General features: G+C 29.2%; 1 protein-coding gene across 1 annotated transcript; it reads right to left on the bottom strand.

The window, feature by feature from the left end:
- Positions 1 to 565: 565 nt before the first annotated feature.
- LOC123302094 (importin-9) lies at positions 566 to 43,258 on the bottom strand. Its single transcript, XM_044884880.1, has 12 exons — positions 43,100 to 43,258; positions 42,866 to 43,017; positions 35,501 to 35,706; positions 31,953 to 32,186; positions 29,025 to 29,376; positions 23,924 to 24,180; positions 16,027 to 16,424; positions 13,567 to 13,726; positions 9,055 to 9,411; positions 4,742 to 5,187; positions 3,331 to 3,577; positions 566 to 890 (listed from the first exon to the last, which is right to left on the bottom strand). The coding sequence occupies exons 2-12, from the start codon at positions 43,002 to 43,004 to the stop codon at positions 666 to 668; spliced, it is 3,021 nt and encodes a 1,006-aa protein (XP_044740815.1). The 5' UTR covers positions 43,005 to 43,017; positions 43,100 to 43,258; the 3' UTR covers positions 566 to 665.
- Between the last annotated feature and the right edge of the window lie 8,928 nt (positions 43,259 to 52,186).

Here is a 52,186-nt window from a genome sequence, read left to right as displayed (position 1 = left end):
AATTTAAATAAAACTTTTTAATAGAAAGTAAGCATATAAACAATGGTATAGAAAAGAAAAAAACCAAGTGTCTCCGTCTATACAAGAAATGTAAGAGCAGGGTAGATTAAGGGTTAAAATTATTCTTATCTCATTTTCAACTTTGATGATGAATTTTGTTATAACTTTAAGAATATAGACAAAAAATTAGAATAAAATTTTTCGATATGTGCCTTAATTTTCGAAATATCGAAAGCTGAATAATTAAACAAAATTTTCAATTTTCGATATCGAAAAATTTTGTTCTTACTTTTCGTCTTATATCGTCAAATTATAATATAATTTATCAAAATTGAAAATATAAATTTTTTTAAATTGTATCCCCACTACCGTGCTCATTCTTTTGTTTACAAAAGAATACTCACGTATCCCTGATATGTTTAACAAATAATTTGTGTAAAAAATATATTTAAAAAAGTTATCTATAGTTCGTAATAACAATAAATTTGTAAAGTGAAATTTTTTTTAATTCAAGAGATGCATGTCACCCTAATATTTCATAATCAATAAATAAAACGCAACACAATTGTAATTCATACTTTATATTATTCGAGTATAAAATTGCTCATTAACAGATATAAATATTATTGCTTGAAAATGGAGCGTATTTGATCAATAATGCATAACTAGCAATGTAACATGAATGTTCGAACATCAATGCCCATTGTGTGTAACATTTCGCATTCGTTTTGTGTAAAATATCTAGAAAGAGACTGAAATACTTCATTATTTTTAAACGTTAAAAAGAATGATCGTATATGTTCATTTATATTTAAATGTTTTAAAATCGGCAATAGATCCATTAATGACGAATCAATATCTGCATTCACTGCTACATCCGATTCGTCAAACTGAAAATAAAAATGTTTAATAAGTCAAAATGGCATTTGATTTTTTTGTCAATACACACTTATTTATCACAAAAAAAACTTAAAGTGTTGTTTATTAGAGTATCTTAAATAACTTCAGTCATTTAAAACAGATTATTGACCTATCTCTTAAATCACTCGAAGAAGGTGTTTGATGAGTATAATCCATTAAGAAACTTCCCAGAAAAACTTTGATTACAAATACTTTCAAAATTTCTCAAAGTATAAAAAAGTTGCATTTCTGATTTATAGAACGTTCTCTATACAAAAAATTTCTTATCAAAATTTTCGTATTTTTCACCTACACCGAGAATAAGATTTTTAATAATATAATAATTTAATATAAGATTTTTATCTGTTTTTGTACGTCACGTCTTAAAGTTTTTATTAAAATTTGCATTCACATCTTGAAAACAAAACCGGAATGAAATAGCACGGGAATGAAATATAACCCGAGTTAAAGAAGGCTTTATATACTATGTTTATATGAAATATATCAAGGTATACTAAGTTTAGTTTCAAGTTTGCAACGCTTAAAAATATTGATTTGACGAAAAAAAAATTGGGTGTAGGAAAGTTACAATTGAATTTAAATCACTATATGTACAGTTTTCCCTCAAGAGGGAAATTAATTTTATAAAAAAAACGTAATTATATTTGAACATGCCGCGATAACAGCTCGAATATAATCATTGAATACGTCAATTGTTGAACGATTATTGATGAAAAAAATATTTTTGACGTAGCTTTAAGAATCATCTCAAAAAAATTATCACTATCTCTGTAATAAATTTCACTATTTCTAATCTTTGTTGGTGCGTATATATTACTATTTTCATAACTTGGATTGTTTTTACTTCATTGTCAAAAAGTAACATTCGTATCTTTGACAGTACAAAAATAGTGCAAATTTATAAACTGAAACCTATTAATAACAAACCATATATATTTATGGAGATATTTACAAAGATTTTCTGGGCAAAAAACTTCCAAAATTTGTATGTAGTCTATTTGCACTTTCCTTTTAGATTTTACTCTAACACAGCATGTTTACACTTTGTATTTTTTCAGAATCGAATGTAATTGTAGTTAAGAAGCAATATAGAAAAATATAATAAGTATTTTTGGCGCGCGACCTTGGCGACCTCTCCTAGTTTAATTTTTAAATAGTCGTTCAGCGAAAACTAACAAACATATGACATAATAATGTAAACAGTCTATTTTAAATTTTATAATAAATAAATAAATTATTTAGCATATCAGTAAAGATATTAATCAGTGGCTTCATCGAAGTCCAAGAGACATTTTTCGTAAAAAGATTATTTCGAAAGTTACCAAGTTTTGTTTAAAGTTTTCACGTTTCATACGTTCATGAAGAGATCGATAAAAATGACTCTCAAAGGATTTTTCGAACAGTTTTACGAGAAACATCTGGGTCAAAACAGTTCCAAAAATAAAACAAATTCTTATTAAGTGATTTTTGAGATAAGTAAACAATCTTACAATATAATTAACCTAAAAATTGTATGTGGATAAGATTTGACAACAGGGCAAACATTTAATTACAAAACTTCACTGAAAAGAGTAATCTTTATTATTATAACTATTTTCTGTTTTTATACATATAAAAAAAATTAAATATTCAATAAATTTTAGCTGTACGTCAGATCGGTGTAAAAAATTGATAAAAAACTATCAAATCGCCTGTGTTGTGTTGTTAATTTTTACTTGGTGTGTTTTTAATAACAACACTTACGATTTTATCAAAAATTTTACACCGATTTGATCTATCACCTAAAAGTAATTGAATATTTAATTTGTTTTATATACAAAGTCATAAAATAGCTATAGTATAATAAAGATTACTCTTTCCAATGAAGTTTTTCAATTAAATGCTTACCCTGTTGTCAAATCTTATACACATAAAATTTGTAGGTTAATTATATTATAAGATTATTTATTTACCTCAAAAATCATTTAATAAAATTTGATTTATTTTTGGAACTGTTTTGACCAGGTGTTTTTCGTAAAACTGTTCGAAAAATCCTTTGAGAGTCATTTTTATCGATCTCTTCATGAATGATTGAAAACGTGAAAACTTTACACAACTTGGTAACTTTCGAAAAACACTTTTTACGAAAAATGTCTAATTGGACTTCTTGGAAACAACTCATTAATAATTTTACTGACATTCTAAAGAAATTATTTGCCTATTGTATGATTTAAAATAGCCTGTTTACAGTATTATGCCAAATGTTTGTAAGTTTTCGCTGAACCACTATTGTAAAAAATTATGAGACGGCGCAAAGGTCGCACGCCACAAATACTTTAGTAGCGTATACCAACAGTTATTTATCTGAAAAAATTATTTTTCATAATTTATTTCAGAAATTTAAGAAAATTGAATTTAAAATTAACTTACATGTTCTGATGTATCTTGAATTGAACTGTTTTGAGGTAATTGTTTATTTTGTGATTGACTATTTTTATCCTCATTAACATTGAAACTACTTAAGAGCACTTTTAAAATTTTTGCTAAAATTGGCACCCAACGACAACTAACATCATTGCAATCTTCATTATTTTCATTTTCATTTATTGCCATAGTACGTAAAACAAAATTTTCATTTGTAATTCCATATTCAAATAAACGTATTAGTCCCACAATTCTAAAAATAATATCGAAAAAATATAATTCTTTTGTAAACTGCTTACAAATTTAAGTAAGCCATTTTCTCCGCGAAAAATGATCGAAATTAATTTTTTTACTAAACTGACTGCGATATTTTTAAAATTTAGCTTTCAAATTATCATTATTTAAAAATTTAGGGTACGCGATAATACCGAAACACAACACTTTCCAGGTCTAATTACAAAGGGGAATGGACTTTAATTCTCTTTTCAGTAATATTGAGAATATTGAACTCTAGCTAAGAACAAGACAAGTTTTCATTGCATCCGAAAGTTCGGTGAATGTTGGTTTACGTCACAAAATAAATTTCTCCCAAAAAAAAATGTTTACACTTTTATTATGCCTATGACACTTAGGACCATACGGAAAATTTCAAAAATACTGCCATTGTTGTGCAGATAAACTTGATAACGTAGATTGATGAACTCCAAAACTTGTCTAATAGGACACTATATTATATTTCAACATATTATACATTTTAAACATGGTATCATTTTCAATAATTTCAGCGCTAATTATTTATGATAATCAAACACAGTCTCGGTAAAACGAACACTTGATAATCCGAGAAATTCAATTAATCAAACATTTATTCCCCGTATTTTTTCCCACCTCTCCCTACGCTTGTGACAATACAATCACTTAAAAATGTACATGCATTTTTCAGTAATCTGAACAAGTCCAAGATTCCGAAACCTCCTCGTTTTTATTAAGTCCAGATTATCGAGACTCTACTGCAGTCGAAAATTATTTTTTTCGTTAAAAAACGGCATTTAAATCAAAAAATTTCGCATTCTTTACATCTATTTCTTTATTTGCAATTTTTAACATATTTGTGTAAAAAAATTGAGTTATTTAAAAATTTTTGTAAATAACATTTTTTTACAATTTAAGAGATTTAAAAAAGGCAAAGGAAACAAGTCGTTTCTGAAGCCGAAGGTCGCTGCAAGGCCGGAAGCCTTATTAGACGGTATAGAAGCAAAGTAAATGGAAATCAAAATTGAACGGTGCAAGCAAGCGAGAAGTAAATCCAAAGTAAATTAACGGAGCCAAAGTAAAATTGGGCATACGCAAAGGGGAGATTAATGGAGCAATTGCATATTAATTAATTAAATATGGTTATGATTAATTGATTACTTACCCTATTTTGAACTCAAATTCTGTCGTTATACTAGAGTGTGTAAAAACCCATTCAAGTAAAACAAATTCTAAGGCTGCTTCGCCATTTGGTCCTGGTATTGTACTTAAAAAATTAATAATCGCATCTAATTGTGTATAAATTAAATATGCAAATATCGATATTAAACTTTGCATATTTTTATCCGACTCAGTGCATTGCATTTTACTCAAAATTGCCCGTAGTAAAGGCTCCAAACGTGCAAACAAATGTTCACCAGCTTTCACAATTAATATGATTATTAATAAACTAATAAACTTGGCACTGTATTCATGTCCATATGGATCTAACAATTTATTTATTATTTCTATTATGAAATCAATTCCTAATTGCCCTTCTGAATTTCTGTAAACACAAACTTGATGTGCAGCTCCGCTGAATAAAAAATTACTCATACATTCACCACCAGCCTAAAATATAAAAAAAAATATATAAGCCACACACATAAATACGCGTGAAAAAATCAATCAGGTAAAATCAGAAATCTACTAATTTTGTTCCAAAAAAATTCCTCAGATTTACGCTTTAAGAATCTGAATTCAAAATATATAAATAAATTAATTGTAGGAAATTATTTCAAATTTAAATGAGTAGCTGGCTTTGGATCACCTTATATAAGCGAACATGAAATTCAAAACGTTGACACACAAGGACTAATCGTCTAACTAGTCTACATTCTATGGCACAAAACTTGGTACCGATATAATTATCAAAAAATCAAGGTAGGTTCAGGTATCTATATCTCTGCGAACCGCTTTGACGGAAAATAATCCGATCTAGAGAACAGCTCATTTGAAAGCATGCGATTTAAACTTTTTAAAAATCTAACTCAAAAATTTATATCATCCCCTAATATTTTGCGCTGAGAATATAAATGGTAAGGCAATTTGTTAAGATATTGATATTGATGTTTAAAATAGAACGAATGCCCAACTGATCAAGAAGTTTAAAAATTTTAATGACATTCATAAGGACTACTAGAATTATTTTAAGAATTATGGTCCTTAAAATTACCCACAAAATGAAATATTTTGTTTTTTCTCTAGTACCAAAAATAACGGAAGTATACCTGAAACCCAAAGATACACCTTAAATTAACAAACAAAATATCATTTTATCAAAAGTCAATGAAACACATAAAAAACATTTACAATAGAAATAAAGAATAAAATTTTTACTCCGTTATTTTTATAAAAAGCACTAGAGAAAAAAACCAAAACAAAATTTTAGTAACTATAATTTTTTTAAATTTATAGTTTTCATTTAAATCGGTTGAGTAGTTTAGGCGAGATTGCATAAGACAGACAGAGTTATTTTCGCATTTTTAATATTATTAAGGATTTCTATTTAACAGTTTTCGAAATACAGTGCAACCTTAATATAACGTACCTCAATATTACGAATTCCTCGATTTAACAAATTTTTCGTAATCCCTTTGAATTGCCCCTAAGAGTCAATGTAAAATAAACCTTTACATTACGAACATTTTTTGAGAACAATCTCTTTATAACGAATTTTCAACTATCCAAAAAAAGTGCAATAATTTTAAACTATCAAAAATGTGCAAAAATATCTCTAATTAACGAATTTTGTCAACCCAAAACCTTTATATAACACGAAACATAATTAATTACCTCTTTATAACAAATTTTAGACCAACCTAACCTCAATATAACAAGCCTCAGTTTAACAAATTACTTGATATAACGAATACTTTCTTGTTCCCTACCAATTTGTTATATCGAGGTTGCACTGTAATATTTTCAATAAAATATTTTTAATGATTTACAGGGTCATGAAATTAAATATTTTTGAAAGACTAAGAAAATCCGTAATTGAAAAGCTCAAAAAAACATATATATCTTCGAAAATCTCCTCCATATATACATCTGAGAGTCTGAGGTCAAACAAACAAAACCGTAGAGCAATGATTTTTTATAAAATCACAAACTAGATAATGGCTAATAAAAAAAAAAATAAAAATAAGTGATAAACAATTAATTAACAACTTTAACACAACTTTAAGACGCGTTAAAGGTCAAATATGACCTTAGAGATTAAATATTAGCTACACCGCAATAAAAAATTCCGCAAACTAGCAGAAAAACTTAACTTAACTTTAACAATGTATAAATAAAATGATCGGTATATTTCCTAATTTTATCCAGTTAAAACAAACATACAAAGCAGAGCAGCTATTAAATTAATAGTAGCTGCCAAGCAAAAAGTGACTTAAGTCACTTAATGCTAAACGAAGTAAATTGGAATTGAAAAAATATAAGTTGCACTTAAAGATGACAGAATATTTTAAATAATTTCGAATTTGAAATTAAGAAATTGCAGAGTTTCATGATTTATATTGGTTTTTGGTCTGTTATGTTATAATTTTTAATTTTGTTTTTTAAAGGATTTTATTATTTTTAGTTGTCAATGAGTAACATACGCTACATACGCTATTTATAGCTAATGCATACTGATGATGACTACTTGGTAGTCGAAATAAAAATTGGTCTACGAAATTGGGACGAAAATCGAAATTTATTTAGAAAAACCTTTATTTTCCTGGGTTATAATCACAGGAAACTGAGCTATCGAGATCAATCTCAAACAAGTGAAAACAAATAACTGACTGAGTTAATTGTTGACATACTCCGTATAGAAAGTGTTGAATGTCAGCGCTTGCATTATTTTTTTTCAATAAGAAGAGCCTTTCAGCCACCACATATTTGATTTTCGAATATTTGGAAAGTAATTTCTAGAATTTCTTATTGTTTTTCGATAATGTTTCACAAGACCACAAGTTGAAGCTACTTGCAAATTTACAACAACCTATCTTTAATAGTTTTGCAGAAAATGGATACGGAATAGTACAGTTTTGTCCAAATTTGTGCCCTCACGGCTAAACAGTGGTGTTGAAAAAATATTTCAAACAAAAGTTGTTTATTTTTTTATGTGGAACATTTTTTGCAGTCAATCTTTTATTTTATCTCTAACGGTTTATAAGATGGTTCCTACGGGCCCAAGACCTTGACCTATGTTGCTCATATACGAGCTCAACCTCACTTTTTACGTCTTAAGCACGCTACAAAAGCTTGAACTCTCTTTTCGTTTTTGAGTTATCATATTCACAAACGGGCAGACAGACAGACAATCGGAATGGACTCTGGCTGATTTTATGAATACCTATTTTCTTTTCGTTTTTAGCTATCTTGATCACAGAAAGACGGATGGACAAACGTAAATGAATTAATTAGGTTTTTTTAAGGACACCAATACCAAAATTTTGTTAATAGTATCAATTAATTGTTGAAATACCATGTATAGGCAGTGTTGATAACTCTGTCACATTTCACATACATATCTGACATATTTAACTGATATTCTCATATAATGCGCAAGTGTTGATGCGCAATCGTTTGTTTTTTTGACGTCACGTAAATAACAAAAGATATTCACTTTGATATTCCTATATTAATACATACTATAAAATTTGCACCTAATTAACTCCCTCGTGGGTAAACAGTGATGTTTACAAAAAAATATTTCAAACAAAAGTTTTTTATTTTTTTATAAGGAACATTTTTATTTATTTACATTTACATTTAAACTTTTGTTCTATCTCTAACGGTTTACAAGATGGGTCCTACGGACCCAAGACCCAATTGACCTATGATGCTCATTTACGAACTTGACCTGACTTTTTACGTCCTGAGTACGCTGTAAAAATTTCAGATCGATATCTTTTTTCGTTTTTGAGTTATCGTGTCCACAGACGGACGGACGGACGGACAACCGGAAATGGATTAATTAGGTGATTCTATGAACACCTATACCAAAATTTTGTTCGTAGCATCAATATTTTTAAGCGTTACAAACTTGGGACGAAATTTAATATACTATGTATATTTCATATATACATGGTATAAAAATAGGGGATTGCAAATGACAAGTAACTACTTGCAGGGAAAGCGATGAGGAAGAAGAAATGTGAGAATCTGTTCTGTGGATGTCCGAGAATGGAAAGTCAACGTTCTATTTAGCACGTTTTTTTAAATAGCATGAGAGAGGTTTCTTATTAAATAGAAACACTTCCAAACGAAGGTGGAGAGGTTTTTTTTATACAGTATGACAAAAGGTTCAAAAGCCTCAGAGGCAACTATGCTAGCTAAGCTTTAATCTAGCTTAACCTAACGAGGGTAATTTACCAATTTTTTAATTTTAAAAGATTACTACGGGATCGATTTACATTCAAGTTGTTCAATTTATTGTGTACTTACTTGTAAAACGTGAAAGTCTGATGAATTTAAAATGACATGAACGGCAGCTGGAAACAATGTTCCTAAAAATCGATCATTTAAATTTCCTTGTTGATTACGAACAATAATTCCTAACGTTTCCAAGGCAACAATATGGACACCAGATGTAGCAACACTAACTGGTGAATTCAAAACACTTAACAACGTTGGAGCAAATATTTCTTGTAATTGAGGTAGAACGTTTGGTATTTTAATTAAGGAGCGAATTAAACCGATCATTAGAGCCGTTATAATTGGATCATCGTTATATTTAAAAAAAATACTAATTGCAAAAGGAACAATCAATTCCATTGAGGCAGCTGTGAATGAATCATTGACCTGGAATCCAAAAATTTAAACTAAATACAAATTGAATTTTTTTTTTTTTTTATGTACATTTTTTCAATGTCGATAATAATTATACAATTAAAAATGCATCCATAATTAATATTTTCAATTTTTATATTTATTTTAAAATATTTTTCAAAATATAAATAAAAAACAAGTGAAAACAAACAATTGACTGAGTTAATTGTTGAAATGCCATGTAAAGACAATGTTGATCACGCAATCGTTTGTTCTCTTATGTCATGTAGGTAAAGAAAGATAGACACTCTTAGAAAGCCACATATACATACATGTCACACATACATAGCTGATATTGCCATACAAAACATGTTATATAATTTGCGCCCTAACGGGTGTTTAAACAGTGATGTTTACGCAAAAATGTTTCAAACAAAAGTTTTGTTCTTTCTTTTAAATTTTTGTTCTATCTCTAACGGTTTACAAGATGGGTCATACGGACCCAAGACCCAATTGACCTATGCTGCGCATTTACGAAATCAACCTTACTTTTTACGAGTTGAGTACGCTATAAAAATTTCAACTTGGTATCTTTTTATGTTTTGAGTTATTGTGTTTACGGACGGGCGGAAATGGATTTTAAGTAGACGTATACCAAAATTTTGCTATTAGCATCAATATTTGAAAGAGTTACAAGCTTGGCACTAAACTTACAGTTGCTTCGATGCGAAGTCTAATTTTGATTAAAATTTTATCAACAAAATTTGAATATGGAGGATTTCCATGTATTCAAGTAAAGGAAGATTTCTTTATTATTTGTTTGTAATAAAAAAAAAAAATAAGTTTCTTCAAAATTTCAAATTTTTCCAATTTTATTTTCTATAAAACAAAAAAAAAATTTCCCATTTGAAGTTATGCCAAAAAATGGTGAGCAGTTATACATTTTTTTTTAAATCTACAACTTTCCTATTAAACTTCTTTCTCTAAAATCAATCCTTTAGCCACAAATTGCTAAAAACCGCTTTGATCCTTTTTCACCCCCTTCCGGCTAAATTCAGTTGTTTTAAATATTTTTCTCGAGTTACGCATATTTTTGTCTACATGAAAAACAGGTCCGGCCTTGCAACGAATTTTATCAAAAATAATTAATTTTATAAGAATTTATCCTGAACTATTTCAGGATCAATCTTTAAAATGGGAAATTACAAATGAAAACTTTTGCAGCGAATACAAAGCATCTACTTTGTCGACGCCTAGTACTGGAAAACTGGCGTTTTTTAAATTTAACACAAGGTTTTCTTAATGATCTGGAAGAGACAGGGGGAATAGACGTTAAGAAAATAGACATTCGCTAGAAATGATTTAAGGCGCAGATTTAGGAGTGTCGGAATTGTCGACAAAGCTGTTCATTTTATTCAAACCTAGCATTTTAAATACAAAGATTGATTTTGCTTCTTCAAGAACTCAGTCACTTTTTAGATATAGAAAAAGTTGTAAAAATTTATTTTCATTTCTTTATTATGAATGTAAAAAAAATGTTGGACGAAAGTGGCTTTTTTGAATGAATAATAAGGAAGAACTTGTAAAAGAAGTGCTTTCATTTAAAAAAAAAACTTGAGCAAGAAAACGACCACGTACTAAACATGAAAATATAGCATTTTCAAAACCCCCTCCCCCTCCCCAAAAAAGATTATATTGTTAGGCCCTGGACGGCGTTATCCTTAAAAACGTGACTCTAACACACAAATCAATCAAATTAGTATTATTAAGTAATAATATTTTAATAATGTTGCAACCTAAATTGTAATAGTAACATGGTTTGATTTATTTAGCTGGTCAGCAAAATTAATATTTCATATTTAAAATTTACGTCACAATATTTCATATTTTGACCTAAATGTTTTATATTTAAAGGCAAGCTAAATAAAGCTAAATAAATTTAGTGATAAATTAAATATAAGATCTCAAAATACATCGAATATAATATTAAATAAACAAATATCAAAAGAAGAATTCAGTGTTCAATTTTGGAAACTTCAGCGGTAACACAACATAATCATCTCAAAAGGATTCACAAAGTCTCTGCTTTTAAAATATTAAGACCTTTGGTGGCAGCCTAGTAACTGGTACACAACATAAATATCCCACCGCTGCTACCAATTTATGCTGTGTACCAGTTACTAGGCTGCCACCAAAAGTCTTAATATTTTAAAAGCAGAGACTTTGTAAATCCTTTTGAGATGATTATGTTGTGTTACCGCTGAAGTTTCCAAAATTGAACACTGAATTCTTTTTTTGATATTTGTTTATTTAATATTATATTCGATGTATTTTGGGATCTTATATTTAATTTATCACTTGTTTTGTTCGATTACTAATTAAGTTGAGGTTGTAACTCGAAAGTTGTAATAATCACTGTATGATTTTTGAATATTTAGCTTGCCTTTAAATATAAAACATTTAGGTCAAAATATGAAATGTTGTGACGTAAATTTTAAATATTAATTTTGCTGACCAGCTAAATAAATCAAACCATGTTGCTATTACAATTTAGGTTATAACATTATTAAAATATTATTACTTAATAATACTAATTTGATTGATTTGTGTGTTAGAGCCACGTTTTTAAGGATAACGTCGTCCAGAGCCTAACAATATACGTGTTTTTCTGTTGAAAAAAATTCTTTTTCGAAAAGTTAAGGTGGATGCCCTCCTTATAAAAAAGAGTATATACGTGTTGTTCTGTTTTTTTCCTATTCTGTTTCGACAAGGTGGATATTTTTTAAAAAATTACCCCATATATGGGATTTTATAGCTAAGATGCCATGAGTAAAAAAAAGTAAACCATACCTGTTAGGCTCAGCTGATTTTTGCATTGAATGAACAGATAAAAGATACTTCCTTTTACTTTTATTTTAATGTGCTGTGCTATATTTGCTCCACTATTGTTTTTATAATTGCGATAGTTTTCCAAGTTTTTTATATAAATTTTGCAGTTATTGTTTTTATATAAATTTTGTCAATATAATTTTACATACTTAAGTCGCAATTTACTTTTTTTCAAGAATTGCATATGGACACACTACAACCATACTTAAACGACGTATTGGCCCAAATAAAAATAAAAAAAACTACTAATAAATAATGTTTTATATAAATCATTAACAAAATTTTTGATGTCAAAAATTGTCAATTTATCTCATATTATATTTGTATGTATGTCTATTCGCACCGTGCGCGAGTTTCGTTTCCATGACAACGATACACTACTTTAATTATAGAATTGTATGGATGCATATATAATTGTATGGATTGCAGTTATGACTTACATTGAAAATTTAATATTATTGTCTCACAAATTTAAATAAATAATTATGATAATTTATATTTGAAAAATTATTTTTGTGCAATTTGATTTCATATTTTCACAATTTTTAATGCATTAAGTTTAATTAATTAGTATTTTTCAATAATTTTAATTTGACAATTTCTATAACATTAACATGTAAAGAACTGCAAATTAGTCATAACAGCGTCCTTTATCGCCAAAATTTTTCACTGGAAGCGCTGGCATCGATTTTATTGTCCCTACCATGACAACGTACACAACGAATATGTATGGTATGCAATATACAATATTGTAACCAACATTTCCGTTAGGGGCCGTTCATGAAATACGTTCGCACTCAAGCAGGAGAGGGGTTCTGCTGAGTGTAACAAGACGTGGCAAGGGGTGACAGGGGGTCTAAAACAATGTAACGTTCGCGGCTTATCAAAAAATTTTATTGGAGAATTTCTTTCAGCTATTTTTTTTTTCATTTTTTGTCATGATAAAAAGCATTCATTTCGAATAAGTAAATTTACAGATAGCTAAATTTAAAAATTTTTATTATAAAAATTTGTGTACTATCATCAATCAAAATTTGCTATTTTTAGGGGGAGGGGAGACTTAGTTTTTGTGACGTAATATTTATAGGGGGGTCACAGAAAGTGGGACAACCTGGGGGAGGGAGTCTCAAAATCCTAATTTTAGCGTGACGTATTTTATGAACGGCCCCTTAAATATTTTTTTATCTGTGCGAGCTAACACATATAGTTCTTTTTTCTATCGTTAGATAGAGTCTTTTTTAACTAAATTAAAAACTAAAAATTAATAACTAAAAATTAAAAAATAATAAAATAACTTACTTTGACAAATAAGTTCATAGCTTCTAAAGTAAGGCGTAATATACTGGTTCCAAATTGATTAACAATATTACAAAGGCAGTTTAAAATTCCAGTCAAATGATTTTCTAATATTGGTTGTGTTCGAATAATCATTGAAGGTTCACAATATTTTTTTAAGGCTCTGTAAAAAATAAATTTTAATTTTATCATATTTTACTTTTATTTCATTTAGTAATAACAAAAATATCTAATTTTAATTTTAAATTGACTTAAGAATGTATGAGCACCAAAGCAATTTTAAATTAAAAGCTTGATTTCTTTTTTATATGAAGTTGGGCTAAGTCTAAGGCATTTCTGTATATTTTAAGGGGGGGGGGGATTTTCCAACAAAAGTTGTTAATTTTTTTATAAGGAACATTTTTCACATTTAAATTTTATTCTAGCTCTAACGATTTAGAAGATGGGTCCAACGGACTCAAAACGCAATTGACCTTCGTTGTTCATTTACAATCTCACCCTCACTTTTTACGTCCTGAGCACGGTATCACTTTCAGCTTGATATCTCTTTTTATTGTTGAGTTATCGTGCTTTCAGACAGACAGATAACTATTTTAAATTTTTTTTTTTTTTTTATGAACACCTATATTAAAATTTCTTGGTCATTATTTTTAAGCGTTACAAACTTGGGACTAAACTTAGTATACCTTGATATATTTCATATATACATGGTATAAAAAAGAAAAGGGAATTCGTGATAAAATATCAGTAATTTTTAGTTGTCAAAAGAATGCCAGTAAAAATAAGTGAAAACTAACAATTAACTAACTTAACTGTCGAAATACCATTTATAGATAGTGTTGATTAAGCAGTCGTTTTACATCATGTAAGTAAAGAAAAATAGCCTCTCTCACATACAAAGTAATAATAGTATCTTTCTTTTCACTTCCTCGGTGAACATACATACTATATAATACCTAATTTGCGCTCTCACCGGTAAGTATGTTTACGAAAGTGCAGTGATGTTTACGAAAAAAATGTTTCAAACAAAAGTTGTTAATACATTTATATTTTTTTTACATTATACTTTTGCTATTCTCTAACGTTTTACAAGAAGATCCAATTGACCTATGTTGCTCATTTACGATCCCACTTTTTACGTCCTGAGCACGCTATAAAGTTTGATATATATTTTCGTTTTTGAGCTACCGTGTCCACAGTCGGACAACCGGAAATGGACTAATTAGGTGATTTCATGAACACCTATGCCAAAAATTTATTCGTACCATCAATATTTTTAAAAGTTAAGAACTTGGGACTAAACTGAGTATACCTTGATATATTTCATATATACATGGAATATAAATTGAACGTACATTCCAGGGAATAGTTTTAAGAATGTCAATAAGTTTTTAATAACGTTTCTTGAGAGCGCGGAGTACTGTACTCAGTGTTGAAAAAATTAGAAATAGCCGCCAAACCAAGTACAAAACGTATGACCAATTGATGAAAGTTTTGTACGATTTTTTTTTTTTTTTTTTTTTTGTAACTTTGCACCGCACAATATAATGGCACAGAGATATAAATATCCTAAGTTAGATCAAAAAACCAAACCAAACAGTAAGTGAATATGTTGTAACACTAAAAGATTACGTGCGCATATTTGCCTTTGGAAAAATTTCTTCACGAAAGTTGATCGTTTCTGTTTTGAGCTGTGTAACATACAATTAAGAACAACGCTATTGAGGAAGGAAAATTTAACATTCCAAAAAGAGGTCGAACTAGCTGAAAGCTGGAATGAAAACCCATATACCGAGTGAAATTATTAAAAAAAAAAAATTAATTAAATTATACAGTGGATAATGGAATATTGTAATAATCACGATTTAAGTTCCAAAAATAGTTACAACAGTATTAAATTATAAACCTTTCTTTGTAGAATTGTATATAGAGGGAATACCGGTAAAATTTGAACTTGATTCATGAGGCAGCTCAGTTACAAATTAAAATATTTCTTTAGGTTAATTCCTAAACCAATTATAAGAGTATTCTTATGCCTAATTGTCTGTTACAGTAAATAACTTTATAAATAATTTTTGTGAATAACTAAAAAATCAACGTACATTCGATCGTGTATTGAATTGAAAAAAGTATGCTATCACAAATACAAGTTCATAAAATAATAAAAAGAATCGATTATTTTTTGTTACTATAAAAATAATACAAACCGGACCATTGAATGTCACTTTTTTTTTTAGAGATAGCGAGTAAAACTTTATATTTTTGTAATTATTTGTTACGAATTTTAAAAAAGGTTCTTTGAATTTTCACTAAATAATATTTCAGTTTTCTTTTGTTAAACGTTGGAGAATTAGACTTCTGCTTTCGGCGAAAAAATGCTACATTCAACGAGCCGTTTGAGCAAATCCCTAAAATTTTTATCCATAGAGTTATTTGTTTTTCTATTGCTCATAATAATCTTACCTTAAAGCATAAACGCGTACAAAAACGGAAGACGTATACTGTAAATGCTTAATAGTTGATTCGACAACAATTTGTAAAGTATCATTCATCATTATCTTACAAAACATACCACACAGCCATATACATCTACCTAACAACATAGGTATATTATTCTCTTGTGTGTATTGTGCGGCTGTATTTAAATATCCCATCAAATTAAAATCATTCAAACCATGGCCATTATGTTCTGTTATTATATATAATTTAACACAACCTAATGCATACATTGATGCTTCTAATCCTTGCCACCAATCACGTACGTTATCCTTGCGAAGAGCTTCAGCATGACAGATGTGTCGACATAATGCTTGACAAAACGCCAAAACTGTTTGTTTCTTATCGAGAATATTCATTATTTCCTATGGAAAAAAAAACTAAATTAAAGTAGTTATTGAAATAAATACCACGATACTCGAAATAAAATTGTATATCAAGAAATTCTATTTAAAAAATACAATTAAAAAACAGACAGATGATTGCAACGCAATCATCGTCAGTAACTTAATTTATTCATATATCACATTACAAACATTTTACACAAAATTAAAAATAAATATGCAGAACATTACCGACAATTACAGTAACGATTTACAAAAATTAAAAAAATTATCAAAAATTTGAAGAAAAAATTTTCTCAAGACCACCAAACTTTTTGTAAACATTTCACACCAAATTATTTAGTGGGTTTGAAAAATTCCTTTATCGACTTCAATTTATTACTAAAATTTGGTTGTGAAATCGTTTCACAATTCGATCATTTGTGAAATTTGTGTATCCAAGTTCGCTATAACTCACGAGAATTGTTTTATCGGTTGACCTTTTAAGAATTGTACATTTTATTCAGAGTCAGGTATATTACCCTGACTTCTTCAAATTAGCGATAATATTTGTATTTTAATTTTTTTAAATCGTTACTGTAATTGTTGGTAATGTTTTGCATATTTATTTTTAAGTTTTTTAATTTTGTGTAAAATGTTTGAAATGTGATATATGAATAAATTTAGCTACTGACGATGATTGCGTTGCAATCGAAATATCGATATTTAACGACATGTAAGTCTGTTGTATGTTTTTATACCATGTGTATATAAAATATATCAAGGTTTACTAAGTTTAATCCCAAGTTTGTAAAGCTAAAAAATATTAATGCTACGAACAAAATTTTTTGTGTAGGTGTTCATTAATCACCTTACTAGTTCATTTTGGGCTCTCTGTCCGTCTGTCTGTCTGTTAACACGATAGCTCAAAAACGAAAAAAGATATCAAGCTGAAATTTTTATAGCGTGCTCAGGATATAAAAAGTGAGACTCATATATAAATTATTATTCTATATAAAGTCAACAAAAATTTACCCTTATATAGAATAAAGTAGTTCGGCCGTCACATGACTAGTCAAGTTAGCAACTGATTTATATCCATTGAATTTAATTCTAAGTTATGAATAAAATTAATGTTATGAATAAAAATAGTACATATTTGTATCACGTAAATGTTTTTTAATGCTTTAAAATTATCGTAAAAGATAAAATTTGTACGTCAATTTGACTAGTTTTTTATGTTTTCTTTTTGGAAAGCGGCGAAAGGTAATGTATTTTTGCATAAACAGAATCTGTGATAAATGATGAAAATTTTTTTGAAGCTCAATAACCTTTTATGAAGTATCAGAAGCAGTCATGAGCAACAAGGTCATTATTAGATGCTTGTTATTGAAATGTGATTTTTGTCTTTTTATGTTTATAAAAATATAAACACTTAAAATATTTGTCAATAATTTTTATTGCTACAAGTTCATATCTATGGGATGCTAATAAATTATTTATATGTCTATGATAGGCATGAAACACGTTTTCTATACATAATAAATATTTCTTATATGTCTCTGATAAGTACATGTCCAAGACAATAACAGGGGGGCTACTTACAGGATAACCTAATTACTAGCGTAGTCTATCCTTATATGTCTATGGGAAAAGCAAACCATTTATTATTTTAAATACAGACAAAATAAAATAGGCTATTTTATCATCACTCCTTCCAGTGGCGTTACTAATCCGATAAAATAATGTCACTGGTGTTTGAATGTATATTTTCAAAAAACAATTTTTCATTGTAAAATGACACTGAAAATCAATTGTTATATATTTTTTTCTTTAATCTGTCATATTAATTTTTATTAGAATTTCAAAACAAACTTAAAATAATATGCAACTTCTAAGAAAAATTCACCTCAATTTGGTGGAAAATTAAATATATTTCGGTGAAAACTTAATCCACATAAAACACCCGGAGTGAGAGCGTGGTACTTGATACTACCAAAAGCCACTTTTTTATTTCAATTGAACATGCAAATTTTTAACCGTATCTCATAATTGGGAAGAACTGCGCAAAACCTTATAGACCAGGAGCGAATCACAAAATCAATTGTCTCTTCGGTAACCAGTCCAAACTTTGTAATAAAGCAAGCAATCAAATCTGTTAAAACAAAGAGCTGTGGCAACCCTATGAGACCGGTTGCAAAAATGAAGCAGGAGGCAATTTGTACCGAGTAATTTTCATGCGAAATTATAGCTTTCAATCTATTTTCAAGAAATAATAGATTGCCAGATCAACTTGGTCGATAGAGTCTGGCAACCCTTACTTTTGTTGCAGCTTTTTAGGGTACCAACTTGACTCATTCTTTCAACCTAACTTTTTAAGGAAAAATAGGTTGCCCCCTAAAAGTTAGGCACCCCCTAACATTGTATGAATTAAACGAATTCCGTTATTAGCGTTATGATAATCTCTTACATTTTAAAAAAATTTTGAAAAGTAGTAGATATGAAAAATGATTATTTTAGTGCCTACTAAAATGTAAATAGACGATTATGAAAAAAAAAATCGAATTTTCGCTAAAAACTCGTTATGAACAAAAATAAATTATTTTGTGGTTCCGGTCAACAATTTCATTTGAAATGGCTTTTCATTTGATTTCATTTGATATTCTATTTTGGACGATTCTGAGCACTTTTTGACTTTCGGCAAATTTTACCAAACCAAACGGCTTTTTATATATAAGCGATTGAAAAAAAAAGCACGATATTTTGAAGATATTTCGTTATGGACGAAAAAATAGATTATTCAGTGGTTCCCCAAGTAACAATTTAAGTTTTATTATGATCTACACAACACTCTGTAGGCTTATATTCACATGTCTTTAATAAAACTATCCAATATGTAAAACTGTCATACGACTATATTAAAACCGTCAAGAAAGCTCAAAGGGCCTATCTAGATTTGATCTTCAAGACTATTTCATAAAACTCTTTTAAATCTTTGTTAGTTTTATTACCAATAGCATGAACTTCATTCTGAAGTCTTCAGTAAGTCTTTCTTAAAATCTAAAATAAAACAATTTAACCTCATTATTATCTCCATATGGTATATTTTTTAAAACATTTCTGAAACCAAAATTTATAAGAATCTTGGAAAAACCATTTTATCTTAATAAGGCAATCACATTTAAAAGTATTCAAACGTGCTGTACTTATAAAATAATGAATACTGATTCCAAAAGATTTTATGTAAATATTTACGTAAAATGGAGGTAATAAATAGTATTTAAGAAAAAATGTATAATGTCATATTACATGATTATTAGTTTATAATATTTGGTATATTCGAATTTTTTTGGGTAAACAAATTTTACTGTATATAATGTATATAAAACACTGAAAAATGACAATACCCTTTAAAAATGATTAAAATTTAAAAAAAAAGTTAAAATTTATTGAAAAAATAAAACTTCAATAAAGACCAATATTTTTATTTAAAACAACATTATACAAATCATTAATGTATATCAAAAACAGTAATGCTGATAAATGACAGCCCTGCCTTAGTCCTTGATAAGTGTTAAAATTAGAGCCCACACCCCCTCTGTCCGATCGAACTGGTCGTCAGCTGGTGGAATGATAAACAGACTGTATAACATTAATTAAATCTAATGGCAATCCTATTTTTGACAATTTCTTCCACAACAAAGATCTGTCAATCTTATCGAATGCCTTTTCAAAATCAATGAAGCACAGGTATGATTTTAATCTTTTCATTTTCAAAGTTTTATCAATGATAGTCTTTAAAACTAGAATATTGTCAATTGTTTCAAAACCTACTCGGAATCCAGCCTGTGCCTCATTCATAATGTCACTCTCAACAATCCACTGTCGCAGCCGATCAACCAAGAGTTTTGTATAGAGCTTACTTATACTGGGCATCAGAGTAAGTCCACGATAACTACTAGGATCGCAAGCATTACCTTTCCCCTTATATAAGTTTATTACAACCCCAGTTGTCCAAGATTGTGGATATTTTTTATTAAAAATCATATTATTAAAAAGTTCTTTCAAAATCGATCCAAACTCCAGACATCGAGCATACGTAACTTTAATTACCTCGTTTATAATTCCGTGTATACTCGCAGTCATACTATTTTTTGCCAGGTTAATAACATATTCGAAGTCCGCCTCGCCTATAGATAAGTCAACATAGTTATTAATACCATCCAGCACTAGCTCTTCACAAGTTGCTTCTTCTAGCTCGGGCAGACTTCCACACAGCTCGCAGTAATAGTCGTTCCATTCATCTACACTCAGACAACCCCCACTACAGCTCTTCTGTTTGTTACTAAGAATTTTCCAAAGTAACTTACCATCGTTACTGTCAGCTGCCTCATTTACCCTCTGTACATAGTTGATATTATATTGAGCCTTTTTATCTTCACACAACGAAATAAATCTGTCATTACACTCAAGATATTGATTCAACGATAACTGGTTTTTATTTCTTCTCATTTTTCTGAGTCTGGTTTTTAACTCTCTTCTGTTTTGCATACACTCAGTGTCATACCAATTATATTTTCCGCGGGTAGAATTAGGTGTATAATATTTTATTTCAAAGTCCATGCTTAGAAAAGCTAACCAATCCTGCAGAACCCTTACAGATATGCCAGCAGGATGTCTACCCTTACCAGCTGTCCTTAAACCGCTTTTACTTATACATTTAATTCCATTCAACTGTGGCACTTCATTAGGACCAGTCCATGTTTCCACAAATGCCAAAATATCAAAATTATAAATATATTCTAATACATGTTTGTTGCTAAGCTTCGTTTCCAACCATTCAATATTCCAAAATGAAATATTTAGTTTTTTTCTACGCCATTTAAGTTTCTTCTCGAGCCATTCTTATTTGCAAAATTTATTCTTTTGGTATCTTGGGATATTCTTTCTTCAGATTCCTCAATTTCATTAGAAGATTGCCCTGCTGGTCGTTTCTTGTTACAGTTCACGAGCTTCTCTCTTCGCAGTCTTCTTCTTTCACTTTACCTCATTCTTAGTATTTTAGGAAGGTCTTCATTAATGTATATTGTAGTACCAGCTAGTTTTTTTTTTTTTTTTTTTTTTTTGTTACTTATAATCATTGATTTTGATTTATGGTTGGAAAGAACGAGTTTAACTGGTCTTTTCTTATCTTCAGCCGACTTAACAATCCTATAAGCTTGTTGAATTTCATTTTTTGAAATACTAATTTCTAACTTTGTATTTATTAATTGGACAATTTCATCTTCAAGATTTGAGTCATTCACATTTTCGCTAACACCATGAATTATCAAATTGTTAGCATTGACTTTTTTCCCCAGTTGCAGTATTACTTTATTTTGATATTCTACTCTTTTTTCAACTGCTTCACATCTTATTCTCAATTGATCATTCACTTCTTTCAAGCTGTCAATTTCTAACTTAAAATTTTTTTCATTTTCATCAAAGCGTTTGAAGATGGCATCAAGCATTATTTTATTCTGATGGTCGAGTTCCATCATAATAAACAAAATTTGTAATTGATTTTATATAAATTATAAGGTCAGAATACACGAAAAACAAATTAAAATTATTCACTTTTATTTTAATAAAATTTCACCCACTGGAGTTAGACTTGAACTGGTGCACTTTACTATGGACAGTTTCTGAGCCAGCGCCTTAACTGACTACGCTACCGATATGGTTGATTTTTGTAAGAATTATTAGAGTTAATATTCTTATAAAAATAATAATGCCTTAATTACTTGGCTAACAGCAAAAAAAAAAAATATTACTCAATTTTAAGCTTTGTAGATTGTATATAGAATATTGTTTGATATTTTAAGAAAAATATTTTATGTTGAATTGATTAAATATTAATTATTAGCACAAAGAACGCACACATAAAAAAAGAAATAGCACCATCACACAATTAGAGGTTAGAAATAGTCAAATTAGATATTTTTCAAAAATTTAATCACATTAAAAAAAATTTAATCACATTAAAAGACACATTAAAAAAATTTTTAAATGCAGATTCATGAAAACCCAAAAAAACAGAATATACACACTACTAAATTTCTTTTAACCAAATTTAACTTAAATCTCACTTCCACTTAAGGTAGTACCTACACGAAAGTGATATTTCAAGAATTTCTCAAAACTCAGAATATAAAATATTTAATTCATAATACACATGCTGTTAAAATTAGAAGATGATTTACCATGTCATACATGAGATATTAGCAATTAAAAGTGACGCAATTTGTACGTGTACATGGGAGAAGCGTATAAAAATACACAAATTTACAAATATTATATTTATTTATCAATGAATGACGTTCACCATCTCTATGAAAAACTAATATAATGTAGAATACTATATTTAGAAAATATATAAAAATAAATAAAAATTATTTACCATATAGTTTCGATAAAAAACTTAAATAAATAACTCATTTTAGCGATAATTTATTATGGAGAGGATATAAAAACTAATGGTAAAGGTATATATCATAGTGTGTGTGTGTATACGTATAGGAACTATAATAGTGAGTAACTACAGTCTTGTGAAAATAATATATGGTATATGTATAATAGTCATAGCACAGTTAATGCACTGAATGATAGTATTAGTCCAAAACTTTTTGACTGGACTGTCGCGGAGGAACTACCTTAATACAATTTTTATAATGTTTTATTACGGTTGTTTAGTAGTTCTAGATAAGATTTTATACTACCACAATAAAACTAATTATCATTAATAACGATTTGAGACAAAATATTTTATCATGGTATTATAATGGCTTATTAATGACTCTGACAAAACTTTTTTAAGAGTATCAGGCTGTATTAGCAACATGGCTTTATTATTAGGTACGTAAGATGCTTTGGAGAATGTTTCAAAAAATTATTTACTCTCAAGGTTACTTTGCAAGTTAAAAATCCAGGATACAACCATTTTATATGCTCACAACCTTAATAAAACCTTAAAATAACTCAACTAAGCTAAATAACATAAATCATTCTAAACACTTTTTGACTCTAGACATTTTTTACCCGACCATACTGTTTTCGATATATAAGCGGTTAAAAAATAAAATAAAAAATTAGTTGCCGAAAATTCGTTATTGACGGAAACAAAAATTATATAAAAAAATATCAAGAGTCAAAAAGTGTTTAGAATGATCCAAAGTATGGTTTTCTAATCTTTATTTCCGTCAATAACGAATTTTCGGTAGAAACCTGTATTTTTTCAAACGCTAATATATCGAAAACGGTGATGTAGGGTAATCAATGTCTAGAATCAAATAGACATGAAAATTTATGGTTAAATTTACTCTTCCATCCTTACTATCAAATTGTCAAGAAAATCCCAAAAATTGAATTGAATGGCAGAGGGCTGATTTTCTTTATGGAAAATGTATAATGGTGGAAAATTTTCCGCACTAGTATGCTGAAATGCGAGCCTATACAGTCTGTAGGAATTCAATAAAATGATGAATTACTTACATAGTACTTACATATAATAGAGTGCGTGCAGTATGCCGTACTTTGTATTCAATATTATTATCATTTTCATCTGCTATAAAGTTCTCATAATTTTTATTCCAATCAAGCATTATAACTGGTGTGATTTGCATGCATACAATTGTATGAAATATGAGGTCCGTGAGCACTTCATAGATGTTACTTGATATGTGATTCACATTCTGAACACATACAGTGCGAACAAATTCAAATATTGTTATTATTTGTGAGTCTATGTTTGTCACATCACCTGAAAAAAAATTATTTTATATAATTAACAGTTAATACACCGACTGTCTATGGACATATCATAAAAAGGTTGATTTGTTTATATTAAAACAGAAATTTCATTGTTTGTGATTTTCCAGGAAATGGTTCTAAATTCCTCATTTCAAATGGAACAAATTTAGTGAACTAAGGGATGGGTATGCTCCCAAATTTCATAACAACGGTTTATCATATGTCAACATTTTGTTTAAAAATGGCAGAACTGTAGCCATTTTTTTAGATTTGAATAAGTGTAAATTTTTGAGTACCTATTTTTACCAAGTAATTCAAAAGTTTAGCCGAAAGAATTTTTAACGTCTAATTTTTATCACAGTTTTATGAAATTTATTTTGAATGTTGTGAAGGACCCCGCAAGATTTGATAGGCAAATGACTATCTCTAAAACTTTTTCTAATTCACCCTAAAATGTTCTTTGGATCATTCTGATCAGCTTTCACGACCACAAAAAATTTTAACGAGAGTATACATATTATAGTTTTAGTATGTGACTAGGAAAATGGCTTTCTGTGTCACTTTTTCACATCACCTCAAAATGTTCTTTAGATCGTTCTTTAGATAGATCAAAAACTTCCACGGCTACTTACTTTTTAACGAGTAGTTTTCGAGCTACACATATATCATATTTATAGTACCTATATGATCAAAGTTTTCGAGCTACGGGCGATCAAAGCTACAGACACATTATGGTTATAAAGCTTGTAAATCAAAACTACTCTTTAAAAATTTTTGTGGCCTTCAGAACTTTTGATCAGAACGATCCGAAGAACACTTATGGGTGTGATTTGAAAAAGTTTCACAGAAAGCCATTTTCTTAGTCATATAGGTACTATAAATATATGTATAGCTTTTATAGCTTTTTGATCAGAACCATCTGAATAATATTTTGGGGGTGATTTGAAAAAGTTTCACACAAAGCCAATTTGCAAGTCATCTACTAAAACTATAATATATTCGTAGACTTGATCACCCGTAGCTCGAAAACTACTCGTTAAAAATTGTTGTGGCTCTGAGAACTTTTGATCATATAGATCCAAAGAAAATTTTAGAGTGGGAAAGAACTAGTTTCACAGAAAGTCATTTTCCTATCTAATCTTGCGGGGTCCTTTTTAAATTTATGATTTACTATTACTGCATATTTTTAAAGCCCATCTGCACAAAATCTCAAATAGAAAATTGGAAATTTAAGATACGCTTCATATTATTTATAACAGTAGCTACAAAAAAATTCCTAAAACTCACAATGTAAGATAATTTTTAGAGAGAAAAAATTTAGCAAATCACGTGAGAGCAAAGAAGTATTTTTTACTTCAAAAATTCATTACTTAAATAAGTTGACTTGGATCCTTGTTTTTAACTGTGGAAAATACTAATTTTTATTTCAAAAAATTTGAGATTCACAGGCATGGTAAATTACAAACGTGAACTAATTTAAACGCATATTTCAAAGTCAACTTAGATTATTCATATTCCATTTTATTAGGGCTAAAATATTCTCCTTGTCAGCTTTTATATTTTCTCTAAAAATTTTGTTAGTGAATTTTTGATATTTTTATGAAGTTCATGTATACAGTTTTTGATATTTTTATGAAATTTATGAAGTACATGAAGTCTAACTTTTATTTCGCCCTTTCTATTTAAACATTGAGGAAATGGACTTGGAAAAATGGGGCAGTATTTGTTAGGTTAGCTTAGGTTATATTGACTGTCCACGAAGGACACACTTAGGCTATAGAGCCCATTGTGATACCATATATGTGTTTTACCACGTTTCCGCTGATAATTTCATCTATCAGCTCCTCAATTTCAGAGGCTGAGTGCACCTCCTTCATGCATATACTATGCACTACACCAGCCCATCACAACTATTCATTAAATTAATTTTGTTGCGACGGCAGGAATCGAACCCGCTACCCTAAGCATACCGAAGACGGAATTGGTTACGCCTTAACCAACTGAGCTAATAGGACGACCAGTATTTGTTAATCATACATTAAAAAATTTACGACATTCAAAAATAATTTAACAAAACTGTGATAAAATGTAGACGTTAAATATTCTTTTTGATTTAGCTTTTGAATTACTTAATGAAAATAACATACAGGTACTCAAAATCTACACCTATTTAAATTTTTTTTAAATATTTTACCATTAATAATAATATTTATTAACAAAAGTCGGAACACTAACGCTTGTTTAGTCATGAAAAGAAAGCAAATACATATATTACAATTAAATGTAGAGAGCTTTACTTTGTGGAACTCCATAATTAGGATAAGAAATAAAATTTCCAATTTACTTTGCTTAGTCCACTTTTATTTTTTAATATTTTAATAATTTAAAATACTTTGACTAGTTTCGTCTAACATAGACATTTTCATAACTGTAAAGTATCATTTCAATTTTTGGGTTTATATAGCAAAATTCTCATGACCTTAGTTTTATTGGAGCCTTGAATGCGACGTTAATACCAAATTTTGAAAGTTCATTTTTTATTATGTCAGAAGTGCGTTCATAATATGTCACGAGTTTATAATTTGTGGATTTGGATATTTCCCTTTGGTATGCCGCATTTAGTCTTTTTCTAGTGTAAATTTAATTTTAGAATTTAAGTTATTGATATAATTCAAAAATTGATTCAGTTGTCTGTCTGTACCATCAAATGTTATCATGGTATCGGTATGTAGATGACATAATAATTTGTTTTGATGATACAGACAGACAACTGAATCAATTTTTGGATTATATCAATAACTTAAATTCTAAAATTAAATTTACACTAGAAAAAGAACACAACGCCGAAATTAACTTTTTGGATTTAAAATCTGGGTAGTCGATTGGAATATGACATATTTCGAAAACCTACATTCTCAGACGTCACAATTTCCATTCATTCATTACATCCCACAAACCAAAAAATGGCAGCATATCAGTCGATGGTCCATAGAGCATTATGTATACCACTGTCCACAGAGAAGTTTCAAAAAGAAATAAACATCATAAAAACCATTGCGATCAATAATGGTTTTGAAACTTCAATGGTGGATCGAATATTGACAAATCACCAAAGAAAAATATATCTAAATGCGGCATTCCAAAGGGAAATATCCAAACCCACAAATTATAAACTCGTGACATATTATGGATGCACTTCTGAAATAATAAAAAATGAACTTTCAAAACTTGGTATTAACGTCGCATTCACGGCTCCAATAAAACTAAGGGACATAATGATCAACAACAAACAAAAACCGGACAAATTGAATCAATCGGGAATCTATAAACTAAAGTGTAAGGACTGTTCTGGGGTGTATATAGGTCAATCAGGGAGAAGCTTCAAAATTAGGAAAGGTGAACATTGGAGATACTGGAGGAACAAAACAGGTGAATCAACATTTGCAAGTCACCTAATACAAGAAGGACACATTCCTGACCAAGAAATGGAGATTTTGCATGTTGCCCAAAAGAGTCAAAAATTAAATCTTTGGGAAGCTATTGAGATATATAAACATAAAAAAGGAAATTCAACCTTACTAAACGACCAAACGGATTTCCATTCGACCTTTTTCGACATTATCCAATAGCTATCTCAAAAATTTTTTACCCATTTTAACAAAAAGGTCATAGATCTTTATAATTTTATTCTCGTTTTTCTAATTTATTTTTTTATATCTTGTTAAATCTTATTTGTTATATCTTTTTATACCTTGTTAATTTGTTATCTATTTTAAACTTTTATCTACTCTAAAATTTTATCTCTTGTTATTTAATTATATTAACAAAAATTTTTTATCTATTCTAAATGTTATCTATTGTTATCTAATTTTAAAGCTTTTTGCTAATTTATTTTAACCTTCATACATTTCTATTGTTTTTAAGTAAAAATCAGAACTTGTTAAATATTGTTACACATTCTTTTAAAAGAATACGTCATGAGAATTTTGGTATATAAACCAAAAAATTGAAATGATACTTTACAGTTATGAAAATGTCTATATTAGACGAAACAAGTCAAAATATTTTAAATTATTAAAATATTAAAAAATAAAAGCGGACTAAGCAAAGTAAATTGGAAATTTTATTTCTTATCCTACATATATTACAATTCAGCAATTTTATAAAGTGTGCTTTGTATTAACTTTTTTTTTTTAAACTATACTCTGTATAAATACAGTTGAACCTCGATAACTCGAACCTCGTTTAGTCGTAATCCTCAGTAAGTCGAAAAAAATGCCATTCTCTTCCGCTGGACTCCCAAATACGCGGTATTTCGAATTATTTAGACTTTGTAACTCGAACAAAATATTATTTTCTTGCGAGGTATTGATATTTATACTCTGTAACTCGAATTTCAAAAAGCAGTCGCATTTAGTTTTTTTGCATTTCCCTTCAGGTTCGAGTTTTGAGATTCTACTGTATATGAAATATATATCAAGGTAATGTGCGTAACGCTGTAACTAATGTGCGTAACACTGTCGTTAACCACCCTCGTGTATTCTAATTTTGCCATGATTTCAAGTGACATGTATAAATACTACAAGTTTTAGACAAGCAGGTTGACTCTGCAAATTAACACAATGTTATAAAATATTGTTTATTATACTTAAAACTGACTTTCTACAAAATACACGAGAATCATAAAACTGAATTATCAACCACCACAGAGCGATTTACTACCGAGTGATTAGGCGAATGCCGTGAGATCATAACAATAGGTATAGCAAAATTTTCTGACTATTCTCTGATTTTTTCAGAATTTAAAATTTTCTGTCATTTCCAGGCAAGGTAAAATATGAAACTAGTAATTACCTTCTTCATTAACATAATCTTCATATAAGGAAGTTTGTCCTTTATATTCATTACTAGTTTTGACTAACATTTCCCAAATGATCGGCAACAATTGATGTAAAAATGGCTCAACAATATATGAAAAATCAAGTATACATTTCTCAAACGTTTGTATAATATTTGTTCGTAATTCACAATAAACTAATGATAGATCAGATGTATGAAGCGCTTCTAAAAATCCATGTAAAAATAATCGTATATAGCCTTCAATTGTATCTTTAGATTTGTTATTTTTTTCAATAAAAATTTTCAGTTCAGGCACAAGTAATTTAAACATTCGGACTGCTCGGCTCCTAGTTCTTATAGAATATATCTGCAAAAAAAAAAAAAAATCAGGTTAAATATTTTAGAAAACGATTCCATCTTAAATCAATGAATAAAACGTTTTGACTTCCTTTTTTCATCTCAAACTGATTTTGGCACAAATATTCCTAATTACCCACTCAAAATAGGTGCACATTAAAATATAAAAAGCAATAACGTCACCCTTATCAAGCTGTAGCTTTTGACTTGTAAAACAAAAATTTCTATATTCACATAAAAAGAAAAGAGTGATTTTGGAAAATTTTCAAGTTTTTACAATTTACAAAAACATCCATGCATTTTAGAGAAAAAGTACCTCAATAAAAAGTTGCAGAGAGTAAAATTTGCCAAGCTGTCTGTGTATTTGGAAAAAATTTAAAGATATAAAAAATCCATAGAAGATTTTATGCTCTAAACCTTTGAATTAAATCAGCGATATTTTATCTATTTTGAATGGACTGTTGGGGATATAAACCTGGATATGATGCGTTATGACGGGTTGAAGTAACCGTGGAATCTCGATTTTTCGAGATGAAAGTTGGATTTCCGGAACGATTTAAAAAATACATAATTTAGCTGATAATCTTTGAAAATACACTACTGGAATTGTTAACAGAGTGAGAACCGCGTATCAAAGTAGATTGACAAGGATAATAAATGCCAAATCATGGTCATAATACGCATGTCTTAATATACATCATAATATCCTGGCGCGTATTTAAAATAAGATTATACCACTTTAAATAAAGTTAAAACAGTATATTTTGAAAAAAATTACCATTTTACCATTTTTAAAAATTTTTTTCATAGAATTAACACAAAATAAATGTTTATGCAGTTGTGAATGTGAAATATAAACAGACCATTGATGCAGCTGATTCCGGTCATACGATCATGCGTATTGAATACCATCCTTTGGTATTACGTGTTTCTCCGTCAGCTGTTTGAATATTGTATTTTTGTCTTTGTTAATCTACTCTGTGAAGCCAAAAATATACATACTTGGTATACGCTTGGCTCATCTATTTAAAATATATGATCTAAGCTGATAACATACACAGAAAATAAATTTCAATTATAAATTAAAATTATTTTGTTTTCAAAAACTCAAACTGAAACTTATAGGCTATAATTTTAACTTAGATATACCTCAATCATACCTGTCTGAAAAAAGATTTTTTTGAACTTTTACTGCCAATGACTGTCAGGTGAAATCAAGGGTATGTTCCGATATACACTGAGACCAGGATAGCATATGACATTTATACAGTATACTGTTAAGCCGTTTCTTTTTAGCCACCTATACTGGTTACTGATTAAAACGGAACGTAGTTCAGTATACTTTTTTAAATGTAAAAAATGTTCCTTATAAAAGAAATGTAAAAAATGTTCCTTATAAAAGAAATGTAAAAAATGTTCCTTATAAAAGAAATGTAAAAAATGTTCCTTATAAAAAAAATAACCAACAGTTGTTTGAAATATTTTTCCGTAAACATCACTGTTTACCAGTAAGAGCGCAAATTATATAGTATGTCTTGTAGGGAAATATCGCAATTGCATATGTGTGACTTATATGCATCTTTCTTTACTTATATAACGTAAAAAACTATCGATTGTGTAATCAACACTGTCTATACATGGTATTTCAACAATTAACTCAGCCAATTGTTTGTTTTCACTCGTTTTACCTATATTCAAAATATATGAATTTTTATTTATTAAAATGTTATTTTTTCATTTAAGGTAGTACGAGCACCAAGGCAATTTTAGATTTAGGGTTGAAATTATTTATACTTATTTTCAACTTTGAGAATTAATTTTGTTATAACTTCATGAATGTAGAAGAAAAGAGATGTAGACGAATGTAGCATTGGTTTTCGAAAAACCGAAAGCTAAATAATTAAACAAAATTTTCAATTCTTAAAATTATATTTCAAATTTTATTCTTACTTTTCGTCTTATATTGTCAACTTATAACATAGTTCATTGTCAAATTGAAAATATATATTTTTTTAATTTGTGTTCCCACTACCGTGCCCATACATCCTTAATTAGTCGGGCACAACGGCTGTTATTGTTTTCAATAATTTATTAAGGTTTTAACTTTAATTTAAATAGTTTTTTTTATTATTTCCACCGACTATTTTAGACAAATCTATAAAAACATATCATCCATTTACCATTTTACCATAAAATCAATGTTAAATATGCCTAGTTTTGAGGACATTTATTTATTTGAATAATCGGGCAATATGTAAGCTAGAAGAGGGAAGGGGTAGCAAATTAAACATTTTGACTTAAAATTCAAGATTTCCGAACCCAAAATCCCTCTTATTTATATAAGTTATTTTATTCTATCTGATTTACTTTACGATATAAACCCCCTTCACCCCAATGGAGCGGGGGTTAAAACTAAAAAGTTCCGCTTTAAACCATATGGATTTTTTTAAAGATAATTTTCTGAAGCCAATGCAAAAAAAATGCAAGTCGATACACCCAGCAAACATTTTTTTCAAACGAATAAAAAATATTCCAGGTTTGTTTATTGTACTAATATATAGTAAATTAGTTATTATTAATACATACCTGATTACTGTTGTTGACAATTTCAAGCATATTCATATGAACTTTCATTATAAATTCCAACTTCAAGTCATTATTTACAGCACAGTATTCAATTAATGTTTGCATAGCTCCATGTGATTTAAAATCATTTGTACTCTTCACCATATCAATCATTCGATCAAAAAAATCTGGCCAATGATCGGGATATTCAAATAAAGCTATCGCTGATATTACTCTCGCAACATTTGTACGTAACTATAATAAAATAATAAAATACATAAACATATTAGTTAAGGAGCTGACATCATTCTTATATAAAAATCCTAACCGTCTAATGATTTATAGTTTTCGAGACAAAGATTTTTATTTTAATCTCTTTTGTGAGTATCGGAAAGCGGTTGAAATTAAAATTTTTGTCTGATCATGTGGTTATAGGTTCATTGGTACACGATACACCCTGTTTAAAGATCAGACAATTTTTTTAAATTAAACCCCTTCTAGCAGCTCAAGGCGCGTCAGGTTTCTCAAGCAACTGTCTAGAAACCAAAAGACTTGTCTTATCACCAACTATCAACCTACAAACTATCATTTTTGGTTATGCAAGTCAGCTCCTTAACTAAATCTATATTTCAACTTTTATAACAGTCAAAATATGTTATGTCAAAAACAGTCATTACAGACTTGATACAAGCAGTCAGATCAACATAATTCTTACAGAACTAATGGTTCTGAGCAGAAGTCAAGTCTAATCCCGTGTATTGAGGAAATTATGCAGTTGTACCAGAGTGAGTGTCAGCAAAATCAAAAAATTTTATAAATGAAATATTGCAAAATAGGTTTTGGCTGGCATTTTGACCACAGACATTTTTTATCCTTGAAGTACCAAAAATATTAACCCATTCTAACAAGGTGTAAATAGTTACTTCCATGTGTCATACACGTTGTCCTTTTTAACTTAACATAGAACCTCAAAAAATAAGATTTATCCAGAAAAATGCTACAAAAAATGTTGTGTTCAAGGACGCACATCTAACTCGGACATTAAATTCGACCTAAACTTTTAAGTTGAATTAAAAAATCACTCTGAATCATAACGAAAACTTTAAGTCTCACTCAAAATCAATTACATCTGTACTGACTTTCTGATCCAGTCTTTTGTCGATCATCTAATCAATATAATAAAAATTTATTACATTTTTATCTTATTCACTAAAATTAATTCTGCAGAAAAACCAATTAATTTTACCATACTTCATATATTTTTGGTCACATTCATATTCAGGAATGGAGAATCCGAACATTCCTGAATATTATGCATACCAAGAATGTCCCTTTGCCCTAAAATTGTTTTATTGGTTCAAAACGACGTTCGTTATGGAGCTAAAACATCGCGTGAAATCAATTTTTGGATAACATCAATAACTACGAAAATATGAAGAGTTTAATGTACAAATAAAAAGAAAGAAAAATAACACTTGGTGACTTTCTTCCCGTTTTTTTTTTCTTTTGTCTTAAAAATTAGTTAAAGTCCAAAAAATGTTATCTAAGCTATCGGAACCTTTTTTTAATCGTTCATTAAATTTGAAGGTATATAAACATCTTTTATGAACGGTTTTGAATCCAAAGAGTTTATATACATAGAGAACGCGAAGGATTTGCTAGCCTGTAAGTGGATGCGATATGATGAATGAGAGAGAAAACTGCCAGTGAGTTCCCGTGTCCTTGTCATAGTCATATGTCATAACCATATGATGCATACAGATTTTGTGCCAGCTATTATATTTGTTTTGTACAAAGATTTTATATAAAGTTTGGTATTATTTTTCCTTAAAAATGAAAAAGTCTTTAGTACGCAGATTTGCGTATTCTCCAATATGTGGCCGCAGTTTATATTAAGTACACAATTTGTTTTTTCAAAAAAATTGTATTTGAAATATTGGTAGATGAAAGTGCACTTATATTTAAATAATAATTAAACTCAATAAAACTTTTAGTTAATTTTATTAAAAATTAAACTGTTTATATTGTGTTTGTTATGTAAATACAGTTTCTTTTGACGTTTCTACTTTTTGAATAACTTACATTAAATAATATTCCATAAATCTTTTAACTATTTACTTAATAGAAATCATGTAATAGACCAGGAGCTGATCGCCACTTTGACTAAAGTACTCGCCACAAAGCTACAATTTTTATACCATGTATATATGAAACATACATAGTATATTTAGTCCCAAGTTTGTAACGCTTAAAAATAATGATGCCAGGAAAAAAATTTTGTCATAGGTGTTCATTCATTTACAACCGAGAAAATCTTCTGCAAATTTTTTTACAAGCTTAAAATAGCATGAATTAAAACATACGTAAACGGCAGACTTGTTAAAGTACATTATAAAATACTTCCGTTTTTCACTATTTTAAACACACCTGACAGGTACTTGCAACCGCGAGAATTTTCTGCCAATTATTTTATAAATTCCAGGTAATATAAATTAAAACATATGTAAACGGTAGACGTGTGAAACAATACATATGTTTTTTTTTATGTAGAATTATAATAATAGAATGGGTATTCTTGCAACCGCGCTACCCCAGACAGAAGTACGTTTTGATACTTAACTATAATTAAATCAATCATACAAAAAATTGTAGCTTTGTGGCGAGTACCTTAGTCAAGGTGGCGACCAGCTCTCCGACTATAAACAATATGTACTAATGACATATACATTAGACAAGGACATAGGGGAACTCACTGGCAGTCTTCTCTCTCATTCATCATATCGCAAGTTTTGGGCTGTTTCGTTCTGTAGTTGTATAAACTCTTTGGTATACTATGAATTGTCATAGATTATGTCGTCATGATTCATGGCGCACGATTCTGAAGTGTTTGAATGTCACAATTTTTTTAAGCTAGTATATTTATTGCAAAACACTTTTAAATGTAAATATTTTATTATAGGAATCAATTTTTTGGTTCCTACAATCGATTCGACGTGTTTTTGGTATATCGAAAAATTTACTGGAAGTGTCTATTATTAAATTGCTTAATCTTTTATATTTAACAATCGATTTTAATTTTGATTTTCGATCTTGTCATCTATTCTAGCACATTTTCAAATTTTAACGAAAGATACATTGAAATCGACATCAGGACAAAGGCCTATTGTTCTTCATAGAAATATTAAAATACGTAAATTTAAATTAGTTATTGAGTATTTCTACTTCATAAACAATTTTTGAAGGCGGTAGTAATAAAATTTTTTGCGAATCAGTACGACAAAAAAATGCGTCTTATTGATAAATCAAAATTCAAATTCGCTTTTCTGGATTTTAAATGGCGGACCTTATTCAATTCTACAATTTTTTTACTATAAAAAAAGATAAGATGAAAGTTATAGAACAAAAAATAAGCAAAAACGTTTAACTGCCTGCCATCTCTTGATATAAGACAAATTAATTGAATTGTTTGGGGCGTATTAATAGGATTTCGAATGTTTTTTATATAAATATGATTGACACTAGAGAATCAATTACGAATATAGCCACGGGTAGATACTAGACATACTTACATTTATCGCAGAATCGTTAAAAGTACTAGGCAGTAAATTTTTAATATAATCCTTAGATAGTCTTGAAATTTCAGGTCGGCGAAATTTATGTGAACGTTTGCTCCAATGAACTTCTACATATTGTTTTAACAACACAACTGATAACAATCTAATATCTATTTCTTCTTCTTGGTTTACGATGTAATCAATTAAGTACACACCATAGCCTGAAAATGTTAATTTTTTTAGTAGTCAACGCAAAGAAATAAAGGTTATGTTCTCCATCATTAAGGTTAAATTTTACATCTTTACATGCTTTTTATTATTCGATAATGGAATTTTTTTCTTTAGCTGTTTATGGACGTATAATATACAATGGAATTTGGTTAAGTGAGACATCAAGGGACCTACAAACTTGTCTCACTTATTGATGTATTCCACGTACCCAGTGTCTCAGATAATCAAGGACAAAGAAATATCTGTCTCATTTACACAGGGTTCCATTAATAGACGTCAGAATACAAGTTATTTCAGTCATAGAGATGCGATTATTAAATAAAAAATAACGTATAAAATAATGAGTTTTAATCTTTATTAGGAATCAAAAGATGTCATCCATGCATTTTATTATTTTGGTAATTCACAGGCAAAGTTTTAACACCTTTCAAACATCTTAGTTTTAGATTTTCCGATTAATAGGATAGGTAACTTTTCAGTTCCTGACATGTCAGCAGCCAGAAGTATTGTAACGCACTCTTTACTGAGTTTTCCACCATGACAGGACTAATCATTTAAGGTGAAAGTTTTATCGGGTAGACACTTATAGAATAACAGAACAGAATAATTGCGCAGAAAAACTGGCAGGTTACTTCAGCATCAACAACGTTACTTTCTCTACAAATTGCTTTGAAAATTTTCATTTTTTTAAACCCTTCCAATCAACCTTTGCTGCTACAAAAATTATGAAAACCGAGCCTTCGCGCGAAATCTGTGCTTTTTCTTTAATCATCAGCCCACTTACCGGAACATTTTCGTTACGAAGTTACTTGACCCATGTTAACAAACACTGTTCAAGTTGTAAAGAGCTTTACTTTATGGAACTCCATAATTAGGAGAAGAAATAAAATTTCCAATTTGCTTTGCCACTTTTATTAATTTAATATTTTAATAATTTAAAATATTTTGACTAGTTTCGTCTAACATAGACATTTTCATAACTGTGTTATCACAGTTATGAAAACGATTTGAGCCTTCGTTTCGGTATTTTTCAAATAAACATATAAAAAAAATAATAATAAACATATAAAAATAAACATACAGAAAAACTAAAACTTGAGGCTCAAAATTAGTTTAGTGTGGAATTTGCAGGTAGAATAAGAATAAGTAAGTAAACAAACAATCAAAACGATGTTATCTCAGTTACAGAGGTTAATGTATATAAAATTAAATCCCTGTCTCAGTTATAGAAGTAACTATGACGATAAAATCGAAAGAACGAATCCCATATATAGAGGTTTGCTTCGTCCCACTAACAGACGTAATTCAGTGCCAAAGTGTTACGTCAGCATATATTTCAGTTATGGTATGGAGGTTTCCCACTTATCCAGGTTCCACTTATTCAAATTCCACCGTATTTACATAAAAGGGTAGACTATTCTTAACTTAACATTAACTCTAAATTAATTATAAGGCAAATTTTTAACCTTCAAACCTAATTTGGTGGAGTTGAAGAAGTCATAAAAAGTCATAAAAATCGTGAAAAAACATGATATTTTGACAAAAATTTGATATAGAGGTACGGAGATGTTGACACCCAGATGTTTCAAAAGATGTTGCAAAAAGTCCCAGACACAGATGTTGTAAAAAGCATTGCCTTGATACAAACTGGAATTACGTACAAAGTTTTAAGCTTCTAGGTCTTTTGGAAGAAATGTGGGGATGCTAAGAATTAAAAACTGTGCTAAAATTCATAATAGTTCGACATAAAATATGAAGGAGGCATCTGATAAGTTAAATTAAACTTATTGATAACAAACCCCTACTTCTCTGACCTTGGATGTCATATTTAAGTCTTAGCTTATTGTAATATAAAATGAAGATAATTCAAAAATACGTATTTTGAGTCAAGATTCGACCCTGTATCTTTATCCGTTCTCTAGTTATAAGGAATTGAAGTTTTGAAATTTACAAATTTCTTTCTCGAAAACGGCGGGGTTGGGGTAATAATAAAAGTATGAAAAAGTAGTACTTTTTATGTACTATTTATGATATTATTTCAAATTTGTATTAATAATAGAAACGGGGACAGTTAAGGGAGTTAGCGACCAAACTGAGCCCCCTCAGGTCAAAGTATACCTAACAGGTTGGCTGATAAGTCCCCGGTCTGACACATAGATGGCGTCGCTAGTATTAAATGCATATTATTTTTATATAGTACCAACCTTCAAATGATTCGTGTCAAAATTTGACGTCTGTAAGTCAATTAGTTTGTGAGATAGAGCGTCTTTTGTGAAGCAACTTTTGTTATTGTGAAAAAAATGGAAAAAATGGAATTTCGTGTTTTGATAAAATACTGTTTTCTGAAGGGAAAAAATACAGAGTCCGGAAACTCATTATCAAGCCAAGTTTTTGCTTCCACTGTATTTTTTCCCTTCAGAAAACAGTATTTTATCAAAACACGAAATTCCTTTTTTTCCATTTTTTTCACAATAACAAAAGTTGCTTCACAAAAGACGCTCTATCTCACAAACTAATTGACTTACAGACGTCAAATTTTGACACGAATCATTTGAAGGTTGGTACTATATAAAAATAATATGCATTTAATACTAGCGACGCCATCAAGACAAACAAGTTCAAATAAAGGATCTAGCTGATTTAATTTTTTTTTTTTTTTTGCTATAAAATCGGCCGAGATATGTCAATCAAATTAAAAAGGATTCATTTTGTAAAGTGTTAGAGATAGGACAAAAGTACAAAAGTTATTCCTTATAAAAAATAAGCAACTTTTGTTTGAAACATTTTTTCGTAAACATCACTATTTACTCGTGATGGTGCAGATTAGGACAAAATTTTTGTGTCTATTTTCTCCAAAACTATAACAGACAGAGAGTTGAAAATTTGCAGGTAGTTTCAACTAGTGGTCTTGTGAAACATTCCGAAGAACAAGAAAAAATTCTAGAAAATACTTTCGAAAATTTTTGAAAGTATATGCTAGAATTTTTTTTTCTTTCAATTAAATGAAAAAGGAGGACCCGCCTTGTAATCCATTAGAGATCCTTATTAAAAAATAAACAACTTTTGTTTGAAATATTTTTTTGTCACTGTTTACCCATGAGGGTATGAGGGTCTAAAAATACATACGAAATTTTTTTTCGTTTTCTTCAGAATATTTTACAAGATCACTAGTTGAACCACCTGCAAATTTTCAACTGTCTATCTGTTAAAGTTTTGGAGAAAATGGACGCCACAGTTTTGCCCCAATTTTCACCCTCAGGGGTAAACAGCGATCTAACGAAAAAATGTTTCAAAAAAATATTGTTTATTTGTTTATTAGGAATAACTTTTACATTTAAACATTTTACAAGATGGATCCCTTTTTACTTGATTGAATGACCAGAAAAATCATCATTTCAAAATTGACATATCTCGGTCAATTTTCAAGCTAGAAAGTCGACTATTCTTGCCTATAGTCCAGTACTATTTGATTTTTACCTCGAAACCCAGTTATAGTGAATTGATTTTGATTTTTCTGGATTTTCTGAATTTCTTATACTAATAAGTAAAAAGTTTACCCATTGAAACCTTCCGCTTCCGTTTTTATACCCTGTGTATATAATATATTTATCAAGGTATACTAATTTGAATCCCAAGTTAGTAACGCTTAGAAATATTGGTGATACGAACAAAATTTTGATATAAGTGTTCATAAAATGACCTAATTAGTCAGTTTCCGGCTGTCCGTCGGTCCATCTGTTCATCCACCCGTCTGTGCGCCGGCGATCACGATAACTCAAAAATGATAAGAGTTATGCTAAAATTTTTATAGCGACCTCAGGGCGTAAAAAGTCAGTTTGAGTTCGTAAATGAGTAACATGGGTTAATTGGGTCTTGGGTCCGTAGAACCCATCTTGTAAACAGTTAGAGATAGAACAAAAGTTAAAAAAATAGAAAAATGGCCCTTATGAAAAAATAAACAATTTTTGTGTAAAACATTTTTTCGTAAAGACCACTGTTTACCCGTAGGGGCACACTGACACAGCACTTTCTATACAGGGTATTTCAGTAATTAACTCTGTCAAATGTTTGCTTTCACTTTTTTTTTTAACACCTACCCATGAAAATGATGCTGCTTCCTAGCAGGGATGTTGCGGATGCTGTTTTTTCACATTCGCGGATGCGAATGCGGATGCGGAGTTTCGAAGGCTGACATCCGCGGATGCGGATGTTTTAGATATTATGTAAATAAAGTCTATTAATGAAGAAGTAAAACAATGATAACTTAATTATTAACATTTTTATTGTAATCAAATCAATCATAAGTACTATGTTTGGGAAGTTCCTAGTATAGTATAAGGAAGTTCCTAGTATAGTGTATTCCATTTACAGCAATATTTATTATTCCTTAATTAAAGGGAATTAAAAAAATATACTCGCACCAGGACTAACAACCCGGAGCTCTTGGATTCATGCCAAGCAGCTTAGCCAATTTGACCATACGAACTCTAGACATATACACACTTTACAATTATAGTAGATTAATCGAAATTTTAAGGAAGAAATTAGGAAATTATATTTCGGATAAAAATAATTTCGCTCAATTGTTCGAAAGTTGTACAGATTTACAAAATTCTGCCATAATATTTACTGATGAAAAATTCTGACATCGCTGATGTTTTGCAATCGGGTATTTCATGCATTTTAGAAATATATAGTGCTCCTTAAAATGAAGAAATTGCAAATAAATTTCGATGCCAATAGTTTCTTAAGGCTACAAGTAAAAATACCTCTAAAGAGTTTATTTACAAGTTGTGTATGGTACATCAAAAGCTAGCAAAATAATGGAAATGGAAAGAAAGAAAAATGGGAATAAACATTAGTGCTAGTTACGATCAACCAACAACCAGTGAAAACAAACATTTGACAGAGCTAATTATTGAAATAACCTATATATAAAGTATTGTGCCAGTGCGCTCCCCACGGGTAAACAGTGGTCTTTACGAAAAAAATGTTTCAAAAAAAATTTGTTTATTTTTTCATAAGGGCCATTTTTTCTATTTAAACTTTTGTTCTATCTCTAACGGTTTACAAGATGAGGGCTACGAACCCAAGACACAATTGACTCATGTTGCTCATTTACGAACTCAAACTAACATTTTACGTCCTGAGCACGCTATAAAAATTTCAGCTTGATATCTCCATTCGTTTTTGAGTTATCGTTATCATCGATGGACAAACTGGCAGACGGACAGACAGGCGGGCGGGGAAGCTGAAATTGACTAAAAAGGTGATTTTATGAACACCTTTACCAAAATATTTCTAATAGTTACAAACTACTAATTCTAATCATCAATATTTCCAATAGTTACAAATTTGTGATTAAAATTTGTATACCTTGATAAATATATCAAATACACAGGGCATAAAAACGGAAGGTTTCAATAGGTAAACTTTTTACTTATTAGTATAAGAAAATCAGAAAATCCAGAAAAATCAAAGTCCATTCACTTTAACTGGGTTCCGTCATTTTTGATTTATAATGACTAATTGTACTCAACTACTATGTTCGATGAATATCGTTAAATTGGCAATCAATATGAGTATACTATATACAATATGAATATTCATCGACATGCGCAATAAACGAAAAATGATCATTGCATACTTTGGCGTCAAGTTGACATCAATTTTCGGACAAATATTGAATATAACTATCATGTTTAATTAAATCTTATTTTGTATAAATTCCGCTATTCTTCAAAAACGTCTGTGTTAATATTCATGGCGGTCGAACTTAATAAATCATAACCACGAAACATAAAACACAACTTCTGTATCGGTATTCAAATATTTTCAAACTCACAAGTTATCAGTTTGTTCACTGAGAAACTAGACACGCTGAACTCGACTGCTTGGAAGTAAAATTTTACTACACTTACTAACTTAATTTTCTAAGCTATAAGTTTGTGTAACACGAAATTTTTGTGTGTACCGCAATCGGCGGTATTTTTATACCATGTATATATGAAATATACATAGTATATTAAGTTTAGTCCCAAGTTTGTAACGCCTAAAAATAATGATGCTAGGAAGAAAATTTTGTCATATGTGTTTATAAAATCACCTAATTAGTCCATTTCCGGTTGTCCGTCCGTCCGTGGACACGATAACTCAAAAACGAAAAAAGATATCGAGCTGAAATTTTTACAACGTACTCAGGACGGGCCTCGTAAATGAGCATCATAGGTTAATTGGGTCTTGGGTACGTGGGATCCATCTTGTAAACCGTTAGAGATAGAACAAAAGTTTAAGGGTAAAAAATGTTCCTTATCAAAAATTAAACTTTTGTTTGAAACATTTTTTCGTAAACATCACTGTTTACCCGTGAGGGCGCCAATTAGGCGGAAATTTTATAGTATGTACCATACTTGAATATCAGTTATGTATGTGTCACATGTATGTATGTGTCATGTGATAAAGAAATCAACACTGACTATGCATGGTATTTCAACAATTAACTCAGTCAATTGTTTGTTTTCACTTGTTTTTTGGCTAAAATGGGATAAAAGGATGTGTAAAGCACATTCAGAAAAAAAATAACACAACATTTTAAAATCTGTTTAATAGAACTCGAGAGAAAATGTCCACCATGCGCAAAAATATTACTTCAAGAAAAACGCGTTTAAAGTTTTTATTACCCTAATGCTCTAAATAACAGTTTTTCGAATGGTTTTAAAAATCTTGGGTCATATTGTTTGATAAAATGCTTTACACATCCTTTCTCGAACGGAACGTCTCCAAACCTAAAAAGATTAACCCAGTGTTTGCCTTTCTAAAGTTTATTTTAAATAAAAGAATACCCATTGTTCATGGTTTGATACGGAACAGTTTTCATGACTGGGTAGCCTTGATGGTTGGCTAAATTAGTTTTAAAAACTTCATATACAATCGTAACAACTTGTTTTTAAAAATCCAATAAATTTTAGTTGAAATTTCGATAACTATTTTCATTTTATTGTATTTTTCCTATTATTATTTACAAAGGCCTTCTTAGAAGTTTCGATATTAAAATAAAATTATGCAATATTTATGTTAAATTATTTTTGTATATGGAGTATAAATATTATAAATGTTAAAAATTAAGAATTTAATACACAAATTACTCACTTTCAATAACTTCAAAAGCCTTGATTAATTCTTCTGCTTTTCTTCGAGCACCTTCCAACGGACTTAAAATATTACGCAATGCATTTAAAAGAGTAGCTTTTCGTGGATCATTTAACACATCTGCACAACGATCTTCCATCACAAACAAATTTCTATATTTTTGAAAAACATAAATTTATACTAAAGAAAAGTATGTGTAAAACGTAATTATAATTTCAATTTAATAACCTTTACCTTACACAATATATACAATCGTAATTTTAAAACATCAAAATAGGATGAACTAAATATTAAATTGTTAAATAAAAACTGTAATTTTTGTAAAATAATCATAGATTATTTGCTAACAAACAGAGTAACTAAAATTTTGGTAAATAATAATCATTAAATTCTATCCCGAAAGTGTGAAATGTCAAATTCATTTAATATGTTTACATATCTATTTAGTTTGAAAAAATGGGGGCGTTCATACCATCAGTCATTCAGCCAATAAATTTTATGTTCGTTCATTTAGCATATACAGTAGCGCTCTATAGCTATACTATAATGTTTTAATACATAATTGTTAATAATGATGTATTTTGACTGTTCTTCACGATTTTTTTGAATTAAGTAATATTAAAACAGACAATTTTACATGTTGGTACATATTAGATGGCAGACGATACAATTTTGAGCGCTAAAATACAAATAAAGATTTATCTATTAAAATTATTTCTGTTGGACTGCCACATAGATTACATCGTGAGACAGCTTTTTTAGTTTACTATCATCAGTATTAAAGATCCTCAATAATTCAATCTTTTAGTGAATATAATAATTAAACTTATAATCTTAAAAACAAAAAATATCTGCTGTGCATAACAATAATAAATTTTATTGAGTTGGACAATAATACGAGAAAATGGCTGCGGATTCCAAACTGACAATGAAATAAAGAATGTGAAATACTTTGTAACGGATTAAAAAGAATTGCGTTACTGATACTATACAGTTTCCATACTAATATGCGTTACGGCACTACCAACATATATTTTATGAATATAGTTAAAACCCATTGTTTACAAAAGAGGGCAGCATAATATAGATAAATTTTTGGGCGGCAAGATTTGAAAAAAAAAAAATCAGTAAATTATCTTGAGTTTACTGAATTATCGTGGAATGGTGGCTTATCGTGAGGGTTGTATGTTCAATCGTACAACACCAAGAATTATGTGTTTTGTACGATACGTATGTGACGAATGCTAACACTGATTACACAAGTGAACTCTTTAAGAGTGAAATGCATAAAACAAAGTAAACTTTGTCCGCCCAGAGCCCGCCACGGTATTTTAAATATTTTAGTTAAATTTATTACCCTTTCTTCTGAAAAGTATTTTTTTATTTTTGAGGAGAAATAATTTATAATAACATCAAGTAGCCAATAATGTATATATATATATTCATTACAGATACAATCTCCTTTCTTCTATTAACTAAACACATATTCACTTAGTCATTTCACTTTAGAACAACAAAAACTACATATATACTGTCCCTCTCATTTACTTATAAACATACATTATATATCTCACTCATTACAAAATCATATAAAAAAATAAAATAACATAATATATCTAAACATTATTTTTTTGAGATTTGTATTTTTTAACTATTGAAAGAAATTAATATGTACATTGTACACTTCATTTCACATGTGTAGGTGGAGGTACAAATATCATACAACATTATTTTATAACACACATAAAAATATGCATTGCGCTATGTATATTCATACAATATTGTGTGTATCCTTTTGTTATAAAATTAAAAGCATTTTTCCCACTTATAATGAAAAGTAAAGAAAAATTTTGAAATTTTCTTTCACCAATTTGATAGGAATTCTTCCATTTAATTAAATATGAATTTTTTCGCATTTAATTATATATGGCTTTTAAAAATGAAAATTGGGGAAATTAATGAAAATTTTGAAAAATCAAGCTAGACAAAACAGATAGATTTGAAAGTAGTACAACATATCCAAATTTCAAATTAAAATAATAATTGGTTCAAGAGATTAGTAGGAAAAACGATCGAATGATTTTATCAAATACAATTTATTTTCCATTATAAATAACCAAATCGCAGACTGCTTGTTTGGTAATATTTAATTGCCCTTGTATTTAATAATAGAAGAGATCTGCATCAACATGAAATGGTTTTTAGTAAAATAATTTCTATACAATTCTTGATTTTATAAGCTTACCTTATTTTAGATATTAATTATAATTTTAAAATTCATGTTAGTATTTATTTCATATAAGTTACATTTTTCTTACCAATGTAAAATTTGTAAATGAGTTCATACTGTCCTAAACTATTAAAAAAGCTTTCTATGATGACTGTTCTATTTTCGTGAAGCGACCCTCATAATTTTTGAATTATAAATGTGGTTTCATAATTTTATAGAAAACTAACCCATAAAAGCAAGTTTTTAATATACGCCTTTGCTTTATCAATTTCTAAGTAAAAGTCAATTTTCCATTTTCACATGTAAGTTAAAAAATACACATTAGACCAATAAACACAATAAAATTAAAAAAAAAATCCATTATGGGTATAACATTTTCCATTTTTTCGAGTTTTCCCAAAATTTTGCATTGATGTTATTTGGAAAAACATTATAAGCAAGAGGTTTAGGAGATGCCCAAGTTGTCCGTATTACTCTATAATTTTAGAAACTGAAAAAATTTATTACCTTGAATTGGACTGAACTAAGTGGCTACTACATTTTCAGTCGAGCTAATAAATTATATTATATAAAATTTGTTTTAAAAAATTGATTTAAAAACATACCAAAAGTTTTCAGTGATCGAAACTAAACGTCTATTTATAAAAAAAAATTTTATTAAATTATGATTAAAATAATTAGGTTATTAGAATAGCAGTATAATGTACATACCTTCTAGATAAAAATCCACGTCAAAATAAAACACTTTAAAATAAATTTACACAAAGCTACAAATACTTCTTTAACAAACTGAAAATTCTTGTCACTAAAAAATGAAAATATCACTTAAAACTCAGTGGCACTAGGAAAAGATAAAACAAACCATATTCTATATAGACAGGCATACAAGTTTAAACAGACCTAACTAAACGAGGAGAAATTGAATACACATACACACACAACGTTTTATTACTTATATTGTAGATAGGAAGGAGAATTGTAAAAATATATAAAATTGAAAGTATTTTTCCTACCAATAATGAAAAGTAAAGGAAAATTTTGAAATTTTTGCAAATGAATACTTTGCAAATGCTATTTGCTATGTTAAGGCTATCTTGAATTTTTTTGAATTTAATTATATATTCGTTTTGAAAATGAAAATTGGGGAAATTAATGAAAATTTTGAAAAATCAAGCTAGACATAACAGGTAGATTTGAAAGTAGTACAACATATCCAAATTTCAAATTGAAATAATATTTGGTTCAACAGATTGGTAGGAAAAACGATTCAAAATTTAATACATTGATAAAAAATATGTACAGAACACCCTTAACCATTTTAGGCAGCGGACATCATAGTCAAACATCTGCGCCGACGAGAATATTATTTCTACGAGCTTTTTATGTACTAAGCTCGTAGCTATTCTTATAACCATATTAATCACTATTAAGTCAGTTACCGGTAATTACAGTTACCTTAATTATAACATATATAGCTTAGTAGTGACCTGTTATCTGCCATACTAGTAATCATTACACAATCAGATGTCACTCTACTACAATGTTCAATTGTTATCGTTTTTGACGTTCCATAAAAATTAACGGTATGTTAATTAAATTAACAAAATTCATCGAAAATTCGACTTGAATATCTACCCCTAAATAAAACTAGGTTGATAAAAATAGTCTACCTCTTTTAAGTATAATTCATATTTTAAAATAGAAATTAATACAAACTAAATAGAAACTAATAAAACGAGCGAAATAATTCAAATAGTTTAATGAGGTTCAAATACAAATGTCACATGTATGTATTTATAAAAAAAAAAAAGTGTTATCTATCATAAGACCATCAAAATATGTGATGTTAATAAAAAGCGTTAAAATAATGTGGTACTATGATAGCACTTTAAATAATAGCATAGCGTCTGTCAGTGCTGCCATTTTATAAAAAGGTGCTATCATAGAGTATGACGTCAAAAAAACACAATATAAGGCTAGCGTTATGATATAAGCATAGAAGTAATAACATAGAACCGTAATATGGCCATCCAAACGGTTGATCTTTATAGAGAGAGTTCTAAAAAAAGTTTGCGTAGCTGCCTTTGTCTCTCTTATATTACCTTTATGAAATACATAGACATATACGTGTTTATACAATAATTCATATTATTATAGTTCTTTGCCAGGATGAGAGACAAAGAGTGAAGACGGTCCCTTTTCCGGTCTCTATTTAACGGTCAATAATTCACTTGTTGCGTTTCCTATGCTTTTAAGCCTCTATGTTATATATAACTTCTTTTGATATAATTATTGACTTTATAGTTACATAGACTAAGCATCGCCCATCTTTCCGTACAGTGAGAAAAGTGCCAACACCTGAGGTAATTCCTTAGGCCAGCTATTTATAAAAAAATACACAAATCAAAGGAATAAGAGACATTTATTAAAAAAAATATACATTGAATATAGGGACATTTATCAAAAAAACATACATTGAATGTTAAATTTTCATATCACAAAATGTTTTACATAAAACATCGTGATTTCACTGAACTTTTTCGCTTTTGAGTTAAAAAAATACTTATCACAACAAGGGATTAAGAGCAATTACCTCAGATGTTGACACGCTTAGAATCGTTAATTGACATTCAGTCTATGTAATTTAATGTCAATGGATATAAGGTACCTCTTTAAAAATGGTAGTACTGACAGATGCTATGTTATTATTAATGGTGCTGTCATAGTGCTACGTTGTTTTAGCACATTTTAATGATACTATATGTTGGGCGAATTCGTCAAAAACGGTACTTATCGTCAAATGAGATTCACAAACATTTTTTACCAACGGAGGCGGTGTGATAATTATAGTCTATAGCAGGGTTGCCAGGGTTGTACTAGTAGCCCCACCTAGGGATAAAAAGAGCCTAATCAGCCTAATGTGCTATTTTATAGGCGCGGACAATTCAAAATCTACAATGGTTTTATTGCAACTAATTTCACTTACCAAATAATTTCATAACCTATTTTTTTTTTATAAATTTTAGAAATAAATACAGTATTGTTTATGTTACAACAGCTGTAGTGGCCATTTCAGGAATTAATTACGTACAGCGCGAAAGCATTTAAAAATCGTCCATCTATTTCAAAATTGAATATTGTTTTGGAATCACTTTTTTGGACTATTATTTGAATAAAATTACTAAGATTGTGTAATATAAATTGGAACTCATCACAATCCTGAAATAAGAGCCATGTTAAATATAGCCTAATTTTGCGACAAGTAGCACAATCTGGCATCCCTGGTCTTTAGACGTAAACTTAACAACAAATTTTTTTTTCGTATTTACTATGTAACTCTTCTGACGCTTGGGCAATGACAAGATTTTAAGTAAACAAATGTGAATACAAAATACATGTCATAACCATAATAATTTATTTTATTGTCTTTGTGCTATAAAAATTGCAAAGTGCGTAACAAATTTTCTCAAATTTAAATATTTAGTTTAATTAATATTAAATAAGTACTTTAATTAGGTTGTAAAAGTTAGTTTAGCTAGTTCTTATTGTTATTTCGATTTCATTTTTCTTTAAATTTCATTGCAAGTTTTATAGTTTTTAGCCACTTAAGAATAAATTTTAGTTTAGTTACGTTTTAAAAATTAGTTTAGTTAAGCTTAGCTTAATAAGTAAGTTAAGCTTAGTTTTTTAATTAGTTCGGTCTTTTTTTATTTCTGTGCTGTGTGGTGTTCTTATTTGATAGTTAGGTCAGTAATTTTGTTTCGTTATATTCCATTCGTATTCTTAAAATGATTTTATTTCGATTGTTATGTTATTTCAGTAACAATGTATATTGTTATATAGGAATTAACAAAAAAATTTCTTAAAATTATTTCAAGCATTATTTATAGAAAGTATTAAGTTATTTGCCAGAAGGTTTTGTTTCGATCACGATTTTTTATTCAAATAGCTACACATTTTAGCTCAGAGTCCATCAATTTTTTGTTACAATTCAAATTAGAGGCACGAAATAAAATTACAAAATTTAACTTAATGCATTAAAAATTTTGATTTTTACACTTTTTTTGATACAAATTTTTTTATTTTTATAGCAATAGCTTACAAAGAAGCTGCAGCGGACCTCCTCGATTTCAATAATATGCATGGGGGGGGGGCACAATTTATTTGACAATGAAGAAGATGTTGGTGTAATATAACAGCCCTCATGATGTGCACTGTGTCAGTTCACAGTCATTTGATTATGGGAGAGACGTAGGATAGTTTATATTTAATTAAAATATTTTTTAATATAATAAATATTCATATTTTTCAAACTTTTGTTTTTTTTAATCAACCCACAACAAATTACATTACCTCAAACTCAAACTGCACTAAATGTTAATAATTTTCGGATGTCCAAGTTGAATTCGTCGTTAATAAATTGTATTTCATTTTCAAAATATTCTTACTTAAATGAATTGAAATGTATTAATTGTCGTGGATTATCCTCCGAAAATTTCAATTTTTTACGATAGTCTGCAGATTACAATTTACATTGTTCGAAAAAGGCTCCACAGAATATGTAGGATAGAATTGCATCGATTATTATAGAAGTAGTTACAAGATAAATTAAAAATAATCTCAAAAGTTACAACGTTTTAAGATAAATTAAGTACACAAATCCGACTATCCAATTTATTGTTCTGTTTATGAGAAAGTGTATCACAGACTTACCCCGTACACAATGCATAGTAATTTTGAGTGCCTGTCAAATCAGTTCTATTGTTAAAAGTCCTTAGAGCCGAAACCTACAATAACAAACAGACTTTTCGTAATCGGAATTTAAAAACCAGAAGGTCTTGAAATCTATAAATGGTATACTTTAACCGGATAGAAGAAAAATTCAAATACATGCAAAAGCAAACTGAAAAATCTAATAATTTTACGAAAAAGTGTTTCAATTAACAGTTGTTTGCTGTTATAAGAACAAACATGATTTTGTATTTAAAATTTTTTGCCATCCGTTGCGGTTTAAATTTGAAGATAGATTTAGATTTCTAAACTTTCTGATTTTCAAATGCCGATTCCGAAAAATTCTTTAGTGTTCGATCTTGAAGATCAAGGCCTTAAGTTTTGATACCTTCGAAAGCACCCATATCACAGACAGTTTTAATCTAATTGAAAGATATAAATAATTAAGTGATCTTGAAAATTTATTTATTTTTTTTGTGTGTTAACTTTGTTTATATTGTTTTTCCTGTAATTTTTGAATTTTATTAATTATTCATTTTTTTTTTTTGACGAGTATTGTACGTTATAATTATCTGATTGCAGCAATGGAAATAAAATCAAAGTGAAAATTTAATCCGAATTAATACGATTTTTGAGTTCATTGTTTCATAAAATTTAATTAGTTACAAACGCATTGAAATAGGTTCGTAAAATTAGGTTTTTGGACTGACTATGATAATATCGGTATTTAGGTTATGTAATATCTTCAATTATATTATATGGTTGTAAAAGTTATGCAACACGTTGATTACTGACTTAATGTTTATTCTGATACTATTTACAATATATTATTGTTGTATTAAAAGTGTGATGTTCGTCGTTTAGACTCCTAGTTGAATTAAAAATGTCCGTCGTCCGTGTACTCAGTCAAGTCAGCTGACGGTGCTGCCGTCGACCGCGCATGTACCATTGTATCTTGCGTTTCACTTTGGCTGGCTGCACTTTGTTATCGACATTACTACAGCACCCCCGGATTAACATGCTACAACATAAATGAATTATTAATATTATATATATATATGAATGTACACATATGTGACATATTCCATATATACATATACACATATATACTTTTTGGAACGATACATCTACCTCTTCAAATACAACTAAAAAAATTAAAACGCAATAATTACGGATAAGGCACTGCAAAAGAGTGTAGCGAAAGCTCAGGCGCGGCAGAGGCGTAAGATATTACATTGGCGACGAGGATAAAAACAAGAACCATTTTGCCGCGTAAAAAGTTAAGTGTTAATAATATTTGTTCATTTTGGGAAATTGATATCGTAAATTAAACAAAAATGTCTACTGCATCGGGAATTTGGGGGCAAATGCCACAGTTTAATCATTTAACGGATGACTGGACCATTTTTGACAAACAAATGACGCAATTTTTTATAATGAACGATTTGGACGCAGACCACGCGGTAAAAAAGCGTGCTATTTTAATAAATTCATTAAGCCAAGAATCTTTTAAACTATTAATGAATTTATGTCATCCAAAGGAGCCTGAAACCGTGGAATTCGACGATTTAGTAATTGTGTTAAAAAAACATTTGTCGCCGGCACATTCGGGTTTCGCGGAAAGAAAAAAATTTTATGAAGCGGTGAAGGATAAGACAGAATCTAGTAATGAATGGGCAGCCCGTGTGAGAGCATTGGCTACCAAGTGTGAATTTGGACAACATTTGGAAGAAATGCTGCGAGATAAATTTGTTATGGGTATGGACAAAGGTCCAGTAAAGGACAAATTGTTTCTCGAAGACGTGACTCAATTAACGATGGAAAAGGCCATACATATTGCAAACAACGTCGAATGTATTCAGCGACAATATGAAGGCAGTGTTATGGAACATCAAGTGAAACTAGAAGCAGTCAACAGGATTCACAGCCGAAAAAAGAAAAACTTCAAGAAAAATGAAGAGGAAGCATCAAAAAAGCAGCCTACATCTGGGAACAAATGTCAAATTTGTGGTTATAAAAATCACACGGAAAGCAGCTGCCGGTTCAAAAATTATAGATGCCAAGCCTGCCATAAACGTGGACATTTGAAGAAGATGTGTTCAAAAAACAGGGTATCATATATTGATAACGATGAACTTTCTCTTTTTTGTTTTAGGGCTGATGACGATTTTAAACCTATTGGGGCCAAGGTTAGTATTGATGGTGTTGAATTGGAGTTCGAAGTGGATAGTGGGGCACCAATTTCAGCTATTTCAGTGAGCATGTACAATCGATTTTTCAAAAAATTTAAATTACGTTCTACTACCAAACGGTTTATTAGCTACAATGGAAGCGCCATGAAGCCAACAGGGGTATGTAGA

The sequence above is a fragment of the Chrysoperla carnea genome, chromosome X (assembly GCF_905475395.1).
Source record: "Chrysoperla carnea chromosome X, inChrCarn1.1, whole genome shotgun sequence".
NCBI lineage: Eukaryota > Metazoa > Arthropoda > Insecta > Neuroptera > Chrysopidae > Chrysoperla > Chrysoperla carnea.
Note: the sequence above shows the minus strand (reverse complement) of the source record. Positions and strands in the feature narration are given on the sequence as shown.

Coding starts and splice junctions, on each gene's coding strand:
- LOC123302094 (XM_044884880.1), bottom strand. CDS start 43,004: ATGGAAGATCGTTGTGCAGATGTGTTAAATGATCCACGAAAAGCTACT. Junction 35,707..42,865: donor GGCTTTTGAAGTTATTGAAA/GTGAGTAATTTG, acceptor TAACATTTTCAG/GCTATGGTGTGTACTTAATT. Junction 32,187..35,500: donor TTAACGATTCTGCGATAAAT/GTAAGTATGTCT, acceptor ATTTTATTATAG/TTACGTACAAATGTTGCGAG.